The sequence below is a fragment of the Lutra lutra genome, chromosome 1, assembly GCF_902655055.1.
Source record: "Lutra lutra chromosome 1, mLutLut1.2, whole genome shotgun sequence".
NCBI lineage: Eukaryota > Metazoa > Chordata > Mammalia > Carnivora > Mustelidae > Lutra > Lutra lutra.
In genome coordinates this window covers 211,342,771-211,414,859 of record NC_062278.1, presented here as the reverse complement: position 1 = coordinate 211,414,859, position 72,089 = coordinate 211,342,771, and the positions used below count along the sequence as shown (strand labels likewise).

Below are 72,089 nucleotides of genomic sequence, written 5' to 3'. Positions count from 1 at the left end.
ATGATACTCTCCATAGATGCTGAAAAAGCATTTGACAAAGTACAGCATCCCTTCCTGATCAAAACTCTTCAAAGTGTAGGGATAGACGGGACATACCTCAATATTATCAAAGCCATCTATGAAAAACCCACCGCAAATATCATTCTCAATGGAGAAAAACTGAAAGCTTTTCCGCTAAGGTCAGGAACACGGCAGGGATGTCCGTTATCACCACTGCTATTCAACATAGTACTAGAAGTCCTAGCCTCAGCAATCAGACAACAAAAGGAAATTAAAGGCATCCAAATCGGCAAAGAAGAAGTCAAACTATCACTCTTCGCAGATGATATGATACTATATGTGGAAAACCCAAAAGACTCCACTCCAAAACTGCTAGAACTTGTACAGGAATTCAGTAAAGTGTCAGGATATAAAATCAATGCACAGAAATCAGTTGCATTTCTCTACACCAACAACAAGACAGAAGAAAGAGAAATTAAGGAGTCCATCCCATTTACAATTGCACCCAAAACTATAAGATACCTAGGAATAAACCTAACCAAAGAGACTAAGAATCTATACCCAGAAAACTATAAAGTACTCATGAAAGAAATTGAGGAAGACACAAAGAAATGGAAAAATGTTCCATGCTCCTGGATTGGAAGAATAAATATTGTGAAAATGTCTATGCTACCTAAAGCAATCTACACATTTAATGCAATTCCTATCAAAGTACCATCCATTTTTTTTTCAAAGAAATGGAACAAATAATCCTAAAAATTATATGGAACCAGAAAAGACCTCGAATAGCCAAAGGAATATTGAAAAAGAAAGACAAAGTCGGTGGCATCACAATTCCGGACTTCAAGCTCTATTACAAAGCTGTCATCATCAAGACAGCATGGTACTGGCACAAAAACAGACACATAGATCAATGGAACAGAATAGAGAGCCCAGAAATGGACCCTCAACTCTATGGTCAACTCATCTTCAACAAAGCAGGAAAGAATGTCCAATGGAAAAAAGACAGCCTCTTCAATAAATGGTGTTGGGAAAATTGGACAGCCACATGCAGAAAAATGAAATTGGATCATTTCCTTACACCACACACGAAAATAGACTCAAAATGGATGAAGGATCTCAATGTGAGAAAGGAATCCATCAAAATCCTCGAGGAGAACACAGGCAGCAACCTCTTTGACGTCAGCCGCAGCAACATCTTCCTAGGAACATCACCAAAGGCAAGGGAAGCAAGGGCAAAAATGAACTATTGGGATTTTATCAAGATCAAAAGCTTTTGCACAGCAAAGGAAACAGTGAACAAAACCAAAAGACAACTGACAGAATGGGAGAAGATATTTGCAAACGACATATCAGATAAAGGGCTAGTGTCCAAAATCTATAAAGAACTTAGCAAACTCAACACCCAAAGAACAAATAATGGGCAATCAAGAAATGGGCAGAGGACATGAACAGACATTTCTGCAAAGAAGACATCCAGATGGCCAACAGACACATGAAAAAGTGCTCCATATCACTCGGCATCAGGGAAATACAAATCAAAACCACCATGAGATATCACCTCACACCAGTCAGATTGGCTAAAATTAACAAGTCAGGAAATGACAGATGCTGGCGAGGATGCGGAGAAAGGGGAACCCTCCTACACTGTTGGTGGGAATGCAAGCTGGTGCAACCACTCTGGAAAACAGCATGGAGGTTCCTCAAAAGGTTGAAAATAGAACTACCCTATGACCCAGCAATTGCACTGCTGGGTATTTACCCTAAAGATACAAACGTAGTGACCCAAAGGGGCACGTGCACCCGAATGTTTATAGCAGCAATGTCTACAATAGCCAAACTATGGAAAGAACCTAGATGTCCATCTACAGACGAATGGATAAAGAAGATGTGGTATATATACACAATGGAATACTATGCAGCCATCAAAAGAAATGAAATCTTGCCATTTGTGACGACGTGGATAGAACTAGAGGGTATCATGCTTAGCGAAATAAGTCCATCGGAGAAAGAGAACTATCATATGATCTCCCTGATATGAGGGAGAGGAGATGCAACATGGGGGGTTAAGGGGGTAGGAGAAGAATAAATGTAACAAGATGGGATTGGGAGGGAGACAAACCATAAGTGACTCTTAATCTCACAAAACAAACTGAGGGTTGATGGGGGGAGGGGGGTTGGCAGGGGGGGTGGAGTTATGGATATTGGGGAGGGTATGTGCTATGGTGAGTGCTGTGAAGTGTGTAAACCTGGCGATTCACAGACCTGTACCCCTGGGGATAAAAATATATGTTTATAGATTAAAAAAAAAACCCCTTTGTTGGAATGCTTTACACTTTCCACAGAACAGAAACTAAAATAACCTGTTATACAATTAGTCACAAATACAGTCCTCGAGTTTTTTTGCCCACACACATGAATATTGTCTAAAACATGTCTTCTTTGTAGCAGCTAGGCCCTGCCACCACTGTGCTTGGCTGAGTTCACAAATCTGTTGTAACCTGTAGCTTTCCTGTCACTTCTCTGGCTCTCCTCTCCTGCTAAGCTTTGTTTCCTGGCAGTAATTAAAACCTTCTGCCACTGCCGTAGCTGCTGCTGCTGCTGGAACCACCATAGCCACCTTGGTTTTGTGGTTTGGCGAAGTATTGGCCTCCACCACCATAAGGGCCAGAGCTTCTGCCTCCAAAATCCCTCCTTTCATGGGTCCAAAATTTGAGGATTGATTGTTTTAATTGCCAAAATCATTATAGCTTCCGCCACCTCCAAAGTTGCTTCCATCATTACCAAATCCGTTATAGCTATCCCCACTGCCACCATATCCACCACCACCACCTCGACTGCCACCAAAGCCACCTCGACCACTGAAGTTTCCTCCGCGACCAAAGTTGTCATTCCCACCAAAACCACCTCCACGACCACCACCAAAGTTTCCAGAAGCACTTCGACCTCTTTGGCTGGATGAAGCACTAGCCATCTCTTGCTTAGAGAGCGCTTTCCTTACTTCACAGTTGTGGCCATTCACAGTATGGTATTTTTGAATGACAATCTTGTCTACAGAATCATGGTCATCAAATGTTACAAAAGCAAAACCCCTCTTTTTGCCACTGCCTCGGTCAGTCATGATCTCAATCACTTCGATTTTCCCATACTGTTCGAAATAATCTCTTAGATGATGTTCTTCAGTGTCTTCTTTAATGCCACCAACAAAAATCTTTTTCACAGTTAAGTGGGCACCAGGTCTTTGAGAATCTTCTCTTGAGACAGCCCTCTTTGGTTCCACAACTCTTCCATCCACCTTGTGTGGCCTTGCATTCATGGCTGCATCCACCTCCTCCACAGTGGCATATGTGACAAACCCAAAGCCTCTGGAGCGCTTGGTGTTTGGGTCTCTCATTACCACACAGTCCGTAAGTGTTCCCCATTGCTCAAAATGGCTCCTCAGACTCTCATCGGTTGTTTTAAAGTTCAGACCTCCGATGAAGAGCTTCCGCAGCTGTTCAGGCTCTTTGGGAGACTCTGACTTAGACATGACGGCGGTGGGAGGGGAGACTTTAACGATGCTTACTCGGCGGCATCCACGGGCAGAAAGGAGGCTGGACTATATCTTCTTAACCATTCATCTGTTGAAGGGCATCTTGGCTCTTTCCACAATTTGGCAATTGTGGCCATTGCTGCTATGAACATTGGGAGTACAGATGGCCCTTCTTTTCACTACATCTGTATCTTTGGCATAAATACCCAATAGTGCAATTGCAGGGTCATAGGGTAGCTCTATTTTTAATTTCTTGAGGAATCTCCACACTCTTTTCCAGAGTGGCTACACCATTTTACATTCCAACCAACAGGGTAAGAGCATTCCCCTCCAACTCATCCTCTCCAACACTTGTTTACTGTCCTGTTAATTTTGGCCATTCTAACTGGTATAAGGTGGTATCTCAATGTGGTTTTGATTTGCATCTCCCTGATGGCTAATAATAATGAACATATTTTCATGTGTCTGTTAGCCATCTGTATGTCTTCTTTGGAGAAGTGTCTGTTCATGTCTTCTGCCCATTTTTTGACTTAATTATCTGTTTTTTGGGTGTTGAGTTTGAGGAGTTCTTTATAGATCTTGGATATCAGCCCCTTGTCTGTAGTGCCATTTGTGAAGATAAACTTGAAATGGATGAAAGATCTCAATGTGAGGCAGGAATCTATCAAAATCCTAGAGGAGAACATAGGCAGTAACCTCTTTGACGTTGGCTACAGCAACTTCTTTCAAGACACGTCTCCAAAGGCAAAGGAAACAAAAAAGAAAATGAACTTTTGAGACTTCATCAAGACCAAAAGCTTCTGTACAGCAAAACAAACAAACAAACCAACAAACGAAACTCAAACAAACAAACAAACAAACAACCAGGCAACAAAACAAAGGGACAACCCACGGAATGGGAGACATTCAATTTTAATATTATTTCTAAAGCAGGAAATTATTAAGACAACCAATGAGTTATAAGTTTCTCTTTGAAGTTTACTTTTTCAGAATACGACAACAATTTCTAAAGTTTTTGGAATTTCTTTTTTTTATTATTTTCAGTTAGCCACTGTATAGCATATCATTAGTTTTTGATGTAATGTTCAACGACTCATTAGTTGCATATAACACCCAGTTCTCATCACAACATGTACCCTCCTCTATACCCATCACCCTAGTATCCAATCCCTCACACCCTCTCCCCTCTGAAACCCGCAGTTTTTTTCCTGAGGTCCACAATCTGTCATGGTTCCTCTACCTCTCTAATTTCTCCTGCATTTAAAAAATGTGAATAGTAATAGATGTGGGTCATATCTAAATGTGCAAAAATAACAATTTATTTTGAGACTTAGAAAAGTGAATGCACAGGGAATCCTTCCCACAACATTTGGCAAGCAGCAGGCACTCCTATGTGATAACCATTCTTATGTTCAATATTATAAAAAATAACTTCTGCCACCAGCCCAAATATTGGACATAGCTTTTGGTAAGAATTTATACCAATGGAAGGACTGTTCTCTGGATCCTCAGATATATGCTTCTTAATCCCCAGCATGGGAGTCAGACTTCTACATGACTCCTTCGTTCAAGTGTTGTATGACCTCCACCAACATTTCTCATCTGCATATTAGGAGTACCTGTATCCTGGCCTCTCCTTGTGCCATCTTGGGATAACATTGTGCCTACAACACATCCCCCAGATAGACTCAAGGAAACACAGGAATGAGAACTTGCTGTTGTACTGAAGGTAATGTGGGTGAAAAGGATGACTTCCTTAAGATGTCAGATAACATTGGGGGAAATCGGAGCGGGAGATGAACCACGAAAGACTATGGACTCTGAGAAAACAAACTGAGGGTTTGAGAGGGGAGGGGGTTGGGGGATGGGTTAGCTTGGTGGTGGGTATTAAAGAGGGCATGTACTGTATGGAGCACTGGGTGCTGTACATAAACAATGATTCTTGGAACACTGCATCAAAAACTAATGATGTCTGTACTGTCATTTGCAAATATCTCCTCCCATTCCGTGGGTTGCCTCTTTGTTTTGTTGACTGTTTCCTTTGCTGTGCAGAAGCTTTTGATCTTGATGAAGTCCCATAAGTTCATTTTCGCTTTTGTTTCCTTTGCCTTTGGAGACCTATCTTGAAAGAAGTTGCTGTGGCTGATATCGAAAAGGTTACTGCCTATGCTCTTCTCTAGGATTCTGATGGATTCCTGTCTCACGTTGAGGTCTTTATTCCATTTCGAGTTTATCTTTGTGTATGGTGTAAGAAAATGGTCGAGTTCCATTCTTCTACATATAGCTGTCCAGTTTAACCAGCACCATTTATTGAAGAGACTTTTTTCCACTGTATATTTTTTCCTATTTTGTCAAAGATTAACCATAGAGTTGAGGGTCCATATCTGGGCTCTCTACTCTGTTCCACTGGTCTATGTGTCTGTTTTTATGCCAGTACCATGCTGTTTTGATGATCACAGCTTTGTAGTAAAGCTTGAAATCAGGTAACATGATGCCCCCAGTTTTGTTTTTCTTGTTCAACGTTTCCTTAGCAATTCGGGATCTCTTCTTATTTATTTATTTATTTATTTATTTAAAAATTTTATTTAAAAATTTATTTTCAGCATAATAGTATTCATTGTTTTTGTACCACACCCAGTGCTCCGTGCAATCCGTGCCCTCTCTAATACCTACCACCCGGTTCCCCCAACCTCCCACCCCCCCACCTCTTCAAACCCTTCAGATTGTTTTTCAGAGTCCACAGTCTCTCATTGTTCACCTCCCCTTCCAATTTCCCCCAAATCCCTTCTCCTAACTCCCAATGTCCTCCATGCTATTTGTTATGTTCCAAAAATAAGTGAAACCATATGATAATTGACTCTCTCTGCTTGACTTGTTTCACTCAGCATAATCTCGTCCAGTCCCGTCCATGTTGCTACAAAAGTTGGGTATTCATCCTTTCTGATGGAGGCATAATACTCCATAGTGTATATGGACCACATCTTCCTTATCCATTTGTCCATTGAAGGGCATCTTGGTTCTTCCCACAGTTTGGCGACCGTGGCCATTGCTGCTATAAACATTGGGGTATAGATGGCCCTTCTTTTCACTCCATCTGTATCTTTGGGGTAAATACCCAGTAGTGCAATGACAGGGTCATAGGGAAGCTCTATTTTTAATTTCTTGAGGGATCTCCACACTGTTCTCCAAAGAGGCTGCACCAACTTGCACACACACCAACAGTGGAAGAGAGTTCCCCTTTCTCCACATCCCCTCCAACACATGTTGTTTCCTGTCTTGCTAATTTTGGCCATTCTAAGTGGTGTAAAGTGAGTGATATCTCACTCACTAAGTGGTTTTAATTCGAATCTCCCTGATGGCTAGTGATGATGAACATTTTTTCATGTGTCTGATAGCCATTTGTAGGTCTTCATTGGAGAAGTGTCTGTTCATATCTTCTGCCCATTTTTTGATATGATTATCTGTTTTGTGTGTGTTGAGTTTGAGGAGTTCTTTATAGATCCTGGATATCAACCTTTTGTCTGTACTGTCATTTGCAAATATCTTCTCCCATTCCGTGGGTTGCCTCTTTGTTTTGTTGACTGTTTCCTTTGCTGTGCAGAAGCTTTTGATTTTGATGAAGTCCCAAAAGTTCATTTTTGCTTTTGTTTCCTTTGCCTTTGGAGACATATCTTGAAAGAAGTTGCCGTGGCTGATATCGAAGAGGTTACTGCCTATATTATCCTCTAGGATTCTGATGGATTCCTGTCTCACGTTGAGGTCTTTTATCCATTTCGAGTTTATCTTTGTGTATGTTGTAAGAGAATGGTTGAGTTTCATTCTTCTACATATAGCTGTCCAGTTTTCCCAGCACCATTTATTGAAGAGACTGTCTTTTCTCCACTGTATATTTTTTCCTGTTTTGTAGAAGATTATCTGACCATAGAGTTGAGGGTCCATATCTGGGCTCTCTACTCTGTTCCACTGGTCTATGTGTCTGTTTTTATGCCAGTACCATGCTGTCTTGATGATCACAGCTTTGTAGTAAAGCTTGAAATCAGGTAACGTGATGCCCCCAGTTTTATTTTTGTTTTTCAACATTTCCTTAGCGATTCAGGGTCTCTTCTCATTCCATAAAAATTTCTGGATTATTTGCTCCAGCTCTTTGAAAAATACCGGTGGAATTTTGATTGGAATGGCATTAAAAGTATAGATTGCTCTAGGCAGTATAGACATTTTAACAATGTTTATTCTTCTGATCCAAGAGCATGGAATGGTCTTCCATCTTTTTGTGTCTTCTTCAATTTCTTTCATGAGTGTTCTGTAGTTCCTCGAGTACAGATCCTTTACCTCTTTGGTTAGGTTTATTCCCAGGTATCTTATGGTTCTTGGTGCTATAGTAAATGGAATTGATTCTCTAATTTCCCTTTCTGTATTTTCATTGTTACTGTATAAGAAAGCCACTGATTTCTGTACATTGACTTTGTATCCTGCCACGTTACTGAATTGCTGTATGAGTTCTAGTAGTTCAGAGGATATGAACAGACACTTCTCCAAAGAAGACATACAAATGGCTATCAGACACATGAAAAAATGTTCATCATCACTAGCCATCAGGGAGATTCAAATTAAAACCATATTGAGATACCACCTTACACCACTTAGAATGGCCAAAATTAGCAAGACAGGAAACAACGTGTGTTGGAGAGGATGTAGAGAAAGCAGAACCCTCTTCCACTGTTGGTGGGAATGCAAGTTGGTGCAGCCACTTTGGAGAACAGTGTGGAGATTCCTCAAGAAATTAAAAATAGAGCTTCCCTATGACCCTGTCATTGCACTACTGGGTATTTACCCCAAAGAAACAGATGTAGTGAAAAGAAGGGCCATCTGTACCCCAATATTTATAGCAGCAATGGCCATGGTCGCCAAACTGTGGAAAGAACCAAGATGCCCTTCAACGGACGAATGGATAAGGAAGATGTGGTCCATATACACTATGGAGTATTATGCCTCCATCAGAAAGGATGAATACTCAACTTTTGTAGCAACATGGACGAGACTGGAAGAGATTATGCTGAGTGAAATAAGTCAAGCAGAGAGAGTCAATTATCATATGGTTTCACTTATTTGTGGAGCATAACAAATAACATGGAGGACATAAGGAGATGGAGAGGAGAAGGGAGTTGAGGGAAATTGGAAGGGGAGGTGAACCATGAGAGACTATGGACTCTGAAAAACAATCTGAGGGTTTTGAAGGGGTGGGGGGTGGGAGGTTGGGGGAGCCAAGTGGTGGGTATTGGAGAGGGCACGTATTGAATGGAGCACTGGGTGTGTTGCAAAAACAGTGAATTCTGTGATGCTGAAAAGAAATAATAGAAAAAACTAATGATTTATTTTTTGGTGGCTAACTTAACACAATAATAATTTAAAAATTATATAAAAATCTGAAAAACAAAAAACAAACAAAAAGATGTCAGATAACAACCCACTTTAAACATTCTGTATGTTCCTCACTAAGCACTGAACACTCTCCCCCCTTTTCTTTCTCTGCCTCTACCTCTTTCTCTTTCTCCACTTCACATTCTGACATACTTTACTAATCTTGAATCAACTTATAAACCTCCTTCGGGTCTATACCCTCCAAAGACATTGAGGAACTATAAACAGTCAACCATCTAATTGGAGATAAATAGTTTATGTTCTTTTGTGCATATATTAAAATTAAAAGATAATACTTTTACAACACTGGACACAATGCCTGTTAAGAAAAGTCTTGGCACTGGTGGCATTTACTATTATGCTTATTTCTGTTCATCCTTATGGTGGAGGAATGAAGGTCCTTCCTTGTTTGTCCATTCAAGGAAAACCATTGACATCAGTGCCCAGACACATCCATGTGATGTCTCCCACCAGCCCATAGGTAGATGACAGCTATTTAGACAGAAGTAATAGGATGGAGTTCAATACATGGGGTCAAGACAATAGAGTCTATTCAAAACGGGGCAACAAATTGGGGAAAAACAAATACATCGCTTGCTCCAAAACCTATGGATGCATCCAACAATACCTATTTAATATTTCCGTAGACTGAACTCCTACAACAGTCCTATGGAGAGTGGCATTATTATTCCCAACCCTGCTATCATATTTCTTTATGACCAAACTGGCCATCAGGAGCTTAGGGGATTGAATTTTCTCTGGAAGGTTTTCTTTATGGCATTCTTGAGTTCCTTATTTCTGAGGCTGAAAATGATTGTGCTGAGAAAGGGGGTGAAGACTGTACAGGTGGTGGCCATCAGAGTGTTACTGTCCATAGAATGGGGGCCCTTGGGCTTGAGGTAGATAATGGAGGCAAAACTGTAGTGCACAATGACTACAGTGAGGTGGGACACACATGTGGAGAAGGTTTTGTGCCTGCCCTCAGCTGAAGGGATCCTCAATATGGCAGCCACGATGAAGACATAGGAGAGGATGATGAGAAATAAACATCCCATCAATACTGTAACACACACCAGGATCACACCCAAGGTGACAGAGGATGTCTCCTTCCCACAGGCCAACTTTAGGAGGGAAAGAGCATGGCAGCCATAATGATGGATCTCATTAGACCCACAGAAGGTGAGGTGAAAAACTATCAGAGTCACCATCATCCCCATGAGTGAGCCACCAGCCCAGGACAAGGACACCAGATGAGCACAGGTGCGAGTGCTCATGAGCACGTTATACCACAGGGGGTGGCTGATGGCCACGTAACGGTCATAGCCCATGATCATGAGCAGGAAGGAGTGGGTGAAGCCAAATGTAAAGGAGAAGAACATCTGGCTGGCACAGGCCACAAAGGTGATGGTGTGGCGGGTGGAGAGCAGGTCGGCCAGCAGGCGTGGGGTAATGGCCAAGGTGTAGAGGATCTCAGAGATGGACAGTGCACACAGAAAGAGGTACATGGGCGTGTGCAGGCTGTGCTCACTCCTGACAGTGGCCATGATGAGCAGGTTCCCCAGCAACGTGAATAGGTACATGAGCAGGAATAGCAGGAAGAATGCAGGCAGGAGATGCTGTGGGAAGTTGGAGAAGCCAACGATGATGAATTCATACACCATGCTATAGTTATGACCAGGCTCAGATGCTGCATCTGTTGAGACCAGAAAGGGAATGAATGTACATGGTTCATTCCATGAAGAAGAAGTGTAGTTCAGCATCAGAAAATCTATCATGTGGTTAGCCACATGAATAAACTAAAAAGGAAATGTCATATAATTATATCAATCTAGGCAACAGCCCAGGATTACTAAAGTTCAATTCCTATTTATGACTTTAAAAATTGATATAGAGTTGATACATACATTGTGTTATTTTAGATAGACAACATAATGATATATACACAAATATTAAAGATTTTTCAAAAGCTTCTCAACATAATATCGACTAGGACTTTCTTAGTTAACTAAGAATATATACTGCAAAACTAGCAAACACTACATGAAATAGGAAGCTAGGGGCGTTTCGTTTTAGGATCAGGAACAAGTCAAAGTTACTAACTATCTCTGCGACTCATTAGTGGGGAACAAAAAACCAGGAGAGGTGCTTCAGGAAAGATATCAAAAGAAGGAGTATCAGGATTAGAAAGGAAGAGATATGGTCATCTACCTAGAAAGGTAAAAGAATGAAGGTGGAATATATTTGAGCAAAGACAGAAAGAACACAAGTTGCAGAAGACTAGATCAACTTCCCAAACTCACAGTATTTCCCACATAATAATTTCCCATAATAATCACATTAAAGATAGACTTTAAGGAACACATAAGATAACATTACCGATAGTGAGACAAACTATAATGAGAGAGTGCTCGTACATTTTGGCCTCATGATTTCTTTACCCTAGAAACCTATTAAGTCCCCTAGAGGGCTTTTGTTTAAGGGAGTTATAATTCTCCTTTCTTACCATATTAGTAAATAAAACTGAGATTCTTTGAGAATATTTAGTTATTAACACATATAAAATAATAATAATCAACCTTTGATTCAACATAAAGGAACAATCTACTCATGTTAATATAAGAAACACTTTAGGAAAGTAGCTGGATTTTTAAAAACTCGTTTAGTGAGAAGTGTGGCTTTGTTCTGCATTTTAGCAAATTTGTCCAATGCTGGCTGGATAGAAGACAAGATGATGCTCCTATCTGTTTCTGCATTCAGCTTGTGGCACTATGTGGTTTTAGTTGAAACTTATGACAAAAATGCATCCTCTCCTTTATTGGAAAATTGAGGACCTGATGTCCACCCCCCCCCCCCCCCCCCGGTAAGGGTCTCCAGGGCCCCAGGGATCCTCATATCACACTTTAAAAACCTCTGGTTTAAAATATCTAGGAATTATTTTCAACATTTTGAGGAACCTCCATGCTGTTTTCCAGAGTGGTTGCACCAGCTTGCATTCCCACCAACAGTGTAGGAGGGTTCCCCTTTCTCCGCATCCTCGCCAGCATCTGTCATTTCCTGACTTGTTAATTTTAGCCATTCTGACTGGTGTGAGGTGATATCTCATTGTGGTTTTGATTTGTATTTCCCTGATGCCGAGTGATGTGGAGCACTTTTTCATGTGTCTGTTGGCCATCTGGATGTCTTCTTTGCAGAAATGTCTGTTCATGTCCTCTGCCCATTTCTTGATTGGATTACCCAGCAATTGCACTGCTGGGTATTTACCCTAAAGATACAAACGTAGTGATCCAAAGGGGCACGTGCACCCGAATGTTTATAGCAGCAATGTCTACAATAGCCAAACTATGGAAAGAACCTAGATGTCCATCAACAGACGAATGGATAAAGAAGATGTGGTATATATACACAATGGAATACTATGCAGCCATCAAAAGAAATGAAATCTTGCCATTTGCGACGACGTGGATAGAACTAGAGGGTATCATGCTTAGCGAAATAAGTCAATCAGAGAAAGACAACTATCATATGATCTCCCTGATATGAGGGAGAGGAGATGCAACATGGGGGGTTAAGGGGGTAGGAGAAGAGTAAATGAAACAAGATGGAATTGGGAGGGAGACAAACCATAAGTGACTCTTAATCTCACAAAACAAACTGAGGGTTGATGGGGGGAGGGGGGTTGGGAGGGGGGTGGGATTATGGACACTGGGGAGGGTATGTGCTATGGTGAGTGCTGTGAAGTGTGTAAACCTGGCGATTCACAGACCTGTACCCCTGGGGATAAAAATATATTATATGTTTATAAAAAATAAAATTAAAAAAAATCTAGGAATTAACCAAGGAATGCTGTATGTCCAAGGACAGAAATTTCAGCCACAGATAGATATGTAGAAGATGGTCTGGATACACGGAAATATGGAAACCACTGTGCTCTCTTGGATGGGATGAGCTAATATAGCAATTATGTCAGTTCTTCCCCAAGTTATATTCAGCAAAACTGTATTTACAATTTAAGAAGTTTAATTTCAGAACCTATCTTAAATTTCTTTCTGAAAAATAAAGTCAGTGAAAAGTTACAGTGGTCTCCTAAAAATGGAGTACACAAGAGAGATAGAGATATCCCTCCCCGCATTGAGACTCATTATAGACTTGGAATCATTTAAAAAAGTGTGACAGTAGAACAGATGTGTATGATATGTATGATACATGGATCATGTTGGTTGGATATCTAGAAAATATCTCTGCCTGATTCTAAACCCAATATGCAATAAAGGTGAGAGCACAAGTCAAATGGAAAAAAAAAGAAGATTGTTGACTGGTTTGTGATGGGAAACTGGAGATTTTATGAAGTGGTGCAAATGTGGATTTGGGATTTGGGATGTGTGTTGGGATTCCTGCCCAAGACAACACCCAAAGTAGATGGATTCTACACATAAAGTGAAATATAAAGTTAATAGGAAAGGGGGCCACTAGGAGAATGACCTTGTGATTTCAGAGTAAAGAAGTACTTCTTAACCAAAACTCAAAAGCACAAATATTAAGGTGATGTGGAGAAAGGGGAACCCTTTTACACTGTTGGTAGGAAGGCAAACCGGTGCAGCCACTCTGGAAAACAGCATGAAGGTTCCTCAAGTTAAAAATGGAGAATTGTCTCTTCATGTCTTCTGCCCATTTTTTTAAGATTATTTATTTATTTATTTGACAGACAGAGATCACAAGTAGGCAGAGAGGCAGGCAGAGAGAGAGAGGAGAAAGCAGGCTCCCCACAGAGCAGAGAGCCTGATGGGGGGGCTTGATCCCAGGACGCCGGGACCATGACCTGAGCCGAAGGCAGAGGCTTTAACCCACTGAGCCACTCAGGCGCCCCTTCTGCCCATTTTTTTGAGGTGATTATCTGTTTTTTGAATGAAAAAATGTTCATCATCATTAGCCAGCAGGGAGATTCAAATCAAAACCACATTGAGATTCCACCTTAAACCAGTTAGAATGGCCAAAATTAACAAGACAGTAAACAACATGTGTTGAAGAAGATGTGGAGAAAGGGGAACCCTCTTACACTGTTGGTGGGAATGCAAGCTGGTGTGGCCACTTTGGAGAACAGTGTGGAGATTCCTTAAGAAATTAAAAATAGAGCTTCCCTATGACCCTGCAATTGCATTATTGGGTATTTACCCCAAAGATACAGATGTAGTGAAAAGAAGGCCCATCTGTACCCCAGTATTCATAGCAGCAAAGGGCACAGTTACCAAACTGTGGAAAGAGCCAAGATGCCCTTCAATAGATGAATAGATAAAGAAGATATGGGCATATATACTATGGAGTATTATACCTCCATCAGAAAGGATGAATACGGGGTGCCAGAGTATTAAGCCTCTGCCTTCAGCGTGAGTCATGGTCTCAGGGTCCTGGGATAGAGCCCCACATCAGGCTCTCTGCTCAGCAGGGAACCTGTTTTGCCCCACCTCTCTGCCTGTCTCTCTGCCTACTTGTGAACTCTTTCTGTGTCAAATAAATAAAAATAAAAAATCTTTAAAAAAAAAAGAAAAGAAAGGATGACTACCCAACCTTTGTATCAGCATGGATGGGAGTGGAGGAGATTATGCTGAGTGAAATAAGTCAAGCAGAGAAAGTCAATTATCATATGGTTTCACTTACTTGTGGAGCATAAGGAATAACATGGAGGACATTGGGAGAAGGAGAGATAAAGTGAATTGGGGGAAATTGGAGGGGGAGACAGAGCATGAGAGACTGTGGACTGTGAGAAACAAACTGAGGGTTTTGGAGGGGAGGGGGGTTGGGGGTTGGGTGAGCCTGGTAGTGGGTCTTAAGGAGGGCACGTATTGCATGGATCACTGGGTATGGTGCATAAACAATGAATCTTGGAACACTGTAAAAATAAAATTAAATTTTAAAAAAGTTAAAAATGGGACTACCCTATATCCAGCAGTTGCACCACTACGTATGTACCCAAAGAACACAACAACACTGATTGAAAGGGATACATGCACCCTGATGTTTATAGCCCCATTATCTGCAATAGCTAAATTATAGGAACAGCTCAAGTGTTGGATACAGAAGATGTGGTTTCTTTTTTTTTTAAGATTTTATTTATTTATTTGACAGAGATAACAAGTAGGCAGAGAGGCAGGCAGAGAAAGAGGAGGAAGCAGGCTCCCTGCTGAGCAGAGAGCCCAATGCCGGGCTCTATCCCAGGACCCTGGGACCATGAGCTGAGCCGAAGGCTCAACCCACTGACTCACCCAGGAGCCCCAAAGATGTGGTTTTTATACACACTGGAATATTACTCAGCCATCAAAAGAATGAAATCTTGCTGTTTGCAACAACATGGATGGAACTAGAGAGTATTATGCTAAATGAAATAAGCCAGTTAGGGAAAGACACATACCATGTGATTTCACTCATATATGGAATTTAAGAAACAAACAAAGGAGCAAAGGGAAAAAAAGGGAGAGAGTGAGAAGCTAACCAAGAAAGAGACTTTTAACTATAGAGAAAAGAACTGTTGGTTACCAGAGGGGAGAGGGGTAGAGGGTGGGAGAAATAGGTGATGGGGATTGAGGAGTACACTTGTGATGAACACGGGGTATTGTATGGAAGTGTTGAATAAGTATACTGAACGCCTGAAACTAATATCACACTATATGTTAACTAGTGGGGCTGAAATAACAATGTAAAACATACACGAAATGTGTATATGCATTCATAAAGGAGCATTTGAATTTCATAAGCGTATCTTCTGTAAGTGCTGATGCTGTCCTCTGGAGATAAATGTTAACTGCTCAGGAAAGGAAACAGACATGAAAGTTTCCCTAAGAATTTTGTTCAACAACAACAACAACAACAAAAGGATATCAAGGATCCATGAATAGGCAGGTGGTAATTGGGAAAAGAACCTTGCATTGCTGAAAATTGACCAGCGGATACTATCTAGAAGAAATAAGAAAGCAGTGACATTCAGAAGGAGAAACTTCAATGCAGAAATGAGTCAAGGACATGAGCAGAGAATTCACAGAAGGAGTTACATAGACACAGGAAAGGGTGGTTTTAAGACAAGAAAAGGACAAAGGAAAATGATCATGGACTTTCACTGTACACCTATTCATTTCCCCAGACTAGAAGGTGCCGGGTACTAATCAAAACATGGTCAGAAAGCAATCCTTGTGGCCTGCTGGCGAGAACCAAGAATGCAGAAGAACAGACTTCACCTGCTCTGTGCAACAGCACATGTTCTCCTGAGCATCTATCTTGATTGTTCACACCTGTCTGAAGGGAGAATGTCAGAGGATATTTCAGTAGCATTGCCTGAAGTGGGGAAATGGACAAGCCTGCTTGGGAACTGTAATTGGAAAGAGGCCAGGTCCATGGGCTGGATGCAACCATCGGAGCCCCGAGCAGGAGTTTGATGCACACACAGCGGGTAAAGGAACCTGTAAAATGATCTTGAGTGAATGAAGCAAAAGCAGATGAACACTCAAGCATAATTCCATTTGGACACATGAAAATTAGAGCACCTGAACCTATTCTAGACCATGCTGTAAGGGTGTATACATGTCACTATACATTTCTCACTACCCACAGAATGGGTAACACAGTCAACCCTGATATAACCTATGAGGTGAATTAGTAATTATGTATCTATCCATCTTCATTCGCCAACTGAAACAAATGCACCACAAGAATTACTAGATTGTACAGCCTTTAGCAACAAACCTGGCCTCAACCCAACAGATGTCAGTAGCATCCCCTCCCTCCCCATGAGCTCTGACAACCAAGAGTCCTCCAGGCAGGTACAAACATTTCAGGTCAGGGATACAAAATCAATCCCAAATAAGATACAGACTTAGAAGCTGCAAAGGGCACTAGGTTGGGTGAAGAACCCAAGATCCAGAATGGGCAACCTGAGAAGACCCCCAGCAGCTGCCCAAGTCTAAGAGCCTGTCTAATGACCCTTCTCCCAGACCCTGTCCTCAGTCTGGGTCTCGCTCCCCATAACTATCCAAGTATTGTCACCTACCCTGTCCCTCCTGTCCCTCTCAGCCCAGGCTGCCTCTTCTAGGAAGCACCCAGCTGGAGAAGGCAGAAGAAGCTCTCCTGCCTGAGGCTGTCAGTGGCACACAGGGGCAGGTGTGGAGCCAGACCTTGGAGCTCCTGGAACTGATGCTGTGTGCTTTACCCCTGATGCAACTTCCCAGGAGGCTGCTCCCCAGAACTTCCCCGGGATACCAACCTGCAAGGTCTGCCCTCTGGTTCTTAAGAGGCCAGGAGGATCATCAGAGGGCCTCCAGGGACCTGAAGCCTCTACTCCTTCCTCCAACACTCCAACGCAACCAAGGCTCCCTACTGTCTAACTCTGCCCAGAGCCCCAGTCCCTGCTCAAGCCTAGGAACTCCCAGTCTTGGGGGAGACATGGCAGGATTAGATGCCCTCAACGAGTTGGGATCAGGGCAGGGTCAGGGGGAAGGCGGGAGCTGGAGCAGCCCCAAGTGGGAATTCAGGGCTCTGCCCTGGAGTCAAGGCAGTTGGAAGACTTTCCAGAATAAAGGTAATTTAGAGCTGGGTCTTGGAGGATTGTTTCTCTAGGTTAATGGAAGTATTCAGTGTCTTCTGACCATACTGGATATCCCCACTTCTCCCCGCTTGGTTGACTTACCCTATCTCTGTTTTCATGGTGATCCAAGCCAGTGACTTCATTTTAGTGTGTGCATCCTTGAGCTATAATAACATATTTGGAATTTGTCCAGTTCCTGAGACACAGTCCCTTAACCCTTGTCTCAGGAGTGATATAGTGGCTTCTGTATGCTACTGAGATGAGTGGTGGCTGAGGGCACCTGGATAGTTTTAGGAAGGGGTTGCTCACCAGAACAACCAAGGGATGATTAGTGAATTGGAACCACCAGGGAGGGGAGGGGATACAGATTGATATTCAATACTGATGATGAATGATTTAATCAATCATGTCTGTGTCATGATTACTAAAACTCCCTAAAAATGGGATCCAGAAACCTTCCCAGCTGGTGAGTACACGGCGGTGCTAGAGGATGGTGTGTACAGAGAGGGCATGGAAGTTCCTTGCTCCTTCCTCCATACCTTGCAGGATGCATCTTTTATTGGGCTGTTCCTGAGTTGTGTCTTTCATAATAAACTGGGAAGAGTAAGTGTTGCATTTTCCTGATTTCTGTGAGTCATTTTAGCAAAGTATCCAAACGGAAAGGGGGAAATGTAGAAACCCTCACTTTTGTAGCCATGTCAGAAAGAAATGCAGATACCCTCAGCACCAAGTACATGTGAATGTCATCTCCACATAGTTAGTGTCAGAACTGAGCACAATTATAGGACACCAAGGTGATGTCAGGTAGTTGTAGGATTGGTATTGGTGTGGAAAGAATTCACACATTTGGTGCCTTGAGTATTAGATATAGAAACAGTTCAGTTCTTGTCTACCTCTGTCCAGTCAGCAACACTGTCCTTTCTACATCTGAAATCAACCTCAATTTGCCACTCAACGCCATCCAGGATGCCCTCATGCACCTCTCCCCATCTCTTCCTGAGCCTGACCACCCCACCTGCCCTCAGCAGCCTGCTTCCCTCACACCAGCCAGAGGGGTTCTCTACAAACGGGAATCTGACCATGCGACTTGTGCTTAAAATGTACCTGTTGGTACAATCACTTTGGAAAACTGTTTGGCAGTATCTATTCTAGGTGAACCTTGGTATTCTCTATGAGTCGGTATTTACAAACCTAACTGTAGACCCTACACAACACGTAAGTATTAATCCACAAAAGGACATGTACTAGATGTCATATGAACACCCTCATAGGAAGCCCCAAATGGAAACATCCATGAGAATGTTCACATAATGGAATACAGCTCTTTCCTCTACAGACCTAAAAAGACATTTAGGGGTCCCCATTGCCCTTAGAACAAATTTCTCAAGTGGACACTGTGGTTTTGCATGCTCTTACCCTATTCACCTGTCTGCTTTCCATTCCAGAACTGCAGTAGCAACTTCAAATTCTCCTGTGCACTGAACATACCATTGTCCCAAATGCACTCTGTTTGTCATCCTGAGACTTTGTATTTGCTGTCCCCTCTGTCTAGAAACCCCTCTTCCACCTGCCTGGCTCAGCTGAATCATAACTACTCTCCCTTCCTGTCTCCCTGTAGACATCATCAATTTCAAAGCCTCTAAATCCCAAGTTGGGTCTGAGACCCACACTTAGCTTCTGAAGATCACTAGGCTGTCCTGAACACGCCTCTGACCACTCTTTGTGCTGTCATCTTTGGTTATATAACAGCTTCCCTCAGTGGACCATGAAAAGAACAGAGCAGAGCCCTAGTCCTTGGTTGCTGCTGGATTTGAGCATCTAGAATATTTCCATATAAAATAAACCTTCAATAATATTTCTTGACTATATGAATGAATAATTGGGGCAAAGTGCTCTGAGGACATATTGCACTCTTTTCTGTTCATGATCATTGGCAATGACTACTGTGTGGCCATCTGTCACTCCCTGGGATACAATGTGCTCATGAGTCCACATAGCTGGGCCAGCTTGTGTCCAGGTACTGGGCAGGTGGCTCAGTCATGGGGATGATGGTGACTCTGATAGTTTTTCATCTCAACTTCTGTGATTCTTAATTAATCCATGATTTTGTCTACCATGTTCTTTGCATCCTAAAGTTGGCCTATGGGAAGGAGACATCCTCTGTCACCTTGAGTGTGATCCTGGTGTGTGTCACAGCTCTGATGAGATGTTTATTCCTCATAATTCTCTCCTATGTCTTCATCATGGCCACCTTTTATTTTTTTTTAATTTTATTTTTTATAAACATATATTTTTATCCCCAGGGGTACAGGTCTGTGAATCGCCAGGTTTACACACTTCACAGCACTCACCATAGCACATACCCTCCCCAATATCCATAACTCCACCTCCCCTCCTCTCCCCATCCCCCCATCAACCCTCAGTTTGTTTTGTGAGATTAAGAGTCACTTATGGTTTGTCTCCCTCCCAATCCCATCTTGTTACATTTATTCTTCTCCTACCCCCTTAACCCCCCATGTTGCATCTCCTCTCCCTCATATCAGGGAGATTATATGATAGTTGTCTTTCTCCAATTGACTTATTTGCTAAGCATGATACCCTCTAGTTCCATCCACGTCGTCGCAAATGGCAAGATTTCATTTCTTTTGATGGCTGCATAGTATTCCATTGTGTATATATACCACATCTTCTTTATCCATTCGTCTGTTGATGGACATCTAGGTTCTTTCCATAGTTTGGCTATTGTAGACATTGCTGCTATAAACATTCGGGTGCACGTGCCCCTTCGGATCACTACGTTTCTATCTTTAGGGTAAATACCCAGCAGTGCAATTGCTGGGTCATAGGGTAGTTCTATTTTCAACATTTTGAGGAACCTCCATGCTGTTTTCCAGAGTAGTTGCACCAGCTTGCATTCCCACCAACAGTGTAGGAGGGTTCCCCTTTCTCCGCATCCTCGCCAGCATCTGTCATTTCCTGACTTGTTAATTTTAGCTATTCTGACTGGTGTGAGGTGATATCTCATGGTGGTTTTGATTTGTATTTCCCTGATGCCGAGTGATATGGAGCACTTTTTCATGTGTCTGTTGGCCATCTGGATGTCTTCTTTGCAGAAATGTCTGTTCATGTCCTCTGCCCATTTCTTGATTGGATTATTTGTTCTTTGGGTGTTGAGTTTGCTAAGTTCTTTATAGATTTTGGACACTAGCCCTTTATCTGATATGTCATTTGCAAATATCTTCTCCCATTCTGTCAGTTGTCTTTTGGTTTTGTTCACTGTTTCCTTTGCTGTGCAAAAGCTTTTGATCTTGATAAAATCCCAATAGTTCATTTTTGCCCTTGCTTCCCTTGCCTTTGGTGATGTTCCTAGGAAGATGTTGCTGCGGCTGAGGTCGAAGAGGTTGCTGACATGGCCACCTTTTTGAAGATCCCCTTGGCTGAGGCCAGGCACAAGACCTTCTCCACATGTGTGTCCCACCTCACTGTGGTCATTGTGCACTTTCGTTTTGCCTCTATTATCTACCTCAAGCCCAAAGGCCCCTGTTCTATGGACAGTAACACTCTGACGGCCACCACCTATATAGTCTTCACTCCCTTTCTCAGCCTGATCATTTTCAGCCTCAGGAATAAGGAGCTCAAGAATGCCATAAAGAAAAGCTTCCAGAGAAAATTTAGTCCCCTGAGCTCCTACTGGCCAGTTTGGTGGTAGGGAAATATGACAGGAGGGCTGGGAATAATAACATCTGTCTCTATAAGACTGTTGTAGGGTTTCATTATATGAAAATAAACACATCCATAGGTGATGGATGAATGCCTGATATTTGTTTTTCTCCAATTTGTTTGCCCCCTTGTATGGGATCTAGTGATCACGATCTCTTCTTCTTGACCCCAAGTGATGATGTCCATCCAATTACCTCCATCAAAGAACATGTTACCTACTTAAGTGCCAGAAAGCAGCATTATAGGTGTGTTTGGGTTCTGATGCATAGGGTTCTTCTTGAATGGATATGCAACAGAAGACTTTCCCCTCCTCCACCATAAGGATAAATAAAAATTAGCATAATAATAAATGTCCAAAGAATTTACCCTTTTCTTATCAAGCATGGTATCCAGTGTTTTATAGTATTGTCTTTTTAAAAATTTTATTTTTTCAATGTTCCAAGATTCATTGTTTACGCACCACACCCAATGCTCCATGCAATACGTGGCCTCCTTAATACCCACCACTAGGCTCACCCAACCTCCCACCCCCCTCTCTTGCAAAACCCTCAGTTTGTTTCTCAGAGTTCACAGTCTCTCGTCTTTCATCTCCTCCTCTGATTTCCCCCAACTTACTTCTTTCCTTCACCCAATGTCCTCCATGTTATTCCTTATGCTCCACAAGTAAGTGAAACCATATGATAATTGACTTTCTCTGCTTGACTTATTTCACTCAGCATAATCTCCTCCAGTCCCATCCATGTTGATACAAAGGTTGGGTATTCATCCTTTCTGATGGAGGCACAATATTCCATTGTATATATGACCATATCTTCTTTATCCATTCATCTATTGAAGGGTCTCTTGGCTCTTTACACAGTTTGGCTATTGTGGACATTGCTGCTATGAACATTGGGGTACAGATGGCCCTTCTTTTCACTGTATCTGTATCTTTGGGATACAGTAATGGGGAGAGGTGCATGAGGGCATCCAGTAATGCAATTGCAAGGTCATAAGGTAGGGTTTTTAAAATTATAACAAATATACAAAAGGAAATACACTGTTTGTCTCTAGGAAGATGGTTACTGTTTATAATTTTTCCCTGCTTTGGAAGAGTTGACCCTAAAGGAGTTTTTCTATCTTAAGAGTTTAGAAAGTGAAGAAGAGAGAGATAGAAAGAGAGAGTGAGAGAGATAAGAGAGAGAGTGAACTAGTGGGATGGGAGTCCTTTAAATTGATCTGAACAGAAAGTTGCATAAAATTGGATATGGGGCAAAATCTGTAAAGGAATAAAGAAGAAGAAGGCTGGTAACAGGCAATTTTCACCCGAGAAGGGAAAGGGAAGGGAGAATGAGAGAGGAGGGAACCAGAAGTAGAAGAATGCAGACAGAGAAATGAGGGCTGGAAGGGGGAAAGGGTTCATGCTTGGGTTAGAACATAAAGGATGGTAAAAGTGTGAGGCTATCTGACATCTTATGGAAATCCTTTTCCCCACATTACTTTCAGGAAAACATCAAGTTCTCATTCCTGTGTTTTACTTGAATCTATCTGGGGGATGTGTTGTAGGCACAATGATATCTCAAGATGTCACAAATTGAGGTCAAGTGTATGGGAATCCTTACTGTGCAGATGAGAAATGTTGGTGGAGGTCACACAACACATGAGTGAAGGAGTCCCATGGAAATTTAGGTCTTTCTGACTCCCATGCTGGGGTTTGGGAAAGCATATGTCTGAAGATCTAGGAAGGGGGCCTTCTGTGGATCTAAATCATTACTCAAAGTTGAGGCCAGATATTAGAGTTGGAGGCACAAGGAGTATTGTAACCCTAAACCCACAGTCACCAGTCATCTTATGAGCATACAAAGACTCTCATCAAAAGGTCAGTAAACAAAAACACATAAAAGACCAAATATAAATTTGGTTATATTACAGAGAGACAGATGTGAATGTAGACTCTTTGACTTGGACCAACAGGACAACAGGGATAGGGGAAAACTTGACCATAGGAGAGGTGGAGCCTCCAGCCACCACTTACCCCGTTAGCATACAGAAGACACTATTATCACTCCCGAGGCAGGGGCTTCAGGGCTGTATGTCAAGAATTAGAGCCAAAGGAGGCACAAACTAATGTGGATTCTCTGGCTTTAATCACCATGACAACAGATAGGGTAAATCTACTAAGGGGGAGAAGTGGGACTATCCAGTTTGGTTAAAAGACACTAAACACTTCCATTGACCAGGAGAAACCAGTCTCCAAGTCCTAGCTCTAAATTACCTTTTTTGTTTTGTTTTTTACATTGCTTATTTATTTATTTTAATTTTTAAATCTTTTTTAAAATTTCTTTCAGTGTTCCAGAATTCATTGTTTATGCACCGCACCCAGTGCTCCATGCAATACATGCCCTCCATAATACCTACAACCAGGCTCACCCCTGCCCCCCCCCCCCCCCGCAAATTACCCTTATTCTGGGAAGCCTTCCAGCTGCCTTGACTCCAGGGCAGAGCCCTGAATTCCCACTTGGGGCTGTTCCAGCTCCCGCCTTCCCCCTGACCCTGCCCTGATCCCAACTCGTTGAGGGCATCTAATCCTGCCATGTCTCCCCCAAGACTGGGAGTTCCTAGGCTTGAGCAGGGACTGGGGCTCTGGGCAGAGTTAGACAGTAGGGAGCCTTGGTTGCGTTGGAGTGTTGGAGGAAGGAGTAGAGGCTTCAGGTCCCTGGAGGCCCTCTGATGATCCTCCTGGCCTCTTAAGAACCAGAGGGCAGACCTTGCAGGTTGGTATCCCGGGGAAGTTCTGGGGAGCAGCCTCCTGGGAAGTTGCATCAGGGGTAAAGCACACAGCATCAGTTCCAGGAGCTCCAAGGTCTGGCTCCACACCTGCCCCTGTGTGCCACTGACAGCCTCAGGCAGGAGAGCTTCTTCTGCCTTCTCCAGCTGGGTGCTTCCTAGAAGAGGCAGCCTGGGCTGAGAGGGACAGGAGGGACAGGGTAGGTGACAATACTTGGATAGTTATGGGGAGCGAGACCCAGACTGAGGACAGGGTCTGGGAGAAGGGTCATTAGACAGGCTCTTAGACTTGGGCAGCTGCTGGGGGTCTTCTCAGGTTGCCCATTCTGGATCTTGGGTTCTTCACCCAACCTAGTGCCCTTTGCAGCTTCTAAGTCTGTATCTTATTTGGGATTGATTTTGTATCCCTGACCTGAAATGTTTGTACCTGCCTGGAGGACTCTTGGTTGTCAGAGCTCATGGGGAGGGAGGGGATGCTACTGACATCTGTTGGGTTGAGGCCAGGTTTGTTGCTAAAGGCTGTACAATCTAGTAATTCTTGTGGTGCATTTGTTCCAGTTGGCGAATGAAGATGGATAGATACATAATTACTAATTCACCTCATAGGTTATATCAGGGTTGACTGTGTTACCCATTCTGTGGGTAGTGAGAAATGTATAGTGACATGTATACACCCTTACAGCATGGTCTAGAATAGGTTCAGGTGCTCTAATTTTCATGTGTCCAAATGGAATTATGCTTGAGTGTTCATCTGCTTTTGCTTCATTCACTCAAGATCATTTTACAGGTTCCTTTACCCGCTGTGTGTGCATCAAACTCCTGCTCGGGGCTCCGATGGTTGCATCCAGCCCATGGACCTGGCCTCTTTCCAATTACAGTTCCCAAGCAGGCTTGTCCATTTCCCCACTTCAGGCAATGCTACTGAAATATCCTCTGACATTCTCCCTTCAGACAGGTGTGAACAATCAAGATAGATGCTCAGGAGAACATGTGCTGTTGCACAGAGCAGGTGAAGTCTGTTCTTCTGCATTCTTGGTTCTCGCCAGCAGGCCACAAGGATTGCTTTCTGACCATGTTTTGATTAGTACCCGGCACCTTCTAGTCTGGGGAAATGAATAGGTGTACAGTGAAAGTCCATGATCATTTTCCTTTGTCCTTTTCTTGTCTTAAAACCACCCTTTCCTGTGTCTATGTAACTCCTTCTGTGAATTCTCTGCTCATGTCCTTGACTCATTTCTGCATTGAAGTTTCTCCTTCTGAATGTCACTGCTTTCTTATTTCTTCTAGATAGTATTCCCTGGTCAATTTTCAGCAGTGCAAAAGCTCATTAACTGAATATTTTCAAAGATCTCAGTTTTAATTACTAATATGGTAAGAATGGAGAGTTATAACTCACTCAAGCTAAAGCCCTAGAGGACTCAATAGTGTTTTAGCATATGAAGTCCTGGGGTCAAAATGTTAAGAACTGTCTCATTATCATTTGTATCACTAATAGTAATGTTATCTTATTTTTTCCTTAAAAATCTATGTTTTGCATTAGTATTATGCTTTTAATTCTATGGAAATGCTAGGAGTTTGGAAAGTCGATCCAGTCTTCTACTGCTTGTGTTCTGTCTTTGCTCAAAAATATTTCACTTTGATTCCTGTACTTTTCTAGGTAAATGGTCACATCTCTTCCCTTTCAATTCAATATTCCTTCTTTGTCATCCTCAAGTACAACTCCAGACTTTCAGTTCCCAGCTAATGACCAGAGCAGAGACAGTGAGTAAACTTGTCATGTTCCTGATTCTAAAATAATGCATTGATAGTTCCCTACTTCATATAGCATTTGCTAGCTTTGCAGTATATATTCTTAGTTAGCTAAGAAAGTCTCAGTTGATGTCAGGTTTAAAAAAAACTTAAAAAATTTTTAAGAGATGTACATATGTCAATCATTATGCTATATATCTAAAATAATACAATGTTTTATGTCACCAAATATCAACTTTTAATCATAAATAGAAGCTCAAATTTAGTAATCTAGAACTGCTGCCCAGATTGATATGGCATTTCCTTTTCATGTGACTAACCACATGGTAGGTTTTCTGATGCTGACTCATCCTTGTCCTTCATGGGATAAACCATGTACCTTCATTCTCTTTCTTATCTCAGCAGGTGCAACATCCCTGGCTGGTCAGAACTATAGCATGGTCTCTGAATTCATCCTCGTGGGCTTTTCCACCTTCCCTCAGCATCTCCTGCCTGCCTTCTTCTTGCTGTACCTGCTGATGTACCTGTTCACCCTGCTGGGGAACTTGATCATCATGGCCATTATCTGGAATGAGCGCAGCCTGCACACACCCATGTACCTCTTCTTGTGTGCCCTGTCCATCTCTGAGATTCTGTTCACCGTCGTGGTTACTCCTCGCATGCTGGTTGACATGCTCTTCAGCCACAGCTCGATCACCTTTGTGTCCTGTGCCAGCCAGATGTTCTTTTCCTTCACATTCGGCTTCACCCACTCCTTCCTGCTCATGATCATGGGCTATGACCGCTACTTGGCCATATGCCACCCCCTGCGCTACAACGTGCTCATGAGCACCCGCACTTGTGCCTGGCTAGTGTCCTGGTCCTGGGCTGGTGGCTCAGTCATGGGGATGATGGTGATCCTGATAATTTTTCATCTCAACTTCTGTGGGTCTAATGTGATACACCATTTTTTCTGCCATGCGCTTTCCCTCCTAAAGTTGGCCTGTGGGGAGGAGACATCCTCTGTCACTTTGGGTGTGATCCTGGTGTGTGTCATAGCTCTGATGGGATGTTTATTCCTCATCATCCTCTCCTATGTCTTCATTGTGGCTGCCATATTGAGGATCCCCTCAGCTGAAGGCAGGCACAAGACCTTCTCCACATGTGTGTCCCACCTCACTGTGGTCATTGTGCACTATGGTTTTGCCTCCATGATCTACCTCAAGCCCAAGGGCCCCCATTCTATGGACAGTCACACTCTGATGGCCACCACCTATATAGTCTTCACTCCCTTTCTCAGCCCAATCATATTCAGCCTCAGGAATAAGGAGCTCAAGAATGCCGTAAAGAAAAGCTTCCAGAGAAAATTTAGTCCCCTAAGTTCCTGATGGCCAGTTTGGTCATGAAGAGTATGATGCAAGGACTGGGGATAATGATCTCCTCCCTGGGACCATTGTCTATATTCAATATATGAGAATTCTGAAGAGGTATTATTGGATACATCTATAGGTTTTGGAGCCAGCTAGGTTATTAATTTTTGCATTTGTTTCCTCCTTCCCTCTTGCATAAGCTCTAGCAATCATCCTCTCTGTTCTTGACCTTGTGTGATGAACCCCAATCCAGTTACCTATTACCTACCTATTTCTAAGAATGTGTTATCTCTCTATGGGCAGAGGAAAGCATGACAAAGATGTGTGGCCAGTAATGAACAGGGTTCTTCTCCAATAGACAAGCGAGGGAGGAGTTTCACCTGTCCTCACCATGACATAAACAAAAGTAGCATAATGATAAATACCACCAGCACTGGGGATATACTTATTAGGCATTGTGTCCAGTGCTGTATCAGGGTTATCTTTTAATTACAACACATGCAGAAAAGAACATAACTACTTTTCTCTAAGGAGATGGTTGAATGTTTTTAGTTCCTTCTGTCTTTGGGGTGGATAGACCTTAAGGAAGTTTCTATGTTGAATTTAGTAGAGTGACAGATGTAAGGATATGAAGTGGAGAAAGAGAGAGGCAGAGAGACCAAGAGAGAAAGGGGAGAGGGTTCAGTGCTTAGGTAAGGACATACAAAATATTAAATGTGGGTTGTTATCTGACATTTTATGGAAATCCTTTTCCCTTTTTCCCACATTACTTTCCATAAAACATCAATTTCTAATTCTTCTGTCTTATGTGGAATGATCTGGAGGATGTGTTGGAGGGCACATTGGTAACTGAAGATGGCAAAAGAGACATCACGGGTATGGGTCCCCATTTTAACAGATGTAAAATGTTGGTGGAGGCCACACAACATGTTAAGGAAGGAGTTACCTGCAACATTTGGTCTGTCTAACTCTCATGTTGTTCAGGAAACCATGTGTCTCAGGATCCAGGAAGGGGGACTTCCACTGGGTAAGTTCATACTCAGAGCTGCAGGTAGATATTTGAATTTCAGGAAGAAGATGTTTTATAATAATAAACCTATGAATGGCTATCACATATGAGTGTCTGCTGCTTGCCAAATGCGGGAAGTGTTTCCTATGCATTCACTCTTCTAAGACTCAAAATAAATTATTATTTCTCCCTATTTAGATATGACCCACATCTATTACTACTCTTATTTTTTTTCCTGAGAGATAGAGAAAGAGAGAGCTGGGTGGGGGGAGGGAGAGGGAGAGAATCTCAAGCAGTCCCCACTAGCACAAAGCTTGACCTTGGACTCCATTTGGACCCTGATATGATAAGCTGAGCCTAAATGAAGAGTGGGATGCTTAACCAGTGAAACCACCCAAGCACTCCAACTATTCACTTTTTTGAAATGTAGAAAATGCAAATCTGAGAGATGATTTGTGCCCAGACACAGTGCCCTGAAGTGGTGAAGCAGGAATTCATTACAATCTGCATGTGTGTGCCGTTGGTGATCAGGAATGCACCTCTCTCAGGTGCCTGCAGAGGGAAGTGTGGTCCTGACTGGGAGAGGAAGGCTGTCATTAGAAGGAATAGACACGCTTCAGGGTGGGAGGGCAGGTGCAGCCCTAGACACACACCCCCTCACACAGCCAGAGAGAAACACTGACTCCAGAGGAGTTACGGAGACACTTTGTGACACTTGTCACATTGACACTGACAACGAGACCCTGGGGTTCCATTTCATTATTTTATAATTATTGATGTTACTGACTAATGCCAACCCATCACACCTAAGAGGTCCTTTTCCAGAGCCTGTGACTGTGTTCCCTTCCCCAGCAAAAGGGACTGCATGCTGATGAGATGCAGTTAATCCTCTGAGGCAGAGGGATTGCCCTGGATCATCCAGATGGCCTTGCTATAACAGCAAGTGTCTTTCTAAAAGGGGGCAGGAGGGGTCAGACACAGAGAGAAGTAGGCAATGTGACACTGGAAGGAGGGATTGGAGTAGCTGAGTCAGGAACCTTGAGCCAAGGAATGCCTCAGCCTCTGGCAGCTGGGAAAGCAGGAGACAGAACCTCCCCTGGATCCCCTGAAGGACGCAGCCCTGCTCACACCTTGACTCACAGCTGGTGACCCTGATTTTGGCTTTTGGCCTTCAGCGTAGAGGAGAGTAGATGTGTGGTTTTAAGTCACTAGGTTTATGGGCTTTGTTACAGTAGCCCTAGAAAACTGATTCGTGAAATGACGTCCTGTCATTCTATGTGATTTGTTTCATTACAGAATTTGTTTCAAGCCAGATTCTTAGGCCATTCTTCTCTATGGAGAAGACTTAGGGCATTGCAATCACTCATGAGAAGGGCTGAGTATCCTTGGAAGTCCATCAGCAAAGATGGAGTCCTGATAGTCCAGCTGCAGGATTTGCTATTTGGCAACAAGGCCCTTGGGGTGTGTTGTGGAGACACACATGCTGTGAAGCTGTAGGATACCCAGCCCAGGGACTCTGGTCTACACCCAAAGAACTCAGCAGAGTAGGAACTGGAGGACACCAGGAAACTTTTCAGTGCTCAGTGTGGATTGTGTGAGCTTGGAAGGTGTGCTAAAACTCCTGTGAGATGAGCCCTCTGCATTATAATAAGGATACACAAATATACACATCATCAGAGAGAATGCTGAGTTGCAGGCGGCTTGACCTGGTGGAAATACACAAAGGAAAAACCACAAGGGATATAGAGATCTGGAACTCATCTCTTTAGTATGGAAAGACGGCATTTTTTTAAACATCTAATTTTATTTTATTTTTTTCACTAAACAAACACCTACCATGTATCCAACACCTATGGATCTATTCCACAGTACCTGTTTAGTATTCTCACATATTGAATCTCTACAACAGTCTTATGGAGAGAGTCATTATTATTCTCAACCCTGCTATCATATTTTCTTAAGACCAAACTGGCTATCAGGAGCTTAGGGGACTGAATTTTCTCTGGAAGCTTTTCTTTATGGCATTCTTGAGCTCCTTATTCCTGAGGCTGAAAATGATTGGGCTGAGAAAGGGGGTGAAGACTGTATAGGTGGTGGCCATCAGAGTGTTACTGTCCAAAGAATGGGAGTCTTTGGGCTTGAGGTAGATAATGGAGGCAAAACCATAGTGCACAATGACCACAGTGAGGTGGGACACACATGTGGAGAAGGTCTTGTGCCTGCCTTCAGCTGAGGGGATCCTCAATATGGCAGCCACAATGAAGACATAGGAGAGGATGATGAGGAATAAACATCCCATTAGAACTGTGACACATACCAGGATCACACCCAAGGTGACAGAAGATGTCTCCTTCCCACAGGCCAGCTTTAGGAGGGAAAGCACATGGCAGCCAATGTGATGGATCACATTAGACCCACAGAAGGTGAGACGAAAAACTATTAGGGTTACCATCATCCCTATGACTGAGCCACCAGCCCAGGACCAGGAAACTAGCCGGGCACAGGTGTGGGTGCTCATGAGCACGTTATACCACAGGGGGTGGCTGATGGCCACGTAACGGTCATAGCCCATGACTGTGAGCAGGAAGGAGTGGGTGAATCCGAATGTAAAGGAGAAGAACATCTGGCTGGCACAGGCCACAAAGGCAATGGTGTGGCGGGTTGAGAGCATGTCTACCAGCATGCGAGGGGTGAGGGTAACAGTTAACAGAATCTCAGAGGTAGACAAGGCGCACAAGAAAAGGTACATGGGTGTGTGCAGGCTGTGCTCATTCCAGACAGTGGCCATGATGATCAGGTTCCCCATCAGGGTGAACAGGTACATCAGCAGGTACAGCAGGAAGAAGGCAGGCAGGAGATGTGGTGGGAAGGTGGAGAAGCCTAGGAGGATGAATTCAGAAACCATGCTATAGTTCTGACCCGCCTCAGATGCTGCATCTGCTGAGACCAGAAAGGATATGAAGGCTCATGGTTTATCCTATGAAGGACAAGCATGGTTCAGCATCAGAAAACCTATCATGTGGCTGTTCACATCAATAAACTAAAAAAAAAACATAATTATTTCAATCTAGGCAGCAATCCTGGACTACTAAAGTTCAATTCCTATTTGTGACTTTAAAAATTGATTTTTTAAAAATTTTATTTTATTTTTTCAGTGTTCCAAGATTCATTGTTTATGCACCACACCCAGTAGTCCATGCAACACATACCCTCCTTATTACCCACCACCAGGCTCACCCATCTCCTCCTTCCCTCCCCTCCAAAACCCTCAGTTTGTTTCTCAGAGTCCATAGTCTCTCATGCGTCTTCTCCCCCTCTTCTATACCCCGATTCACTTTTCCTTTCCTTCTCCTAATGTCCTCCATGTTATTCCTTATGCTCCACAAGTAAGTGAAACCATATGATAATTGACTTTCTCTGCTTGACTTATTTCACTCAGCATAATCTCCTCCAGTCCCATCCATGTTGATGCAAAAGTTGGGTAATCCTCCTTTCTGATGGCTGCGTGATATTCCATTGTATATATAGATCATATCTTCTTTATCCACTCATCTATTGAAGGGCATCTTGGCTCTTTCCACATTTTGGCTATTGTGGACATTGCTGCTATGAACATTGGGGTACATATGGCCCTTCTTATTACTGGGTATTTACCCCAAAGATACAGATGTAATTTTAGCTATTCTGACTGATGTATGGTGGTATCTCATGGTGGTTTTGATTTGTATTTCCTTGATGGTAAGAGATGTGGAACATTTTTTTCATGTGTCTGTTGGCCATTTGGATGTCTTCTTTGGAGAATTATCTGTTCATGTCTTCTGCCCATTTCTTGACTGGATTATTTGTTTTCTGAGTGTTGAGTATGAGAAGTTCCTTAAGAGATCTTGGATACAGCCTTTTATGTATACTGTCATTTGCAAATATCTTCTCCCATTCCATGGGTTGTTTCTTAGTTTTGTTGACTGTTCCCTTTGTTGTGCAGAAGCTTTGTATCTTGATGAAGTCCCAAAAGTTCATTTTTGCTTTTCTTTCTCTTGCCTTTAGAGACATGTCTTGAAAGAAGTCACAGTGACCAATGTTGAAGAGGTTACTGCCTATGTTCTCTTCTAGGATTTTGATGGATTCTTGTGTCCCATTTAAATCTTTCATCCATTTTGAGTTTATCTTGGGTATGGTATAAGAGCAAGGTCCAGTTTCATCTTTCTGCATGTGACTGTCTAATTTTCCCAGCACCATTTATTGAAGAGAGTGCCTTTTTTCCATTGTATATTCTCTTTTTTCCATTTTTCTCCCATTGTATGTTCTTGCCTGATTTGTTACAGATTAGTTGACCACAGAGTTGAGGGTCCATTTCTGGGTTATTTATTCTGTTCCATTATTCTATGTGTCTGTTTTTGTGCTAGTACTATGCTGTCTTGATGATCACAGCTTTGCAATATACCTTGAAGTCAGGCATTGTGGTGTCCCCAGCTTTGGTTTTCTTTTTCAACATTCCCCTGGTAACTCAGGGTCTTTTCTGTTTCCATACAAATTTTAGAATTATTTGTTCCAGCTCTGTGAAAAATGTTGATGGTATTTCCCCCAATTCACTTTTCCTTTCCTTCTCCTAATGTTCTTCATGCTATTCCTTATGTTCCACAGGTAAGTGAAACTGTACATCCGACAATAGCCAAACTGCGGGAAGAGCTGAGATGCCCTTAAACAGACGAATGGATAAAGAAGATGTGGTTCTCAAACTCAACACACACAAAACAGATAATCATTTCAAAAAATGGGCAGAAGTCATGAACAGACACTTCTCCAATGAAGACATACAAATGGCTGAAAGACACATGAAAAAATGTACATCATCACTAGCCATCAGGGAGATTAAATCAAAGCCACATTGAGATTCCACCTTACACCAGTTAGAATGCCCCAAATTAACAAGACAGTAAACAACAAGTGTTGGAAAGGATGTGAAGAAAGGGGAGCCCTCTTACACTTTTGGTGGGGATGCAAGCTGGTGCAGCCATTTTGGAAAACAGTGTGGAGATTCCTTAAGAAATTAAAAATAGAGATTCCCTATGACCCTGCAATTGCACTACTGGGTATTTACCCCAAAGATACAGAGGTAGTGAAAAGAAGGGCCATCTGTATCCCAATGTACATAGCAGCAATGGCCACAATCGCCAAACTGTGGAAGGAACCAAGAGGCCCTTCGACGGGTGAATGGATAAGGAAGATGTGGTCCATATATACTATGGAGTATTGCTCCTCCATCAGAAAGGATGAATACCCAACTTTTGTATCAACATGGACAGAACTGGAAGGGATTATGCTGAGTGAAACAAGTCAAGCAGAGAGTCAATTATCATATGGTTTCGCTTATTTGTGGAGCATACAGAATAACACAGAGGACATGGGGAGATGGAGAGGAGAAGGGAGTTGGGGGAAATTGGAGGGGGAGATGAACCATGAGAAACTGTGGACTCTGAAAAACAATCTGAGGGTTTTGGAGGGGTGGGGAATGGGAGGTTGGGTGAGCCTGGTGGTGGGTATTATGGAGGGCACGTATTACATGGAGCCCTTGGTGTGGTGCATAAATAATGAATTCTGGAACACTGAAAAGAAATTAAAAAAATAAATAAAAATTGTAAAAAATAAACAAAAAGAAGATGTGGTCCATATATACAATGGAATATTATTCAGTCATCAGAAAGGATGAATACCCAACTTTTGCATCAACATGGATGGGACTGGAGGAGATTATGCTGAATGAAATAAGTCAAGCAGAGAGAGTTAATTATCATATGGTTTCACTTATTTGTGGAGCATAACAAATAGCATGGAGGACAAGGGGAGTTAGAGAGGAGAAGGGAGTTGAGGGAAATTGGAAGGGGAGGTGAACCATGAGAGACTATGGACTCTGAAAAACAATCTGAGGGTTTTGAAGGTGCAGGGGGTGGGAGGTTGGGGGAACCAGGTGGTGGGTATTAGAGAGGGCACAGATTGCATGGAGCACCTGGTGTGGTGCAAAAACAATGAATACTGTTACACTGAAAAGAAATAAAAAAAAAAGAAATAAGTCAAGCAGATATAAGCACACATCTCAAAGATTTTTTTCAACCCTCAAACATCTTAGCAATATTTATTGAATATTATTCTGTACTAGGCCATGAGGTACAAAGAGGAATTCAAAGGTGCTCCCACTGCAATGAATACAAATTAATAATAGTTAATAAAAATGTGATATGTGCCTTAATACCAACAGTGAGTATACAATGTACACATAGTAGGTAGAAAGAAGCAGCCCAGAAAAGTCAGGGAAACCTGGGACAAGTGGTCATTCTTAGATGAGGACCTAGGTGTATATCAGATAGAAAGTGATGGGAAGAAGAGGAGTGCAAGTAAGTGAGGACAATGCAGGCAGGGTACATGGGGGAAGCTAGGCAATGTGAAGTGATTGTATTCTGTGAATATTATGGTTAATATTAATAGTGCTCAGGCTAGGGAGTGGGACTACAAATCCTGGCTTTCCTACTGGTTCTCCCACTTACAGCTCCAGAGCTACAAATAAAATGTTTAGTTTCATTTTCTTTATCTAAAAAGGAAGGTTTTGTTACTTCGTGGGGTTGTTGGGAAGATCCAATGAGTTGAATCACATAAGGATTTTAATAGGTGCCTAACAAATTTTAAGTATTCACTAAGGGTTAAATATTACTATAAGGTGGTCATAGAGACAGACAGTGAGAAGACCTTCTAAGAATCTTAAAGATTCTTAAAAAGCTTCTTCTCAACATGAAATCAACTAAAACCTTCTTAGTTAACTAAGAATAAACACTGCAAAATTAACAAATAGTACATGAAGTGGGAAGCTAGGAGTGCCTTGTTTTAGGATCAGGAACAAGCCAAGTTACTCACTGTCTCTGCTGCTCATTAGCAGGGAAGAGAAAGCCAGGAGAGGTGCTTCAGGAAAGATATCAAAAGAAGGAATATCAGGATCAGAAGGGAAGAGATGTGATCATCTACCTAGAAATGTAAAAGAATGAAGGTGGGACATATTTGAGCAAAGACAGAAAGAACACAAGTTGCAGAAGACTAGATCAACTTCCCAAACTCACAGTATTCCCTATAGAATTACACTTGTAATAGTCAACGTTTAAGATAGAATTTAAGGGAAACATAAAATAACATTACCGATAGTGAGACAAACTGTAATGAGAAAGTGCTCATACATTTTGGTCTCATGATTTCTTTACACTAGAAACCTATTGAGTCCCCTGAAGGGTTTTTGTTCAAGGGAGTTATAACTCTCCATTCATACCATATTAGTAATGAAAATTGAGATTCTTTGAGACTATTAAATGAATAAATAATGAATTCTGGAACACTAAAAAGAAATTAAAAAAAATAAAAATTTAAAAAAATTTAAAAAAAGAAGATGTGGTCCATATATACAATAGAATATTATTCAGTCATCAGAAAGGATGAATACCCAACTTTTGCATCAACATGGATGGGACTGGAGGAGATTATGCTGAATGAAATAAGTCAAGCAGATATAAGCACACATTATTAACACATTAAAAAGAACAATAATCAACCATTGATTCAACCTAAAGGAACAATCAACTCATGCTAATATAAGAAATACTTTAGGAAAGTAGCTGGATTTTTAAAAACTCGTTTAGTGAGAAGTGTGGCTTTGTTCTGCATTTTAGCAAATTTGTCCAATGTTGGCTGGATGGAAGACAAGATGATGCTCATATCTGTTTCTGCATTCAGCCTGTGGCACTATGTGTTTTTAATTGAAACATATGACAAAAATACATCCTCTCCTTTATTGGGAAATTGAGGACCTGATGACCTCCCAAAAGTGTCTCCAGGGCCCCAGGGATCCTCATATCACACTTTGAAAACCTTTGATGTAAAATATCTAGGAATTAACCAAGCATATGCAGTATCTCCAAGGACAGAATTTTTTAAAATTTTATTTTATTTTTCCAGTGTTCCAAGATTCATTGTTTAAGCACCACACCCAGTGCTCCATGCAATACATGCCCTTCTTAATACCCACCACCAGGCTCATCCAACTTCCCCCCCCGCTCCCCTCCAAAACCCTCAGTTTGTTTCTCAGAGTCCACAGACTGTCATGGCTCATCTCCCCCTCCAATTTCCCCCAACTCAGTTCTTCTCTCCTTCCAATGTCCTCTGTGTTATTCCTTATGCTCCACAAGTGAAACCATATGATAATTGACTCTCTCTGCTTGATTTGTTTCACTCACATAGTGTCCTCCAGTCCCGTCCATGTTGATACAAAAGTTGGGTATTCATCCTCTCTGATGGAGGAGCAATAACTCCATCGTATATACAGACCACATCATCTTTATCCATTTGTCTGTTGAAGGGCATCTTGGTTCTTTTCACGTTTGGCGATTGTGGCCATTACTGCTATGAACATTGGGATACAGATGGCCCTTCTTTTCACTACCTCTGTATCTTTGGGGTAAATACCCAATAGTGCAATTGCAGGGTCATAGGGAAGCTCTATTATTAATTTCTTAAGGAAACTCCACACTGTTCTCCAAAGTGCCTGCACCAACTTACATTCCCACCAACAGTGTAAGAGTGCTCCCCTTTCTCCACATCCCCTCCAACACATGTTGTTTCCTGTCTTGCTAATTTTGGCCATTCTAAGTGGTGTAAGGTGGTATCTCAATGTGGTTTTAATTCGAATCTCCCTGATGGCTAGTGACGATGAACATTTTTTCATGTGTCTGATAGCCATTTGTAGGTCTTCATTGGAGAAGTGAAGGACAGAAATTTTAATCACAGATAGATATGTAGAAGATAGTATGGATACATGGAAAATATGGAAACCACTGTGCTCTCTTGAATGGGGTAAGCTAATATAGCAATTACATCAGTTCTTCCTCAAATTATATTCAGTGCAACTGCATTTATAGTGGGTATTAAGAAGGGCACATAATGCATGGAACACTGGATGTGGTGCATAAACAATAAAATCTTGGAACACTGACAAAATAAAGTAAAATTTAAAAAAATAATAAAGGCAGTACATGTTGTAACACATAAAACAAGGAGTTAAATTTAAGAACTATCTTAAACTTCTTTCTGAAAGATAGTAAGTGAAAAGGCATACTGGTCTTCTAAAAAGGGAGTACACAAGAGAGAGAGAGATATCCCTCCCCACATAGAGACTCACTATTGACTAGGGATCATTTTAAAAAATGTGACAGACACATAGAACAGTGGAACAGAGTAGAGAGCCCAGACATGGACCCTCAACTCTATGGTCAAATAATCTTCGACAAAACAGGAAAAAATATACAGTGGAAAAAAGACAGTCTCTTCAATAAATTGTGCTGGGAAAACTGGACAGCTATATGTAGAAGAATGAGACTCGACCATTCTCTTACACCGTACACAAAAATAACCTCAAAATGGTTAAAAGACCTCAACATGAGACAAGAATCCATCAGAATCCTAGAGGAGAACATAGGCAGTAATCTCTTCGATATCAGCCACAGCAACTTCTTTCAAGATATGTTTCCAAAGGCAAAGAAAACAAAAGCGAAAATAAACTTTTGGGACTTCATCAAAATCAAAAGCTTCTGCACAGCAAAGGAAACAGTCAAGAAACAAAGAGGCAACCCACGGAATGGGAGAAGATATTTGCAAATGACAGTACAGACAAAAGGTTGATATCCAGGATCTATAAAGAACTCCTCAAACTCAACACACATGAAACAGACAGTCATATCAAAAAATGGGCAGAAGATATGAACAGACACTTCTCCAATGAAGACCTACAAATGGCTATCAGACACATGAAAAAATGTTCATCGTCACTAGCCATCAGGGAGATTCGAATTAAAACCACATTGAGATACCACCTTACACCACTTAGAATGGCCAAAATTAGCAAGACAGGAAACAACATGTGTTGGAGGGGATGTGGAGAAAGGGGAGCACTCTTACACTGTTGGTGGGAATGTAAGTTGGTGCAGGCACTTTGGAGAACAGTGTGGAGTTTCCTTAAGAAATTAATAATAGAGCTTCCCTATGACCCTGCAATTGCACTACTGAGCATTTACCCCAAAGGTACAGATGGAGTGAAAAGAAGGGCCATCTGTACTCCAATGTTTATAGCAGCAATGGCCACGGTCGCCAAAATGTGGAAAGAACCAAGATGCCCTTCAATGGACGAATGGATAAGGAAGATATGGTCCATATACACTATGGAGTATTATGCCTCCATCAGAAAGGATGAAAACCCAACTTTTGTAGCAACATGGATGGGACTGGAAGAGATTATGCTGAGTGAAATAAGTCAAGCAGAGAGAGCCAATTATCATATGGTTTCACTTATTTGTGGAGCATAACAAATAGCATGGAGGACAAGGGGAGTTAGAGAGGATAAGGGAGTTGGGGGAAATTGGAAGTGGAGGTGAACCATGAGAGACTATGGACTCCGAAAAACAATCTGAATGGTTTGAAGAGGTGGGGGGGGTGGAAGGTTGGGGGAACCAGGTGGTGGGTATTGGAGAGGGCACGGATTGCATGGATCACTGGGTGTAGTGCAAAAACAAGGAATACTATTATGCTGAAAAAAAATAAAATAAAAAAAATATGACAATGGAACAGACGTGTATGATCATGCTGGTTGGATATCTCAGTAAATATCCCTGCTTGATTCTAAACACAATATGTGATAAAGGTGGGAGTCCAATTCAAATGGAAAAAATGGATTGTTGCTGGTTTGTCTTGGAAAACTCGTGGGTTTATGAAGTGGTGCAAATCTGGATTCCTGCCCAAGACAACAACCAAAATAGATGGATTTTATGCATCAAGTGAAATATAAATTTAATAGGAAAGAGTGTAGGAGAATAAACTTGTGATTTCAGAGTGAAGAAGGACTTCTTAACCAAAACTCAAAACCACAAATATTAAGGTGATATGGAGAAAGGAGAACCCTTTTACACTGTTGATGGGAATGCAAACTGGTACAGTCACTTAAAAACAGCATGGAGATTCCTCAAAAAGTTCAAAATAGAACTACCCTGTATCCAGCAATTGCACTACTACATATTTACCAAAAGAACAAAAAAATAGAAATTTAAAGGTATACATGCACCCTGATGTTTATAGAAGCATTATCTGCAATAGCTAAATTATGGGAACAGCTCAAGTGTTGGATAAAGAAGATGTGGTTTCTATATACGATAGAATATTACTCAGCCATCAAAAGAATGAAATCTTGCTGTTTGCAACAGCATGATGGAACTAGAGAGTATTATGCTAAATGAAATAAGCCAGTTAGGGAAAGACAAATATCATATGATTTCACTCATATGTGGAATTTAAGAAACAGACAAAGGAGCAAAGGGAAAAAAAGGGAGAGAGTGACTCTTAACTATAGAGAAAAGAGACTCTTAACTATAGAGAAAAAACTCTTGGTTACCAGAGGAGAGAGAGTAGGGGGTAGGAGAAATAGGTGATGGGAACTGAGGTGTACACTTGTTGTGATGAACACGGGGTATTGTATGGAAATGGTGAATTAGTATATTGAACACCTGAAACTAGTATTACACCATATGTTAACTAGGGAGATTGAAATAACAACTTAAAAAATACACAAAATGTGTATATACGTGTTTTATGTATAAAGGAACATTTGAATTTCATAAGCGTATCTTCTGTAGGTGCTGATGCCATTCTCTGGAGAAAAATGCTAACTACTCAGAAAAGGAAACAGAAAAGTTCCTCAAGGATTTTGTTCAACAACAACAACAACAACAACAACAACAACAACAACAACAAAAACAAAGGATATCAAGGATCCATGAATAGGCAGGTGGAATTTGGGGAAAGAAACTGCATTGCTGAAAATTGACCAGGAAGCACTATCTAGAATAAGTAAGACACATTCAGAATGTGTTCTCAATGCAGAAATGAGCCAAGGATATGAGCAAAGAACTCACAGATGGGGTTTCACAGACACAGGGAAGGGTGGTTTTAGACAAGGAAAGCGCAGAATAAAACCACCGTGCACTTTCACTGTACACCTAATTCATTTCCCCAGACTAGAAAGTGCCTGGTGTTAATTGAAATATGGAGAGAAAACAATACTGATGGCCTCTTGGTGAGAACCAAGAATGCAGAAGAACGGATTTCACCTGCTCTGTGCAACAGCACATGATTTCCTGAGCATGTATCTTGATTGTTCACACCTGTCTGAAGGGAGAATGTCAGAGGATGTTTCAGTAGCATTGCTTGAAGTGGGGAAATGGACAAGCCTGCTTGGGAACTGTAATTGGGAAGAGGGCAGTTCACATGGGCTGGATGCAACTGTTGGGGCCCAAGCAGGAGTTTGATGTACACACAGAGGGTAAAGGAACCTGTAAAATGATCTTAAGTAAATGAAGCAAAAGCAGATAAACACTCAAGCATAATTCCATTGGGCCCATGAAAAATAGAGCACCTGAAATTACTTTAGATGATGCTGTAATGGGGTATACATGTTTCTATACATTTCTCAAAACCCAAGGATGGGTAACACAGTCAACCCTAATATAATATAATATAATATAATATAATATAATATAATATAGGGCGCCTGGGTGGCTCAGTGGGTTAAGCTGCTGCCTTCGGCTCAGGTCATGATCCCAGAGTCCTGGGATCGAGTCCCGCATCGGGCTCGCTGCTCAGCAGGAAGCCTGCTTCCCTTCCTCTCTCTCTGCCTGCCTCTCTGCCTACTTGTGATCTCTCTCTGTCAAATAAATAAATAAAATCTTTAAAAATATATATAATATAATATAATATAATATAATATAAGTTAAGTTAAGTTAAGTTAAGTTGAGTTAATAATTATGTATCTATCCATATTGGATCACCAACTGGAACAAATGCACCACAAGAATGCCATATTGTATAGCCTTCAGCAATGCTGGCCTCAACTCACCAGATGCCAGTAGCATCCCCTCCCTCCCATGAGCTCTGATAACCAGGAGGTCCTCCAGGCAAGTACAAACATTTTGCATTGGATGTGCAGAATCAGCCCCAAACAAGAATGCAGACTTAGAAGGTGCAAAGGGCACAAGGCTGTGTGAGAACCCAGGACCCAGAGTGAGCAACCTGAGAATAACCCCAGCAGTTCCCCAAGGCTAAAAGCCTATCTTATGACCCTTCTCCTAGACTCTGTCCCCATCCCAGGTTTTGGTCTTGCTCCCCACAACTGTACAAATATCACCACCTACCCTGTCCCTCCTGGTCCTCCTCAGTCTGGGCTATCTCTTCCAGGAAGCAGCCAGCAGGGGAGGGCAGAAGAAGCTCCCCTGCCTGAGGCTGTCAGTGGCACACAGCAGCAGGTGTGGGGCCAGACCTTGAGGCTCCTGAATGCTCTGTGCTTTACCCCTGCTGCAGCTTCCCAACAGGCTGCTCTCCAGGGCCTCCCTGGGACACCAACCTGCAAGGTCTGCCCTCAGAGTCTGGAGAGGCCAGGAAGATCATCAGAGGGCCTCTGGGGACCCGCAGCCTCTATTCCTTCCTCCAGTAGCCCAACACAACCAAGGCTCCCTATTGTTCTCTCTGCCCTGAGCGCCCCAGCCCCTTCTGAGGCCTAGGAACTCCCAGTCTTGGGAGAGACAGGACTGGATTAGATGCCCTCAGCCAGTTGGGGTCAGAGCAGGGTCAGAGGGAAGAAAGGAGCTGGAGTGGCCCAGAGTGGGAATTCAGGGCTTTGCCCTGGGGTCAAGGCAGCTGGAAGGCTTCCAGAATAAAGGTAATTTAGAGCTGGGTCTTAGAGAATCTCTTCTCGTGGTCAGTGGAAGTGTTCAGTATCTTCTGGCCAAAGTGAAAAGCCCCACTTCTCTTGGTGGATTTACCTTGTGTTGTCATGGTGATCCAGCCAGAGAATTCACATTAGTATGTGCATCCTTGGGATGTAATAACACATTTGGTCTTTGTCCAGGTCCTAAGACACAGCCCCTAAGCCCCTGTCTCAGGAGTGATAATAGTAGCTTCTGTATGCTAATAAGATGAATGGTGGCTGGAGGCCCCATCTCTCCTTGTGGTCAAGTTCTTCCCTATCCCTGTTTTCCTGGTAGTCCAGGCCAAAGAATCTACATTAACATCTGCTTCTCTGTGATATAGTCAAACTAATATTTTGTTTCTTGTGTGTCTTTGTCTACTGACCATCTGATGAGAGTCTTTGTATGCCCATGAGATGACTGGAGGCTGTGGGTTTAACATTACAAAGTATCTGCTGCCTCCAGCTCTAATACCTGGCCTCATCTTTGAGTAATAGTTTTCTAGGAAGATCCAGGAAGATCCAGGAAGTTCTCCTTCCCAAATGCTCAGACATATGCTTTACCAAACCCCCAGCATGGGGATCAGACAGGCCTAACATTCCATGTGACCCCCTTCATTCATGTGTTGTGTGACCTCCACCAGCATTTCTCCTCTGCATAATAATAGTACCCATACCATTGACCTCTCTTCTGTCATTTGAGATAGCACTGTGCTCTCCAGCAGATCCTCTAGATAGATTCAAGTGAAACAGGAATGAGAACTTGATGTTTTACTGAAGGTAATGTGGGGAAAAGGGAAAGGGATTTCCATAAGATGTCAGTTAGCAACACAGTTTTAATATTCTGCATGTTCTTATCCAAACACTGAACATCTCCTCCCTTAGCTCTTTCCCTCTCACTCCCTTCCTCTTTCTCTTTACTTCACATTCAGACATCCTTCAGTCAACTAAGATCAACATAGAAACTTATTTAGGGTCAATCCCCTCCAAAGACAGCGAGAACTATAAAGAGTCAGCCATCTTCTTGGAGACAAATACTTTATTTTCTCTTGTGCATATGTTATAATTAAAAGATAATACCTATACAACACTGGACACAGTGCCTAATAAGAAAAGTCCCAATGCTGGTGGCATTTATCATTTTGCTTACTCTTGTTGTCCTTATGGTGGAGGAGGGGAAGTTCTGCCCTACTTGTCCATGCAAGAAGAACCATTGCCATCAGTGGCCCGACACATCATTGTGATGCCCCCCACTGGCCCATAGGTAAATAACTCATTCTTAGACATAGGTACTGGGACGGACTTCATCACATGGTGTCAAGAATGAGAGATGGTGATCACTAGAGGCTATGCAAGAGGGAACAAATTGAAAACAAATTGAAGGGGGGAAAAAAAGAACGTCTACCACGCATCCAACACCTATGGATGCATCCCACGATACCTATTTAGTATTCTCATATACTAAATCTCTATGACAGTCCTATGGAGATAGTCATTACTATTCCCAGCTCTGCTATCATATTTCCTTGTGACCAAACTGGCCATCAGGAGCTTAGGGGACTGAATTTTCTCTGGAAACTTTTCTTTATGGCATTCTTGAGCTCCTTATTCCTGAGGCTGAAAATGACTGGGCTGAGAAAGGGAGTGAAGACTGTATAGGTGGTGGCCATCAGAGTATTACTGTCCATAGAATGGGATCCCTTGGGCTTGAGGTAGATCATGGAGGCAAAACCATAGTGCACAATGACCACAGTGAGGTGGGACACACATGTGGAGAAGGTCTTGTGCCTGCCTTCAGTTGAGGGGATCCTCAATATGGCAGCCACAATGAAGACATAGGAGAGCATGATGAGGAATAAACATCCCATCAGAGCTGTGACACACACCAGGATCACACCAAAGGTGACAGAAGATGTCTCCTTCCCACAGGCCAGCTTTAGGAGGGAAAACACGTGGCAGCCAAAGTGTTGGATCACATTAGACCCACAGAAGGTGAGACGAAAAACTATCAGGGTCACCATCATCCCTATGACTGAGCCACCAGCCCAGGTCCAGGACACCAGATGGGCACAGGTGTGGGTGCTCATGAGCACATTGTAGCGCAGGGGGTGGTAGATGGCCACATAGCGGTCATAGCCCATGATCATAAGCAGGAAGGAGTGGGTGAAGCCAAATGTGAAAGAGAAGAACATCTGACTGGCACAGGCCACAAAGCTGATGGAATGGTGGCTGGAGAGCATGTCAACCAGCATGCGAGGTGTGACAGCAACAGTGAACAGAATCTCGGAGGTAGACAGGACACATAAGAAGAGGTACATGGGTGTGTGCAGGCTGTGCTCACTCCAGACAGTGACCATGATGAGCAGGTTCCCCAACAGGGTGAACAGGTACATCAGCAGGTACAGCAAGAAGAGGATGGGCAGGAGATGCTGTGGGAAGGTGGAAAAGCCCACGAGGATGAATTCAGATACCATGCTATAGTTCTGACCAGCCTCGGATGCTGCATCTGCTCAGATCATGGAGGAAATGAAGGCGACCAGAATAAAAATCATAAAGATAATGAATCTGTATAACAATAACCTTAAAAAATCTACAAAATGGAGGAACTTTAGATACAGTGTGTTAGGATTGGGAAAATGACAAGGATACTCACTGTTTCTGCTGTTCTTTAGCATGGAACTGAAAGCCGTGAGTGGTGCTCTAAGGAAAAAAAAGAAAGAAGATATGTAAGAATTGGAAAGGAAGAGACCTGTTTAACTGACAGAAAAAGCAAAAGAATGAAATCAGAACATACCCAGTGTGAGAGAGCACTGAGCTGTAGAAGACAAGATTTGCTTCTAAAAACCAGTATTTCTCATAGAATTACACCAATAGTCATCATTCAAAGTATGAATTTGAAGTAAAAAGTAAGATACCATTCCCACAAGTGACACAAAGTATAAAGAAACAGCTCTCTAGCATTTTGGTCTGGTGATTTCTTTACACTCAAGAAAAGTTGAGCCTCTAATGGGCTTTTGTTTGGGGGCATTATCACTCCCCATGTTCACCAGATTAGAAAGAAACACAGATTTTCTGACAATATTCAATTATGGATACATTCTAAAGAAGAATCAACCTGTTCAATGTCAATGTAAGTAACAATTATTTAGGAAAGTAGCTACTTGCATTCCCACCAACAGTGTAAGAGGGTTCCCCTTTCTCTACATCCTCTCCAACACATGTGCAGCCACTTTGGAAAACAGTGTGGAGATTCCTCAAGAAATTAAAAATAGAGCTTCCCTATGACCCCGTCATTGCACTACTGGGTATTTACCCCAAAGATACAGATGTAGTGAAAAGAGGGCCATCTATACCCCAATGTTTATAGCAGCAATGGCCATGGTCACCAAAATGTGGAAAGAACCAAGATGCCCTTCAACGGATGAATGGATAAGGAAGATGTGGTCCATATACACTATGGAGTATTATGCCTCCATCAGAAAGGATGAATACCCAACTTTTGTAGCAACATGGATGGGACTAGAAGAGATTATGCTGAGTGAAATAAGTCAAGCAGAGAGAGTCAATTATCATATGGTTTCACTTATTTGAGGAGCATAACAAATAGCATGGAGGGCAAGGGGAGATGGAGAGGAGAAGGGAGTTGAGGGAAATTGGAAGGGGAGGTGAACCATGAGAGACTATGGACTCTGAAAAACAATCTGAGGGTTTTGAAGAGGCGGGAGGTGGGAGGTTGGGGGAACCAGGTGGTGGGTATTGGAGAGGGCACGGATTGCATGGAGCACTGGGTGTGGTGCAAAAACAATGAATACTGTTATGCTGAAAAAAAAAACAAAAATAAAAAATAAAAGCAAAAAACCCCACAATGAATACTGTTACGCTGAAAAGAAATTAAAAAAAAAAAGTTAAGTGAAGGGAAAAGGTAAAAAAAAATGACAAATAATTTGTAACCTAAAATAATCACAAAATTAGTAAATAAATGTTTGTACAAAAAAAAGAAAGGAAAGTAGCTACTTTTACAAAATTAACATTTAGTGACAAGAAGGATTTCTCCTCCTCCTCCTCCTCCTCCTCCTCCTCCTTCTGCTCCTTCTCCACCTCCTCCTCCTCCTCCTTATTCTTCTTTTTACATTTTAGCAATTTGTCTCATGCTGGCTCGGTGGGAAACAAGATGATGCTTGTATCTACTTCTTCATTCAGGCTGTGGCAATATGTGGCTGTAGTTGAAGCATATGATGAAAATACATCCTCACCTTCATTGGAAAACTGAGAACCTGATGGTCCCCCCAAAATGGTCTCTGGGACCCCAGGGTCCTCATATCACACTTTGGAAGCCTCTGTTGTAAAATATCTAGGAATCAATCAAGCACATGAATGCCTCCAAATTCAGAAATTTTTACCTTTAATAAAATCAGGTGATTTGAATACATAGAGAAAGATCTACACTCTCAGATGAGGTCAGCGAGTATGGAAATGATAACACTTCTTCCTCAAATCAGAGCACCAGAGCAACTACACTTTCAGTGAATCAGCTGTACATCTCATAGCAGTTTCCTCAAATCCCTTCTGAAAACTAAGGTCAGTGCAAAACCATACTAATCTTCTAAAAGTGGAGTCAGTAGGAAAGAAATGCTCTGGCGGGTGTGAAGACTCATCATAGACATTATACACATCATAGTCATTTTTAAGTGTGAACCTGGAACGGACACAGACACTGATCAAATTGATTGGATACCTCAGAAAATATCCCCAAATGAGTCACTGCTTAACATGTGCTAAAGGTGGGAGCACAAATCAAAGGGAAAAGGTGGATTGTTTAGGAGTTTGTGGTGGGAAAACTGGTCCTTTTATGGAGCAAACTTAGTCTGAATTTCTGCCCAAGACCATATGCAAAGGTGGATTCCAGGATTCAAGACATGAATACGAAAAATATGACCGTGGGAAGTTAATAGGAGAAGGTATAGGAGAAGAATTTTGTTGATCTAGGGTTGGAGAAGGACTTCTTTTTTTTTTTTTTAGAGTTATTTTTAATTTTTTTATTTTTTCAACATAACAGTGTTCATTATTTTTGCACCACACCCAGTGCTCCATGCAATCCGTGCCCTCTACAATACCCACCACCTGGTGCCCCCAACCTCCCACCCCCCACCCCTTCAAAATTCTCAGATCGTTTTTCAGAGTCCATAGTCTCTCATGGTTCACCTCCCCTTCCAATTTCCCTCAACTCCCTTCTCCTCTCCATCTCCCCTTGTCCTCCATGCTATTTGTTATGCTCCACAAATAAGTGAAACCATATGATAATTGACTCTCTATGCTTGACTTATTTCACTCAGCATAATCTCTTCCAGTCCCGTCCATGTTGCTACAAAACTTGGGGATTCATCCTTTCTTTTTTCTTTTTTTTTTTTTTTACAGCTTTATAAACATACAAGCTTTATCCCCAGGGGTACAGGTCTGCGAATCGCCAGGTTTACACACTTCACAGCACTCACCATAGCACATACCCTCCCCAATATCCATAACCCCACCCCCCTCTCCCAACCCCCTCCCCCCATCAACCCTCAGTTTGTTTTGTGAGATTAAGAGTCACTTATGGTTTGTCTCCCTCCCAATCCCATCTTGTTTCATTTTGGAGAATGACTTCTTAAACAAACTTCAGAAACACCAACATTAGGTGTTTTTGAAAGAATGAAAACATCAACAGGAAGAGTATTTGTTCAACAAATGATGTTCTGGATCCAGCTAAGAGTAGATGGAAAGGTGAGGAAAGATCACTGTCATTGTCCACAGCTGACCAGGGAACATGATGTAGAATAAACAAAAAACCAGTTCCATCTACAAGAAGTAGAAATCTCAATGCAGAAATGAACAAAGGTGTGAGCAGAGAGCAGACATTGGGTATAGCACAAGCAAATGAAAACAGGCTAAAAAGAAAGAGAGAGAGAGAGAAGAAGGGAGAGAAAGGAAGAGAAATGCAGTGGAAATTCAGTGTCTACGTATTTAAGGTCCCAAATTAGAAAGTGCCCAGTGCTGATCAGGTATGGGGAGAAAGCAATATTAGTCCACTGCCTGTGAGAACTAGAGGGTTAAAACTAAGAGTTCCTGTGCTCTATGCACTAGCACATGTGCTCCTGAGTATCTATCTCCATTGCTGACAGGTATTTATAAGGGAACATGTCAGGGAATGTTTTGTAACATTGCTTGTAGTGGGGAATGTGGAAAGTGCTTGTCCATAAGTGGAAAGAGGGCAGGTCACATGGGCTGGATGCAACTACTAGAGCTCCAGACAGAATTTGATGCACACACAGCAGCATAAATGAACCTGTAAAATGAACTTGAGTGAATGAAGCATAAGCACGTGAACACTCTAGCATAATTCCATTTGGGTACATGACAATTAAAGCACCTGAAATATTCTGGATGATGCCATAATGGTGTGTACAAGTCACCGTACATTTGCCCAAATCCAAGAATGTGAAATGTAGACTGTGAACCCTAATGTAACCTGTGGGTTGAGTTAATAATAATTTATCCATATTGGTTCACCAACTGGAACAATTGCACCACAAGAATACCAGATTGTACAATCTTTATCAGCAAACCTGGCCTCCACTCACCAGATGCCAGTAGCATCCCTTACCTTCTCAGGAGCAGGGACAACCAAAAGGTCCTCCATGCATGTGCAAACATTTGAGGAGGGGGAGTAGGAGCCCCAAACAGGAATGCAGACTTACAAGCTGCAATGGGCACTAGGCTGAGAAAGAACTTAAGACCCAGAATGGGCAACCTAAGAAGAACCCCAGCAGTTGCCCAAGGCTAAGAGCCTGTCTTATGACCCTTCTCCCAGACCCTGTTCCATCACCAGTCTGGGCGTTGCTTCCCACAACTGTATGAGTGTTGCCACCTACCTGTCCCTCCTGGTCTTTCTCAGCCTGGGCTGCCTCTTCCAGGAAGTAGGCAGCAAGGGAGGGCAGAAGAAACTCTTCTGCCTGAGGCTATCAGCAGCACACAGGGGCAGGTGTGGGGCCAGACCTCAGGGCTCCTGGAACTGATACTGTGTACTTTACCCCTACTGTAGTTTCCCAGCTGGCTGCTCCCTAGGACTTCCCTAGGATACCAACCTGCAAGGTCTGCTCTCAGGTTCTTGAGAGGCTAGGAGGATCATCAGGGGACCTCCAGGGACTAGCAGCTACTATTCCTTCCTCCAACACTCCAAGACAATGAAGGCTCCCTTCTGTCTCTCTCTGCCCAGAGAGACCCAGTCCCTGCTGAGGACTAGGAGCTCCCATTGTTGAGGGAGATGGAGCAAGATTAGATGCCTTCAACCACTTGGGGTCGGGACAGGGACAGAGGGAAGGCAGGAGCTGGAGCAGCCCAGAGTGGGAATCCAGGGTTCTGCCCCGGGGCCAAGGCTTTCCAGAATAAGGGTAATTTAGAGGTTGGTCTTGGAGACTGTTTACCCTTGGTCTTTGGAAGTGTTCAGAGTCTTCTGACCAAACTGGATAGCTCCACTTCTTCTTTGGTTGACTTACCTTTTCTCTGTTGTCACGGTAATCCAAGCCAGTGAATCTATTTAGCATGTGCGTTCTTGGGCTCTAATAACACATTTGCTTTTTGTCCAGTTCCTGAGATTGACCCCCTCTGCTCTTGTCTCAGGAGTGATATAGTGGCTTCTGTATGCTACTGAGATGAGTGGTGGCTGAGGGCACCTGGATAGTTTTAGGAAGGGGGCTGCTCACCAGAACAACCAAGGGATGATTAGTGAATTGGAACATCCAGGGAGGGGAGGGGATACAGATTGATATTCAATACTGATGATGAATGATTTAATCAATCATGTCTGTGTCATCAAACCCCCATAAAACTCCCTAAACCCTGGGATTCAGAAACCTTCCCAGCTCGTGAACACATAGCAGTGCTAGAGGGTGGCGTGTGCAGAGAGGGCATGGAAGTTCCTCGCTCTTTCCTCCATACCTTGTAGCATACATCTCTCTTTTTTTTTTTCCTTTTAATTAATTTTTTATTTTTTCAGCATAACAGTATTCATTATTTTTGCACCACACCCAGAGCTCCATGCAATCCGTGCCCTCTACAATACCCACCACCTGGTGCCCGCAACCTCCCACCCCCCACCCCTTCAAAATTCTCAGATCGTTTTTCAGAGTCCATAGTCTCTCATGGTTCACCTCCCCTTCCAATTTCCCTCAACTCCCTTCTCCTCTCCATCTCCCCTTGTCCTCCATGCTATTTGTTATGCTCCACAAATAAGTGAAACCATATGATAATTGACTCTCTATGCTTGACTTATTTCACTCATCATAATCTCCTCCAGTCCCGTCCATGTTGCTACAAAACTTGGGTATTCATCCTTTCTTTTTTCTTTTTCTTTTTTTTTTTTTACAGCTTTAAAAACATATATTTTTATCCCCAGGGGTACAGGTCTGTGAATCGCCAGGTTTACACACTTCACAGCACTCACCATAGCACATACCCTGCCCAATATCCATAACCCCACCCCCCTCTCCCAACCCGCTCCCCCCATCAACCCTCAGTTTGTTTTGTGAGATTAAGAGTCACTTATGGTTTGTCTCCCTCCAATCCCATCTTGTTTCATTTACTCTTCTCCTACCCCCTCAACTCCCCATGTTGCATCTCCTCTCCCTCATATCAGGAAGATCATATGATAGTTGTCTTTCTCTGATTGACTTATTTCGCTAAGCATGATACCCTCTAGTTCTATCCACGTCGTCGCAAATGGCAAGATTTCATTTCTTTTGATGGCTGCATAGTATTCCATTGTGTATATATACCACATCTTCTTTATCCATTCGTCTGTTGATGGACATCTAGGTTCTTTCCATAGTTTGGCTATTGTAGACATTGCTGCTATAAACATTCGGGTGCACGTGCCCCTTTGGATCACTACGTTTGTATCTTTAGGGTAAATACCCAGCAGTGCAATTGCAGGGTCATAGGGTAGTTCTATTTTCAACATTTTGAGGAACCTCCATGCTGTTTACCAGAGTGGTTGCACCAGCTTGCATTCCCACCAACAGTGTAGGAGGGTTCCCCTTTCTCCGCATCCTCGCCAGCATCTGTCATTTCCTGACATGTTAATTTTCGCCATTCTGACTGGTGTGAGGTGATATCTCATGGTGGTTTTGATTTGTATTTCCCTGATGCCGAGTGATATGGAGCACTTTTTCATGTGTCTGTTGGCCATCTGGATGTCTTCTTTGCAGAAATGTCTGTTCATGTCCTCTGCCCATTTCTTGATTGGATTATTTGTTCTTTGGGTGTTGAGTTTGCTAAGTTCTTTATAGATTTTGGACACTAGCCCTTTATCTGATATGTCATTTGCAAATATCTTCTCCCATTCTGTCAGTTGTCTTTTGGTTTTGTTCACTGTTTCCATTGCTGTGCAAAAGCTTTTGATCTTGATAAAATCCCAAAAGTTCATTTTTGCCCTTGCTTCCCTTGCCTTTGGGGATGTTCCTAGGAAGATGTTGCTGCGGCTGAGGTCGAAGAGGTTGCTGCCTGTGTTCTCCTCAAGGATTTTGATGGATTCCTTTCTCACATTGAGATCCTTCATCCATTTTGAGTCTACTTTTGTGTGTGGTGTAAGGAAATGATCCAATTTCATTTTTCTGCATGTGGCTGTCCAATTTTCCCAACACCATTTATTGAAGAGGCTGTCTTTTTTCCATTGGACATTCTTTCCTGCTTTGTTGAAGATGAGTTGACCATAGAGTTGAGGGTCCATTTCTGGGCTCTCTATTCTGTTCCATTGATCTATGTGTCTGTTTTTGTGCCAGTACCATGCTGTCTTGATGATGACAGCTTTGTAATAGAGCTTGAAGTCCAGAATTGTGATGCCACCGACTTTGGCTTTCTTTTTCAACATTCCTTCGGCTATTCGAGGTCTTTTCTGGTTCCATACGAATTTTAGGATTATTTGTTCCATTTCTTTGAAAAAAATGGATGGTACTTTGATAGGAATTGCATTAAATGTGTAGATTGCTTTAGGTAGCATAGACATTTTCACAATATTTATTCTTCCAATCCAGGAGCATGGGACATTTTTCCATTTCTTTGTGTCTTCCTCAATTTCTTTCATGAGTACTTTATAGTTTTCTGGGTATAGATTCTTAGTCTCTTTGGTTAGGTTTATTCCTAGGTATCTTATAGTTTTGGGTGCAATTGTAAATGGGATGGACTCCTTAATTTCTCTTTCTTCCGTCTTGTTGTTGGTGTAGAGAAATGCAACTGATTTCTGTGCATTGATTTTATATCCTGACACTTTACTGAATTCCTGTACAAGTTCTAGCAGTTTTGGAGTGGAGTCTTTTGGGTTTTCCACATAGAGTATCATATCATCTGCGAAGAGTGATAGTTTGACTTCTTCTTTGCCGATTTGGATGCCTTTAATTTCCTTTTGTTGTCTGATTGCTGAGGCTAGGACTTCTAGTACTATGTTGAATAGCAGTGGTGATAACGGACATCCCTGCCGTGTTCCTGACCTTAGCGGAAAAGCTTTCAGTTTTTCTCCATTGAGAATGATATTTGTGGTGGGTTTTTCATAGATGGCTTTGATAATATTGAGGTATGTCCCATCTATCCCTACACTTTGAAGAGTTTTGATCAGGAAGGGATGCTGTACTTTGTCAAATGCTTTTTCAGCATCTATGGAGAGTATCATATGGTTCTTGTTCTTTCTTTTATTAATATGTTGTATCACATTGATTGATTTGTGGATGTTGAACCAACCTCGTAGCCCTGGAATAAATCCCACTTGGTCGTGGTGAATAATCCTTTTAATGTTCTGTTGAATCCTATTGGCTAGTATTTTGGCGAGAATTTTTGCATCTGTGTTCATCAAGGATATTGGTCTGTAGTTCTCTTTTTTGTTGGGATCCTTGTCTGGTTTTGGGATCAAGGTGATGCTGGCCTCATAAAATGAGTTTGGATGTTTTCCTTCTATTTCTATTTTTTGGAACAGTTTCAGGAGAATAGGAATTATTTCTTCTTTAAATGTTTGGTAGAATTCCTCCGGGAAGCCGTCTGGCCCTGGGCTTTTGTTTGTTTGGAGATTTTTGATGACTGTTTCAATCTCCTTACTGGTTATGGTCTGTTCAGGCTTTCTATTTCTTCCTGGTTCAGTTGTGGTAGTTTATATGTCTCTAGGAATGCATCCATTTCTTCCAGATTGTCAAATTTGTTGGCATAGAGTTGCTCATAGTATGTTCTTATAATTGTCTGTATTTCTTTGGTGTTCGTTGTGATCTCTCCTCTTTCATTCATGATTTTATTTATTTGGGTCCTTTCTCTTTTCTTTTTGATAAGTCTGGCCAGGGGTTTATCAATCTTATTAATTCTTTCAAAGAACCAGCTCCTAGTTTCGTTGATCTGTTCTATTGTTTTTTTTGTTTCTATTTCATTGATTTCTGCTCTGATCTTTATGATTTCTCTTCTCCTGCTGGGTTTAGGGTTTCTTTCTTGTTCTTTCTCCAGCTCCTTTAGGTGTAGGGTTAGGTTGTGTACCTGAGACCTTTCTTGTTTCTTGAGAAAGGCTTGTACCGCTATATATTTTCCTCTCAGGACTGCCTTTGTTGTGTCCCACAGATTCTGAACCGTTGTGTTTTCATTATCATTTGTTTCCATGAATTTTTTCAATTCTTCTTTAATTTCCTGGTTGACCCATTCATTCTTTAGAAGGATGCTGTTTAGTCTCCATGTATTTGGGTTCTTTCCAAATTTCCTCTTGTTATTGAGTTCTAGCTTTAGAGCATTGTGGTCTGAAAATATGCAGGGAATGATCCCAATCTTTTGATACCGGTTGAGACTTGATTTAGGACCAAGAATGTGATCTATTCTGGAGAATGTTCCATGTGCACTAGAGAAGAATGTGTATTCTGTTGCTTTGGGATGAAATGTTCTGAATATATCTGTGATGTCCATCTGGTCCAGTGTGTCATTTAAGGCCTTGATTTCCTTGTTGATCTTTTGCTTGGATGATCTGTCCATTTCAGTGAGGGGAGTGTTAAAATCCCCTACTATTATTGTATTCTTGTCGATGTGTTTCTTTGATTTTGTTATTAATTGGTTTATATAGTTGGCTGCTCCCACGTTAGGGGCATAGATATTTAAAATTGTTAGATCTTCTTGTTGGACAGTTCCTTTGAGTATGATATAGTGTCCTTCCTCATCTCTTATTATAGTCTTTGGCTTAAAATCTAATTGATCTGATATAAGGATTGCCACTCCTGCTTTCTTCTGATGTCCATTAGCATGGTAAATTCTTTTCCACCCCCTCACTTTAAACCTGGAGGTGTCTTCGGGTTTAAGATGAGTTTCTTGTAGGCAACATATAGATGGGTTTTGTTTTTTTATCCATTCTGATACCCTGTGTCTTTTGATTGGGGCATTTAGCCCATTAACATTCAGGGTAAGTATTGAGAGATATGAATTTAGTGCCATTGTATTGCCTGTAAGGTGACTGTTATTGTATATTGTCTCTGTTTCTTTCTGATCTACTACTTTGAGGGTCTCTCTTTGCTTAGAGGACCCCTTTCAATATTTCCTGTATATCTGGTTTGGTATTTGCAAATTCTTTCAGTTTTTGTTTGTCCTGGAAGCTTTTAATCTGTCCTTCTATTTTCAATGATAGCCTAGCTGGATATAGTATTCTTGGCTGCATGTTTTTCTCATTTAGTACTCTGAATATATCATGCCAGCTTTTTCTGGCCTGCCAGGTCTCTGTGGATAAGTCTGCTGCCAATCTAATATTTTTACCATTGTATGTTACAGACTTCTTTTCCCGGGCTGCCTTCAGGATCTTTTCTTTGTCACTAAGACTTGTAAATTTTACTATTAGGTGACGGGGTGTGGACCTATTCTTATTGATTTTGAGGGGGGTTCTCTGAACCTCCTGAATTTTGATGCTTGTTCCCTTTGCCATATTGGGGAAATTCTCTCCAATAATTCTCTCCAATATACCTTCTGCTCCCCTCTCTGTTTCCTCTTCTTCTGGAATCCCAATTATTCCAATGTTGTTTCGTCCTATGGTGTCACTTATCTCTCGAATTCTCCCCTCGTGGTCCAGTAGCTGTTTGTCCCTCTTTTGCTCAGCTTCTTTATTCTCTGTCATTTGGTCTTCTAGATCGCTCATTCTTTCTTCTGCCTCATTTATCCTAGCAGTGAGAGCCTCCATTTTTGATTGCACCTCATTAATAGCTTTTTTGATTTCAACTTGGTTAGATTTTAGTTCTTTTATTTCTCCAGAAAGGGCTTTTATATCTCCCGAGAGGGTTGCTTTAATATCTTCCATGCCTTTTTCAAGCCCGGCTAGAACCTTGAGAATCGTCATTCTGAATTCTATATCTGACATATTACCAATGTCTGTATTGATTAGGTCCCTAGCCTTTGGTACTGCCTCTTGTTCTTTTTTTTGTTGTGAATTTTTCCGCCTTGTCATTTTGTCCAGATAAGAGTTTATGAAGGAGCAAGTAAAATACTAAAAGGGTGGCAACAACCCCAGGAAAATATGCTTTAGCCAAATCAGAAGAGATCCCAAATCGTGAGGGGGGAGAAAGGGGATAAAAATGGGTTCAAAAAGAAAAAAAAAAAGAAACTATTTAAAAAAAGAAAGCCGATAAAGAAAAAATATAAAAAGAGGAAAAATATATATATATTAGATAAACTATTTAAAAAAACGTTAAAAAAGAAAACGGTAAAAGTTAAAAAAATTTAGCAGAAGAAGAGAAAAAGAGAAAAAAAATTGAAAAATAAAAAAAAATAAAAAAAAATTAAATTAACTGCAAGGCTAAAAAAATCATGGGGAGAAAGCCATGAGTTCCGTGCTTTGCTTTCTTCTCCTCTGGAATTCCGCCGGTCTCCTCGGTATTGAAACAGCACTCCTGGGTAGGTGAACTTGGTCCTGGCTGGGTTTCCCGTTGATCTTCTGGGTAGGGGCCTGTTGTAGTGATTCTCAAGCGTCTTTGCCCCAGGCGGAGTTGCACCGCCCTTACCCGGGGCCACGCTGAGTAGCTGAGTAATCTGCTCGGGTTCGCTTTCGGGAGCTTTTGTTCCCTGAGCGCTTTCCGTAGAGTTCCGGAAGACGGGAATGAAGATGGTGGCCTCCCGGTCTCCGGCCCGGAGGAGCCGATAGCCCGGGGCCCCACTCCTCAGTGCGCCCCCAGAGAACAGCGCCCAATGACTCCCGTCACCCTGGCCTCCGGCCGCGCTCCGAGCTGACTGAGCCTGCGACCGGTCCAAGGCAACCCCGAGCTGAGAGTCACTCCCCGGCTCTGTCTCTGCAGCCAGCTTCCCCGTTCTAATACCGGTAAGCTCTGCGACACTCAGACACCCCCGATCCTTCTGCGACCCTGCGGGACCTGAGGCCGCGTTGTCCCCACCTGGGCTTCACCCCAGTTAAGCCTCTGGAGCGATGTCCCTCAGCGGAACAGACTTTTAAAAGTCCCGATTTTGCTCCGTTGCTCCGCCGCTCACCGGGAGCCGGCCCCTCCCCCCGCGGTCTATCTTCCCGTCGCTTTGGATTCACTTCTCCGCCAGTCCTACCTTTCAGATAGTGGTTGATTTTCTGTTTCTAGAATTGCTGTTCTTCTTCTCTTCAATCTCCCGTTGGATTTGTAGGTGTTTGCAATCTTTAGATAAGCTATTTAGCTGATCTCCCGCTACCCAAAGTAGTCTCAGCCTGCTACTTCTCCGCCATCTTGACTCCTCCGCATACATCTCTTTTATTTTTCTGTTCTTGAGTTGTTTATTCATAATAAAGTGGGAAGAGTAAGTGTTGCATTTTCCTAATTTCTGAGAGCCATTCTAGCAAAGTATTCAAACTGAGGAGTGTGGAAACCCCCACCTTTGTAGCCACATCAGAAAGAAGTGCAGGTGCCCTGGCAGTAAATATGTGTGACTGGCATCTCCAGGTTGTTAGTGTCAGAACTGAACACAATTATCAGACATCAAGGTGATGTCTGGGAAGTTGGAGAATTGGTCATTGGTGTGGAAAGAATTTACACATTTGGTGTCTTGAGTATTAGAGGCAGAAATAGTTCACTTTCTCTCCCTTTGTCCTGTCAGAAACATTGTCCCTTCTACATCTGAAATTAACCTCAATTTGCCACCCCACCCCATCCAAGATGCCCTCATGCACCTCTCCTCATCTTTTCCTGCATCTGCTCACTCTGCCTGCCCTCAGCAGGCTGCTTCCCTCACACCAGCTGGAAGAGGTCTCTACAAACAGGAATCTGACCACTTTGGAAAACTGTTTCGCAGCATCTATTCAAGCTGAACATAGGTATTCCCTATGAGTCAGTATTTACACACCTAACTATAGGTGTGTAACATATAAGTATTAATACAACATATAAGTATTAATCTGCCAAAGGACACATACTAGATGTCATAAGAACACCCTCATAGGAAGCCCCAAGTGGAAATATCCATGAGAATGTTCACATAATGGAATACAGCTCTTCCCTTTATGAATTAAAAAAAAAAACATTTATTAGTCCCCATTCCCCTTAAAACAAACTCCTCAATTGGACACCATTGTCTTGCATGCCCATGTCCTTCCCACCTGTATGCCTTCAATTCCAGAAACACACTAGCGACCTCCAACTCTCTCTGGTGCACTGAACATACCACTGTCCCAAATGCACTATGCCTTTTTCACCCTGAGACTTTGTACTTGCTGACCCCTCTGTCTGGAAACCCCTCTTCCACCTGCCTGGTCAGCTGAAGCATACCTACTCACACTTCAGGTCTCCCTGTAGACATCACCAATTTCAAAGCCTCTAAATCCCAGGTTGGGTCTGAGATCCACACTTAGCTTCTCCAGATCCCTAGGCTGTCTCGAACACTCCTCTGTTTACTCTGTGCTGTCTTCTTTGGTTATATGACAGCTTCCCTCGGTGGACCATGAAAAGGACAGAGCAGAGCCCTCACCCTTGGTTATTGCTGGATTTGAGCACCTAGAATATTTCCATATAGAATAAGCCTTCAATAATATTTCTTGACTATATGAATGAATAAATGAGGGCAAAGAGCTGTGAGAACATACAACACTCTTCTGTTCATGAACATGGGCAATGACTGCTATGTGGCCATCTGCCACTCCCTGAGGTACAATGTGTTCATGAGTCCACATGGCTGTGCCATGTCATGTCCCGGTCCTGGACTGGTCTCTTGGTCATAGGGATGATGGTGACCCTGATAGGTTTTTAGGCCCTCACCTTCTGTGGGTCTAAAGTAATCCATGAATTTTTCTACAACATGCTTTCCCTCCTAATGTTGGCTGTGGGAATAAGACATCCTCTGTCACCTTGGTTGTGGTCCTAGTATGTGTCACAGCTCTGATGTGCTGTTTATTCTTAATCATCCTCTTCTATGTCTTCATTGTTGCTGACATATTGAGGAGCCCCTCAGCTGAGGGCAGCACAAGACCTTCTCCTCGTGTGTGTCCCACCTCACTGTGGTCATTGTGCACTATGGTTTTGCCTCCATTATCTACCTCAAGCCCAAGGGCCTGCCTTCTATAGACCATAACATTTTGAGGGCCATCACCTACAGTCTTCACCTCCTTTCTCAGCTGATCATTTTCAGCCTCATAAGATGCTCAAGAATGCCATAAAAATATAACTGGAGAGATTATGCTAAGTGAAATAAGTCAAGCAGAGAAAGACAATTATATAGTTTCACTTATTTATGGAAAATAAGGAATAGCGGAGGACATTAGGAGAAGGAAGGAAAGAACGAAGTGGGGGGAATTAGAGGGGGAGATGAACCATGAGAGACTATGGACTCTGGAAATCAAACTGAGGGTTTTAGAGTAGAGGCGTGTGGTGGGATAGTTGAGCCCAATGATGGGTATTAAGGAGGACACGTATTGCATGGAGTACTGAATGTTATATGCAAACAATGAATCATGGAACACTACATCAAAACCTAAGGGTGTACTGTATGGTGACTAGCAAAGCATCATCATTGTCATCGTCATCATCATCATCATCATCATCATCATAAAGAATGCCATAAAGAAAAACTTCCAGAGAAAATTCATTCCCCTAAGCTCTTGATGGCCAGTTTGATAGTAAGGAGAGACTCTCATCAGATGGTCAGTAAACAAAGACACACAAGAGACCAAGTATTAGTTTGATTACATCACAGAGAGGCAGATGTTAATGTGGATTCTTTGGCTTGGACCACCAAGAGGGCTGGGAATAATAACATCTGTCTCTATATGACTGTTGTAGGGTTTCAAGGATATGAAAATACACACATCCATAGGTGATGTGGTATTGTATTTTGGTTATTGTGCATTATGGTTTCTCTCTGCCTGTGTGAAAGGGATGTGTGCCTAGGGCTGCACCTGCTCTCTTCCCTGAAAGGTGTCTATTCCTTCTAAAGACAGCTTTGTTCTCACAGTCATGACCACACTTCTTTCTGCAGGCACCTGAGAAAGATGCATTCCTGATCACCAACAGCACACACGTACAGATTGTAATGGATTCCTGCCTCACCACTTCAGGGCAGTGTGGCTGGGGAGAAATCATCTCTCCGATTTGCATTTTCTGCATTTCTTTTTTTCTTTTTAAATTTAGTTTTATTTTGTTTAAAGATGTTATTTATTTATTTGACAGAGAAAGAGATCACAAGTAGGCAGAGAAACAGGTGAACAAGAGGGGGGAGCCTGCTTTGATCTCAGGACCCTGAGATCATGACCTGATCCGAAGGCAGAGGCTTAACCCACTGAGCCACCCCGTCGGCCCTCTTCTTAAATTTTTTTGTTGTGTTATGTTAGTCACCATAAAATACATTATTAGTTTTACATTAGTTTTACATTACATAAAATACATTATTAGTGTTCCAAGTTCATTGCTTATGTACAACACCTAGTGGTCCATGCAACTCATTTTCTGTATTTTGAAAATGTGAATAGTAATGAATGTGGGTCATACAAACCATAAGAGTCTCTCTCTCTCTCTCTTTTTGGCTTTGGAAAAGTTTAACATTATTTTTTTTAATTTTTTTTTTTTACACAAAGATAAACTCGAAATGGATAAAAGATCTCAACATGAGGCAGGAATCTATCAAAATCCTAGAAGAGAACATAGGCAGTAACCTCTTTGACATCGGCCACAGCAACTTCTTTCAAGACAAGTCTCCAAACCATAAGAGACTCTTAATCTCACAAAACAAACAGGGTTGTTGGGGGTGGGGAGATAAGGATAGGGTGGCTGGGTTATGGACACTGGGGAGGGTATGTGATAAGGTGAGTGCTGTGAAATGTGTAAGCCTGATGATTCACAGACCTGTACCACTGAAGCGAATAATACATTATATGTTAATTTAAGAAAGAAATAAATGAGGAAATAATGACAAAAAATGTGAGTCATGTCTAAATGTTCAGAAATAATGATTTTTTTTGAGACTAGAAGAGTGAATGCACAGATATCCTTCCTACAACATTTGGCAAGCAGCAGGCACTCATCTTTGATAGCCATTCTTAGCTTTATTTTTATAAAACATCTGCTGCTTGCAACTCACATATCTGGCCATAGCTTTGAATAAGAATTTAAACAAACAGAAGGCCTCCTTTCTGGATGCTGAGATATATGATTTCCCAAACCCCAACATGGGAGTCTGATAAACTTTCATGTGACTCCTTCATTCAGGTTTTGATATAATCTCCACCTACACTTCTCATCTGCACTCAGGGTATGACCTCTATCTGTGCCATTTTGACACAGCACTGTGCCCTCCAACATATCCAACCATAGAGATTCAAGTAAAATGCAGGAAGGAGAAATTTATGTTTTACTGAAAGTAATGTGGGCAAATAGGGACAAGGATTTCCATGAGATATCAGAATGCAACACCTTTTTAACACTGTGTATGCTTTTACCTAAGCACTGAACCTTCTCCCCCTCACCTCTCTCTCTCTTTGTCTCTCTCTCTCTACTTTGCCTTTGGACATCAGCTACTCATCTCATATCCACATTGAAACCTCCTTAGGATCGATCCTCTTCATAGACAGTGAGGAACTATGAACAGTCAGCTATTTCCTTGAAGACAAACAGCTTATGGTCTTTCATGCATTTGTTATAATTAAAAGATAATAATTATACAACACTGGACACAGTACCTGATAAGAAAAGACCCAATGCTGGTAGACTTTATTATTATGCTTATTTTTATCTTTATGGTGGGGGAGGGAAGGTCCTCCTTTGCTTCTTCATTCAAGAAGAATTGTTGGTATTAGTGCCCAGTCACACCCACGTGATGCCCCCACCAGCCCATAGGTAGATAACACATTCTTAGTGGGTTGGAATTTATCACATGGGATCAAGAACAAGAGATGATGATTGCTAGGGCTTATGTAAAATTGGAGAAAAACAAATACATAGCATGCATCCAACACCTATTGACTCATCCAGCAATAGCTATTCAGTATTTTCATATACTGAATACTTACAAAAGTTCAATGGAAAGAGTTCTTATTATTCCCAGCCCTTCTGTCATATTTCATTACCACCATATTTCCTCTAGCCATCAGGAATTTACGGAAATGAATTTTCTCTGGAAGCTTTTCTTTATGGCATTCTTGAGCTCCTTATTCCTGAGGCTGAAAATGATTGGGCTGAGAAAGGGGGTGAAGACTATATAGGTGGTGGCCATCAGAGTGTTACTGTCCAAAGAATGGGAGCCCTTGGGCTTGAGGTAGATAGTAGAAGCAAAACCATAGTGCACAATGACCACAGTGAGGTGGGACACACATGTGGAGAAGGTCTTGTGCCTGCCTTCAGCTGAGGGGATCCTCAATATGGCAGCCACAATGAAGACATAGGAGAGAATGATGAGGAATAAACATCCCATCAGAGCTGTGACACACACCAGGATCACACCCAAGGTGACAGAAGATGTCTCCTTCCCACAGGCCAGCTTTAGGAGGGAAAGCACATGGCAGGCAAAATGGTGTATCACATTAGACCCACAGAAGGTGAGGTGAAAAACTATCAGGGTCACCATCATCCCCATGACTGAGCCACCAGCCCAGGTCCAGGACACCAGACGGGCACAGGTGTGGGTACTCATGAGCACGTTGTAGCGCAGGGGGTGGCAGATGGCCATGTAGCGGTCATAGCCCATGATCATGAGCAGGAAGGAGTGGGTGAATCCGAATGTAAAGGAGAAGAACATCTGGCTGGCACAGGCCACAAAGGTGATGGTGTGGTAGGTTGAGAGCATGTCAATCAGCATGCGAGGGGTGAGGGTAACAGTGAACAGAATCTCAGAGGTGGACAGGGCACACAAGAAAAGGTACATGGGTGTGTGCAGGCTGTGCTCACTCCAGACAGTGGCCATGATGATCAGGTTCCCCAGCAAGGTGAACAGGTACATCAGCAGGTACAGCAGGAAGAAGGCAGGCAGGAGATGAGGTGGGAAGGTGGAGAAGCCCACGAGGATGAATTCATACACCATGCTATAGTTCTGACCAGCCACAGATGTTGCATCTGGTGAGACCAAAAAGATCTGAAGTTATATGGTCTATCCCATGAAGGACAAGGAGGAGTCAGCATCAGAAAACCCTAATGAATTGTTGAACACTACATCAAAATCTAATGATAATATGTTGGCTAACTGAACATAAAAAGAAAAAAAAAAGAAAACCTACCATGTGATTAGTCACATGAATATACTGAAAAGGAAATGTCATATAATTATATCAATGGGCAGCAATACTGGCTTACTAAAGTTAAGTTCCTATTTATGATTTTAAAAATTGATATATAATTGACATATAATTGTATTATTTTGGATATACAGCATAATGATTAACATATGCACATATCATAAAGATTTTTAAAAAGTTATTTCTCCTGAAAAGTTATTTCCTGAAACCAAAAGAGTCTTTCTTACGTAACCAGGAATATATACTGCAAAACTAGCAAATAGTACATGGAGTGGGAAACTACTAATGCATTATTTTAGAATCAGAAAAAAGCCAAGGTTACTCACTGTTTCTGCTGGTCATTAGCTGGGCACTGAAAGTCTGGAATGGTACTTTGAAGAAAGATACAAAAAGAAGGAATATCAAGATTGGAAGGGAGGAGATGTGATCATTTACCTAGAAATGTAAAAGAATGAAGGCAGAATATATTAGAGCAAAGAAAGAACACATGCTGTGGAGGATTAGATAAACTTTCCAAATTCACAGCATTTCCCATAGAATTACTCCCATAATAATCATGCAAAACATAGACTATAAGAAAAAAGGAAGATAACATTACCATTAGTGACAGAAACTATAATGAGACAGCTCTCAAACATTTTTGTTTCAGCATTTCTTTTTTTTTCTTTTAGGATATTATTTATTTACTTGAGAGAGAGCAAGAAAGACAGCATGAGTGGTGGAAGGACAGAGGGGCAGAGGGAGAAGCAGACTCCTCACTGAGCAGGGAGCTTGATGTGGGGCTTGATCCTGGGACTCTGGGATCATTACCTGAGCCAAAGGCAGACACTTATTCAACTGAGCCACCCAGGTGCCCCTGGCCTCTAGATTTCTTTATGCCTAAAAACTATTGAGTCCCCTGAGGGCTTTTGTTTGGTGGAGTTATAACTTTCCATTATTACCATATTAATAATTAAAACTGAGATTCTTTGAAAATATTTAGTTATTAACACATTAAAAGAACGATAATCAACCTTTGATTCAGCCTAAAGGAACAATCAATATTATGTTAATATAAGTAATGTTTTAGGAAAGTAACTGCATTTTAAAAGCTCATTTAGTGATAAATTTGGCTTTGTTTTACAATTTGTCCAATTTTGGCTAGATGGAAAGCAAGATGATGCTTGTATCTGCTTCTTCATTCAGCTTGTGGCTATATACAGTTTTAGGTGAAGGATTTGACAGAAATACATCTTCTCCTTCATTGAAAACGTGAGGATATCATGGCCCCCCAGAAGGGTCTCCAGGACTCCAGGGTCCTCATATCACACACTATGGTAGCCTCTGTTATAAAACTTCTAGGAACGAAAATGAACTCTTGGGACATCAAGATAAGAAGCTTCTACACAGCAAAGGAAACAGTCAACAAAACAAAAAGGCAACCCATGGAGGGGGAGAAGATATTTGCAAATGACACTACAGACAAAGGGCTGATATCCAAGATCTATAAAGAACTCCTCAAACTCAACACCCCAAAAAACGTATGATCAAGTAAAATATGGGCAGAAGACATGAACAGACACTTCTCTGGTGAAGATATATGAATGGCTAACAGACACATGAAAAAATGTTTATCATAATTAACCATCAGTGAAATTCAAATCAAGGCCACATTGAGATACCACCACACACAAGTTAGAATGGTGGTAGGTATCAAGGAGGGCACATATTGCATGGAACACTGAGCATGGTGCATAGACAGTGAATCTTGGAATACTGAAAAAAAAAAAGAATGGCAAAGATTAACAAGGCAAGAAACAACAAATGTTGGAGAGGTTGTGGGGAAAGGGGAACCCTCATAAACTGTTGGTGAGAATGCAAGTTGGTGCAACCACTTTGGAAAACAGTGTAAAGATTCCTCAAAAAATTAAAGGTAGAGCTACCTTGTGACCCAGCAATTGCACTACTGGGTATTTACCCCAAAGATACAGATGAAGGGCCATATGTACTCCAATGTTCATAGCAATATCCACAATAGCTAAACTGTGGAAAGAGCTGAGATCCTCTTCAACAGATGAATGGATAACATCTAGGAATTAAGTAAACACAAGCAATATCTCCAAGGGAAGACTTTTTAACCACTGATAGATATGAAGAAGACGATCTGGATACAGGGAAGACATAGAAACCAATGTGTGCTCTTGGATGGGTTGAGTTAATATAGCAGTTATGTCAGTTCTTTCTCAAATTATACTCAGTGCAACTGCATTTACAATTTAAGAAGTTAAATTTAAGTACTATCTTAAACCTTCTTCTGAAAAATAAAGTCATTGAAAAGCTATACAGGTATTCTAAAAATGGAGTATATGTGGGGCATCTGGATGACTCAGTTGGTTGAGCATCAGACTCTTGATTTCAGCTCAGTCATGATGCTGGGGTGCTGGGATCAAGCCCCAGTCCATCTCCTTGCTCCATGATCATTGGGGGGTGCTCTCCCTCTCTCTCTCTCTCTCTCAAATAAGTAAATAAATATAAAAATTTTGAAGAATATAAAGTAAATAAAAATGGGATACACAAAAGAGATAGAAAGATATCTCTCCTGGTATTGAGACTCACATTAGACTTGTAATCATTTACAAAATTGTCAGCCTGGAACAGATATATATCACAGGTATGATACACAGATCACACTGGTTGGATACCTCAGAAATATCCCTGCTTGATTCAAAACCCAATAGGTGCTTAAGGTGGGAGCACAAAAATCAAATGGAAAAAATGGGTTGCTTGCTGGTTTGTGGTGGGAAAACTTGTGATTTTATGAAGAGGTGCACATCTGAATTCCTGCCCAACACTGCAGGCAAAGGTGGAATCTGGATGGATTTCACCCATTGAAGGAAATACGAAGTCAGCAAGAGAAGGTGCAGGAGAATAACTTTGTGATCTAAGAGTGAAGAAGGAGTTATTAAACAAACCTCAAAAGCACGAATGTTAAAGTGATTTTAGAAAGACAAGAAATGTTTAGATCCATGTTTTCTATATAAGGGAGCATTTGAATTTTATAAGCATATCTTCTGTAAAGTGTTGATGCCATTCTCAGGAAATAAATGTTAACTGCTTAGAAAAAGAAACAGACATGAAAGTTTCCCCGATGAATTTGTTCAACAAAAGATATCCAGGATCCATGGACAGGCAGGTGGAAATTGGGAAAAGAATCTTTGCATTATTGAAAATTGACGAGGAAATGCTATCTAGAATAAATAAGAATCCAGTGACATTCAGAAGAAGAGAACTCAATGCAGAATAAGTCAAGGATATGAGCAGACCAACTCACAGAAGGAGTTTCACAGACACAGGAAAGGATGGTTTTAAGACAAGAAAAGGACAGAGGAAAATGACCATGGACATTCACTGTATATCTATTCATTTGCCCAGATTAGAAAGTACCCAATGTCAATTGATTTTGATTATTTTAAATTTATGGGGAGAAAGCAGTCTTCATGGCTTGCTGGTAAGAACTGAGAATTGAGAAGCACAGACTTCACTTGCTCTGTGTACCAGTACATGTATCCCTGAGAATCTATCTCAATTGCTCACACCTGTTCTGAAGGAGGCACGTCAGAAGACGTTTCAATAGCATTGCTTGAAGTTGGGAAATGGACCAGGCTGCTTGGGAACCATAAAGTGGAAGAGGGAAGGTCACTTGGGCTAGATGCAACAACTGGAGCCCCAGGTAGAAGTTCAATGCACACACAGCAGGGTAAAGGATTCTGTGAAATGATCTTGAGTAAATGAAGCTAAAGCAGATGAACATTCAAGCATAAATCCATCAGGCACATGAAAATTAGAGCACCTGAAACTATTCTGGATGATGTTGTAATGGTGTGTACAAGTCACTATACATTTGCCAAAACACAAGAATTGTGTAACACAGTGAACCCTAATGATCTGTGGGTTGAGTTAATAATGTAACCATATTTGTTCACCAACTGGAACAGATGGACCACAAGAATACCAGATTGTACAAGGTTTAGCAAAAACCCTGGCCTCCACTCACCATGACAGTAGCATCCCTTTCCTCCCCATGAACTCTGACAACTAAAGGGGCCTCCAGACATGTACAAACATTTCCTGCGTGTGTGCGCATGTGTGTGCATGCACGCATGTGTGCAGAATCTGCCCCAAACAAGAGTGCAGAGCTAGAAGCTGCAGAGGTCACTATGTTGGGTAAGGAGCACAGGATCCAGAATGGGCAGCCCAAGAGGACTCCTAGCAGCTACCCAAGGCTAAGAGTCTGTCTTATGTGATATAAGACCCTTCTCCCAGACCCTGTCCCCATCCAGAGTCTGGGCCTTCCCACAACTGTATGAGTATTGTCACCTACCCTGTCCTTCCTGGTTCCCCTCAGCCTGGGCTGCCTCTTCCAGGAAGCAGCCAGCAGGGCAGGATAGAAGAATCTCTCCTGCCTTCTGTCAGCAGCACACAGGGGTAGGTGTGGTGACAAACCTCGGGGTTCCTGGAACTGATGCTGTGTGCTTTACCCCTGCTGCAGCTTCCCAGGAGGCTGTTCCCCAGGGCCTGCCTGGGACACCAACCTGTAAGGCTTTCCTCAGGGTATGGAGTGGCCAGGAGGATCATCAGAAGTCCTCCAGGGACTTGTGTCCTCTACTTCTTTCTCCAACAGCTTGACATAACCAAGGCTCACTGCTGTCTCTATCTGTCCAATCAGCCCCAACCCCTGCTGAGGACTAGGAGCTCCAAGTTTTGGGAGAGACAGGACTGGATTAGATGCTCTCAACCATTTGGGGTCAGGGCAGGGTCAGAGGGAAGGCAGGAACTGGAGTATCCCAGAGTGGGAATCCAGGGCTCTGCCCTGGGGTTGAGGCAGCTGGAAGATTTCTGAGAATAAGGGTAATTTAGAGCTGGGTCTTGGAAAGTCACTTCTCTTGGTCAATAGAAATGTTTAGTATCTTCTGGCCAAACTGGATAGCCCCACTTCATCTTGTGGTCAAGTTCTTCCCTATCCTTTTCTGGTGGTCCAAGTCAAAGAGGCTACATTAACATCTGCCTCTCTGTGATATACTCAAACTAATATTTGGTCTCTTGTGTGTCTTTGTTCACTGACCCTCTGATGAGAGTCTTTGTATGCTCACAAGATGACTGGTGGCTGTGGGTTTAATGTTACAACACACCTTCTGCCTCCAACTCTAATATCTGGTCTCACCTTTGAGTAATAGTTTAGATTCACAGATGGCCCCTTCCCTTGATCTTCAGACATATGCTTTCCTAAACCCCAGCATGAGAGTCAGACAGACTTAAATTTCCAGGGGACCCCTTCACTCATGTGTTGTGAGACCTCCACCAACATTTCTCATCCACATAAAAGGGGTACACACACCCTTGATCTCGTTTTGCACCATCTTGAGATATCATCATGACTACAACACATCCCCCAGATAGATTCAAGTAAAACACAGGAATGAGAAATTGATGTTTTTTTTTTAAAGTAATGTGGGGAAAGGGAAAATAATTTCCATAACATGTCACCATCCTTTAGTAACATTACCATCCTTTATGTTTAAACCCAAGCATGAATGTTCTCCCCTTCTAGCCCTCATTTCTCTCTGTCTCCATCCTTCTACCTCTGGTCCCTTCCTCTATCATTCTCTCTTTCCTCTCCCTCTCAGATGAACATTGCCCTGTTACAAACCTCCTTCTTCTTCATTCCTTTCCCAGATTCTGTACCATATCCATTTTTTTTTGCAAATTTCTGTTCAGATCAGTTTAAAGGACTCACATCCCACTAGTTCATTCTCTCTCTTTTAATCTCTCACTCTTTCTCTCCCCCCGCTTCTTCACATACTAAACTCTTTAGAAAATCTCCCTTAGGGTCTATCCTTTCCAAAGAAGGGAGCAATTATAAATGGTAAACCATCTTCCAAGAGATGAATAGTTTATTTTCCTTAGTGCATTTGTTATAATTAAAAAGACAGTACTATATATTCAGAATGTAAATGGGTTAAATGACCCAATCAAAAGACACAGGTTATCAGATTGGATAAAAAAGCAAGACCCATCGATATGCTGTCTACAGGAGACTCATTTAGACCCAAAGACACCTCCGGGTTGAAAGTGAAGGGGTGGAAAGTGATTTATCATGCTAATGGGCATCAAAAGAAAGCTGGGTGGCAATCCTTATATCAGACAAATCAGATTTTAAACCAAAGACTGTAATAAGAGATGAAGAAAGACACTATATCATAATTAAAGGGTCTATCCAATAAAAAGATCTAGCAATTATAAATATTTATGTCCCTTGGGATGCCTGGGGGGCTCAGTCAGTTAAGCATCTGCCTTCGGCTCAGGTCATGATCCCGGGGTCCTGAAATAGAGTCCTGAATTGCACTCCCTGCTCAGCAGGGAGCCTGCTTCTCCCTCTGCCTGCTGCTCATGCTGCTTATGTTCTCTCTCTCTATCTCTGACAAATAATTAATAAAATAAGTTAAAAAATAAATATTTATACAACATGGGAGCGGCCAATTATATAAGCCAATTAATAATAAAATCAATGAAATATATTGATAATAATATAATAATAGTGGGGGACTTTAATACCCCTTCACTGCAGTGAACAGATCATCTTAAGCAAAAGATCAACAAGGAAGAAAAGGCTTTGAATAACACACTGGGCCAGATGGACTTCACAGTTATATTCAGAACATTCTATTATAAAGAAACAGAATACACATTCTTCTCTAGTGCACATGAAGCATTCTCCAAGAAACAAACTGAAGGTTTTAGAGGGGAGGAGGGTAGGAGGAATGGGCGAGCCTGGTGGTGGGTATTAAGGAGGGCATGTATTGCATGGAGCACTGGGTGTTGTACATAAACAGGGAATCTTGGAACACTGCATCAAAAACAAATGATGTATTTTATGGTGACTAACATAACACAATTAAAAAAAAAAAAAGAAACATTCTCCAGAATAGATCACATCCTGGGTCACAAAGCAGGTCTCAACAAGTACCAAAAGACTGGGATAATTCCCTGCATATTTTTGGACCACAGTGCTTTGAAACTGGAACTCAATCACAAGAGGAAATTTGTAAAGATCTTAAATACATGGAGGCTACAGAGCATCATACTAAAGAATGAAATGGGGCGCCTGGGTGGCTCAATTGGTTAAGCAACTGTCTTTGGCTCAGGTCATGATCCTAGAGTCCTGGAATCAAGTCCTGCATCAGGCTACCTGCTTGGCAGGGAGTCTGCTTCTCTCTCTCACCCTCACCCTTCTCATGCGCTCTCTCTCTCCTTCTCTCTCTCAAATAAAATAAATACAATCTTTTTAAAAAAAGAATGAATGTGTTTTCTTGACTGTTTCCTTTGCTGTGTAGAAGCTTCTGATTTTGATGAAGTCCCAAAAGTTTATTTTCGCTTTTGTTTCCTTTGCCTTTGGAGACATATCTTGAAAGAAGTTGCTGTGGCTGATATCGAAGAGATTACTGCCTATGTTCTCCTCTAGGATTCTGATGGATTCTTGTCTCACATTGAGGTCTTTTATCCATTTCGAGTTTATTTTTGTGTATGGTGTAAGAGAATGGTCGAGTTTCATTCTTCTACATATAGCTGTCCAGTTTTCCCAGCACCATTTATTGAAGAGACTGTCTTTTTTCCACTGTATATTTTTTCCTGTTTTGTCGAAGATTAATTGACCATACAGTTGAGGGTCCATATCTGGGCTCTCTACTCTGTTCCACTGGTCTATGTGTCTGTTTTTATGCCAGTATCATGCTGTCTTGGTGATCACAGCTTTGTAGTAAAGGTTGAAATCAGGTAATGTGATGCCCCCAGTTTTATTTTTGTTTTTCAACATTTCCTTAGCAATTCGGGGTCTCTTCTGGTTCCATACAAATTTCTGGATTATTTCCTCCCGCTCTTTGAAAAATACCAGTGGAATTTTGATTGGAAAGGCATTAAAAGGATAGATTGCTCTAGGCAGTATAGACATTTTAACAATGTTTATTCTTCTGATCCAAGAGCATGGAATGGTCTTCCATCTTTTTGTGTCTTCTTCAATTTCTTTCATGAGTGTTCTGTAGTTCCTTGAGTACAGATCCTTTACCTCTTTGGTTAGGTTGATTCTCAGGTATCTTATGGTTCTTGGTGCTATAGTAAATGGAATCGATTCTCTAATTTCCCTTTCTGTATTTTCATTGTAGTGTATAAGAAAGCCACTGATTTCTGTACATTGACTTTGTATCCTGCCACGTTACTGAATTGCTGTATGTGTTCTAGTAGTTTGGGGGTGGAGTCTTTTGGGTTTTCCATATAAAGAATCATGTCATCTGCATAGAGAGAGAGTTTGACTTCTTCATTGCCGATTTGGATACCTTTTATTTCTCTTTGTTGTCTGATTGCTGTTGCTAGGACTTCTAATACTATGTTGAACAAGAGTGGTAAGAGTGGGCATCCTTGTCATGTTCCTGATCTCAACGGGAAGGCTGCAAGCGTTTTCCCATTGAGGATGACATTTGCTGTGGGTCTTTCATAGATAGATTTGATGAAGTTCAGGAATGTTCCCTCTATCCCTATACTTTGAAGCATTTTAATCAGGAACGGATGCTGGATTTTGTCAAATGCTTTTTCTGCATCAATTGAGAGGACCATGTGGTTCTTCTCTCTTCTCATATTAATTTGTTCTATCACATTGATTTGTGAATGTTGAACCATCCTTGTAGCCCAGGAATGAATCCCACCTGGTCATGGTGGATAATCTTCTTAATGTGCTGTTGGATCCTGTTTGCTAGGATCTTGTTGAGAATCTTAGCATCCATATTCATCAGTGATATTGGTCTGAAATTCTCCTTTTTGGTAGGGTCCTTGCCTGGTTTGGGGATCAGGGTAATGCTGGCTTCATAGAAAGAGTCTGGAAGTTTTCCTTCTGCTTCAATTTTTTTGAAACAGCTTCAGGAGAATAGGTGTTATTTCTTTGAAAGTGTGGTAGAATTCCCCAGGGAATCCATCAGGTCCTGGGCTCTTGTTTTTTGGGAGGTTTTTGATCACTGCTTCAATCTTTTTACTAGATATCGGTCTACTCAGGTTGTCAATTTCTTCCTGGTTCAATTTTGGGAGTTTATAGTTTTCCAGGAGTGCATTCATTTCATCTAGGTTGCTTAGCTTATTAGCATATAACTGTTGATAATAACTTCTGATGATTGTTTCTACTTCCTTGGTATTTGTTGTGATCTCTCTCTTTTCATTCATAATTTTATGAATTTGGGCTTTCTCTCTTTTCTTTTGGATTAGTGTGGCAAATGGTTTATCGATCTTATTGATTCTTTCAAAAAACCAGCTTCTAGTTTCATTGATATGTTCTACTGTATCTCTGGTTTCTACCTCATTGATCTCAGCTCTAATCTTGATTATTTCCCTTCTTATGTGTGGAGTTGGTTTGATTTGTTGTTGATTCTCCAGTTCT

The 72,089-nt window shown here is 41.9% G+C and overlaps 5 protein-coding genes and 2 pseudogenes across 5 annotated transcripts; 3 read left to right on the top strand and 4 right to left on the bottom strand.

Moving 5' to 3' along the window:
- Positions 1 to 9,681: 9,681 nt before the first annotated feature.
- LOC125091653 (olfactory receptor 10H4-like) lies at positions 9,682 to 10,623 on the bottom strand. The gene has a single exon (XM_047715431.1). The coding sequence runs from the start codon at positions 10,609 to 10,611 to the stop codon at positions 9,682 to 9,684; it is 930 nt and encodes a 309-aa protein (XP_047571387.1). The 5' UTR covers positions 10,612 to 10,623.
- Positions 10,624 to 16,547: 5,924 nt separating this feature from the next.
- LOC125106356 (olfactory receptor 10H3-like) lies at positions 16,548 to 21,225 on the top strand (annotated as a pseudogene).
- A 4,948-nt stretch (positions 21,226 to 26,173) lies between these two features.
- Positions 26,174 to 27,118, top strand: LOC125091603 (olfactory receptor 10H3-like). Its single transcript, XM_047715302.1, has one exon. The coding sequence runs from the start codon at positions 26,189 to 26,191 to the stop codon at positions 27,116 to 27,118; it is 930 nt and encodes a 309-aa protein (XP_047571258.1). The 5' UTR covers positions 26,174 to 26,188.
- A 2,966-nt stretch (positions 27,119 to 30,084) lies between these two features.
- On the bottom strand, positions 30,085 to 31,023 carry LOC125091548 (olfactory receptor 10H4-like). Its single transcript, XM_047715183.1, has one exon. The coding sequence runs from the start codon at positions 31,012 to 31,014 to the stop codon at positions 30,085 to 30,087; it is 930 nt and encodes a 309-aa protein (XP_047571139.1). The 5' UTR covers positions 31,015 to 31,023.
- Positions 31,024 to 43,466: 12,443 nt separating this feature from the next.
- Positions 43,467 to 44,405, bottom strand: LOC125083114 (olfactory receptor 10H4-like). The gene has a single exon (XM_047699075.1). The coding sequence runs from the start codon at positions 44,394 to 44,396 to the stop codon at positions 43,467 to 43,469; it is 930 nt and encodes a 309-aa protein (XP_047555031.1). The 5' UTR covers positions 44,397 to 44,405.
- Positions 44,406 to 49,237: 4,832 nt separating this feature from the next.
- LOC125106308 (olfactory receptor 10H4-like) lies at positions 49,238 to 58,573 on the top strand (annotated as a pseudogene).
- A 2,921-nt stretch (positions 58,574 to 61,494) lies between these two features.
- Positions 61,495 to 62,439, bottom strand: LOC125083100 (olfactory receptor 10H4-like). The gene has a single exon (XM_047699051.1). The coding sequence runs from the start codon at positions 62,422 to 62,424 to the stop codon at positions 61,495 to 61,497; it is 930 nt and encodes a 309-aa protein (XP_047555007.1). The 5' UTR covers positions 62,425 to 62,439.
- Positions 62,440 to 72,089: the final 9,650 nt, after the last annotated feature.

Excerpts from the sequence above, each read along its gene's own strand:
- LOC125083100 (XM_047699051.1), bottom strand. The coding sequence starts at position 62,424 with ATGGTGTATGAATTCATCCTCGTGGGCTTCTCCACCTTCCCACCTCAT.
- LOC125091603 (XM_047715302.1), top strand. The coding sequence starts at position 26,189 with ATGGTCTCTGAATTCATCCTCGTGGGCTTTTCCACCTTCCCTCAGCAT.
- LOC125091548 (XM_047715183.1), bottom strand. The coding sequence starts at position 31,014 with ATGGTTTCTGAATTCATCCTCCTAGGCTTCTCCACCTTCCCACCACAT.
- LOC125083114 (XM_047699075.1), bottom strand. The coding sequence starts at position 44,396 with ATGGTATCTGAATTCATCCTCGTGGGCTTTTCCACCTTCCCACAGCAT.
- LOC125091653 (XM_047715431.1), bottom strand. The coding sequence starts at position 10,611 with ATGGTGTATGAATTCATCATCGTTGGCTTCTCCAACTTCCCACAGCAT.